At 34.2% G+C, this 63,564-nt stretch overlaps 1 protein-coding gene across 12 annotated transcripts; it reads left to right on the top strand.

Annotated features, from left to right (window-relative positions):
* The first annotated feature begins 30,716 nt into the window (after nucleotides 1–30,716).
* On the top strand, nucleotides 30,717–63,095 carry LOC123540362 (uncharacterized). Of its 12 annotated transcripts, none has more exons than XR_008367844.1 (15): nucleotides 32,387–32,455; nucleotides 33,141–33,267; nucleotides 34,491–34,546; nucleotides 36,015–36,127; nucleotides 37,548–37,693; nucleotides 39,672–39,849; nucleotides 40,261–40,389; nucleotides 41,604–41,627; nucleotides 45,482–45,541; nucleotides 49,454–49,641; nucleotides 50,735–50,846; nucleotides 52,170–52,231; nucleotides 56,446–56,501; nucleotides 62,187–62,217; nucleotides 62,938–63,095. XR_008367844.1 is itself a non-coding variant. In XM_053526878.1 (15 exons), exons 1-13 carry the CDS (start codon nucleotides 32,417–32,419, stop codon nucleotides 60,594–60,596), a joined length of 1,275 nt encoding a protein of 424 aa, XP_053382853.1. In that variant the 5' UTR covers nucleotides 32,387–32,416; the 3' UTR covers nucleotides 60,597–60,604; nucleotides 62,187–62,217; nucleotides 62,938–63,095. The 12 variants fall into 12 exon arrangements, 9 of the variants coding, with proteins under 9 accessions (XP_053382854.1, XP_053382851.1, XP_053382853.1 ...); XR_008367843.1 differs by lacking the exon at nucleotides 62,187–62,217 and adding an exon at nucleotides 60,550–60,604; XR_008367845.1 differs by lacking the exon at nucleotides 62,187–62,217 and adding an exon at nucleotides 57,776–57,841.
* The last annotated feature ends 469 nt before the right edge of the window (nucleotides 63,096–63,564 follow it).

The following is a 63,564-nucleotide window of genomic DNA, read 5'->3' as shown; positions in this document are numbered from 1 at the left end:
TAGTCCTAGTCCAGGAAGAAGAAGGGTTTACATTTAAAAGGGTACATTTAAAAGGGTTACCATCTTAGATATGCATATATGTTGCTGGTGTTTGGGTACAATAATATACTTTTTTATTCTGTTTATTTTCGTTATTTTATATTTTCTTAAGTAAGTCCTAATAATGAAGACAGACCTACATAATTATACTATCTTTAATTCATTAAAGGTGTGTGAATTTCCATGTGATGCATTTTCTTTTCTGTCTGTTTACAGAATCACTTTACAATGTGATTACTTTCCTTGCTGTCTCTTTGCATGTCAGTGCCTTTACCATAAGGGATAATGTTTTATTTATGAAAACGAATCAGGTTACTCTGACTAGGAATACTTGGAAATTAGAATTTACACTAGATCTTATTCCCTATGACTCCTTTGTTAACAGAATAACAGACGACATTTAACTCGTCGAGGTTATCACAAAACAAACACTTCAAGAGTATGACGACGCGTCCCACTCCTCTTCTAGACAGAATTTTCTCAATTTAGAAAAAGAAATCAAGCATCTGAAAGACATGCCAACAACATTAAGTTCTAAGTTCAATCGTAACAAGGTCACAAAACGTGCACTTCTTCCATTTCTTGGAAAGAAACATGCTAAGCTGTTTAACAGGAACCAGTACAGAAGATCAAGTAAATGCTGCACGAAAAAATGTTGCTCATCTAGCAAAAACACAAAAAGCCATCATGCATGTTGTTGAGGAGAGCCTTACGGTACTTAATGTTACCAAAAGTCTGTAAAAGAGGACTTGTCTTTTGCAAGGTCCTTGACGATATATCGAGGTCATTCATTCGAACCCGCTCATTTATATGAAATTTGTCTTCGTGGCCTTCAATACAAGATCATGGAATTCTTGAACGGTATTTCAATGCAAGCTTTAATTCCTCAACAAGTTACCGGCGAGAAACAGAGCAGCCATCGAACTGCGCCAACACTTTATCCAGTATAGGAACGATCAAATACTCCTCCCTAACAATTACCTTCACAGCATGAATAGAGTGTTCACGATGGACGAATATATGTCCTCTGAAAGTTTGGACTGAGCTGGCATTTTGTTTTTGTACCTAGCTAGTTACCCGCATGCATATACTTGCACTTTGTTCAATTGCTAGACTAGTACAGGAAGAAGAAGGGTTGACATTTAAAAGGGTTACCATCTTAGAAATGCATATTACATGTTGCTGGTGTTTGGGTAATATAACATACTTTCTATTCTGTTTATTTTCATTATTTTATATTTTCTTAAGTTTGTCCTAATAATGAAGACAGACCTACATAATTATACTATCTTTAATTCATTAAAGGTGTGTGAATTTCCATGTGATGCATTTTCTTTTCTGTCTTTTATAGAATCACTTTACAATATGATTACTTGCCTTGCTGTCTCTTTGCATGGTCAATGTCTTTACCATTAGGGATAATGTTTTATTTATGAAAACGAATTAGGTTACTCTGACTAGGAATACTTGGAAATTAGCATTTACACTAGATCTTACTCCCTATGACGCATTTGTTAACTAAATAACAGACGACATAAAACACGTTGAAGTTATTGCAAAACAAACACTTCAAGAGTCTCACTCCTCTTTTAGACAGGTTTTTCTCAGTTAAGAAGAGGAAATCAAGCATCTCAAAGACAAGCAAACTCCATTAAAGCATGTGAATTGCAACCGAGATACCGATATCAGGTGCGAATATTTATATCTAATAGGATTATAAGATGTTACTGGACAGCTTTCCTTAAATATTCCTTGATAGAATATCAATACTGCGTGTGGATATTTATCCCCATTATGAGATGTTACTGGATAATTTTCCTTGAATATTCCTTTTAAGAATATAAAATTACTAATTCCACTGAGTTGGCAGGAGAAATGTTCAGCAGTTAACACACCATCTTTTACTGTTTTATTTTAAAACTTTGGTCTCCTTGACAGACCGCAGAGCGCCTCAGCTTTCGGATAGAGCTGTAAGATAACGGGTGGCTCTCAGTTTATGCTTTTAAGATTCTAAATCATTATTATTATTAAATTTATTTTACTTTGAAAGACTATTTCTAAACTATGGATAAACCAATGTCAGAAAGAATTATTTATTTCAAATGTGCATCTAGAGAGTAAGATATTATGTATTAATTAATTCAGGACAATTTCGAGCTTTGGAATGAACAAATCATATTTAAAGAATTAATTTTGTACGGTAAAGTGGAATGAGAAATGGTCAGCGGTTGTCACATCATCTTTTACGGTGTTGCTATAAAACTCCGTTCTCCTTTACAGACCGCAGAACGCCTCAGCTTCCGGATAGAGCTGTAAGATAATGGGTGTCTCTCAGTTTATGCATTTAAGATTCTAAATTATTATTATCATTATTAAATTTATGTTACCTTGAAAGGCTATTTTGTATATTATGTTTTATGTACTAAATAATATCCACTACGATCAACTAATGAACTTATAAAATGGCTAATAGGAGTACATCGTTCTTCTTGGTTCTCGTTACCAGCAATTATTTGACTGCAGACTTTTATACTCTAGTTTTAGCTTTTCCAGAAACGTTTTATACAGTGCCAGGACAGATTCGTGTCGAAGGACAGTGTCATTGAAGATAGCAGAAGGATACATTAGAGAAAACTGTAAGTCCAGTTTATTTTTCAGAGACGTTACATCATGCAATAACCATGAAGGCATGGAAGTAGGTCAGATATCAGTGAAACCTGCACGTTAAAAAACTTGAAGTATCACACCCTACTGAGAAGGGTGCAGCATTAGAGTGCAATCATTGTTACATTCTATTGCTTGTCTATTACAAATGTAAAATGCTTCAAAATTGTTGTAAAAATATGTAAATTTTAATTATGTGTAATGCTTATTATGTGATTATTTTGTGTTTGTTTTTATTTTCAGCCAATTTCTAATAATTTAGGAACGATGGCTGGAAGAAAAATGTGCGTTTTGTCAGATTCTTTATGAGAATAAGAACCTTCCTTAATCTTTGAAAGAAGACTTGTCTTTTATAAGGTCCTTACAGGAAGAACTTTTATAAGGTCATATGAGACTTGTCTTCGTGCCTTTCAATACAAAGTCATAGACATTCTTGAACAGTATTTTGAAACAAGCTCTGCCAAAAGCAAGATCTATGAGTTACTGACAATTACAGGAAGAACTCTTCAAATCAGGTCACATTGAATTTGGGGATGCATTTGCCTCGCTGCAAAGCTTCTCTTGTAGCAGCATCCTTAAAATCCAGGGCCGGTAATCCCCCCTCCCCCGAGTGTCCTCCACAAGTTACAGGTTAAAACTAAAGCAGCCATCCAAATGCGCAAACGATTTATCCAGTACAGGGATGATCAAAACTTCCTGACTAACGAATACCCTGACAGCATGAATAGAGTGTTCATGCTGGGCGAATATGTGTCCTCTGAAAGTTAGGATTGAGATGATATTTTGACTTTTACTTAATTAGTTATCCACATGTATATACTTGCAATTTGTTTAGTTGCTAGACTAGTCTATGAAGAAGGATTGATATATAAAGGGTAACGATCTTAAATATGCATGTATGTGGCTGGTGTCTGAGTACATAGTTTATGGATATACTGGGTTCTTTAGTCCCAATCCCCAAGCAACTTATCATTTCTTTTGGATATTGAAACCTTAAGAATATACTTTTGTCTTCTGTTCTCTTTCTTTATTTTATATTTTCTTATGTAACTCCTAAAACTGAAGACAAACCTACATATTATACTATCTTTAATTCATTAAAGGTGTGTGAATTTGCATGTGATGCATATTCTTTTCTGTCTACTTAAAGAATCACTTAACAATGTGGTTATTTGTCTTGCTGTCTCTTTGCATGGTCAATGCCTTTACCATTATGGATAATATTTTATTAATGAAAACGAATTAGGTTACTCTGATTAGGAATACTTGGAAATCAGCATTCACACTAGATCTTACTCATCATGGCTCATTTGTGAACCGAATAACATAAAACATGTTGAGGTTATTGCAAAACAAACACTTCAAGAGTATGACGATGCGTCTCACTCCTCTTTTAGACAGGCTATTCTCTGTTCAGAGAAAGAAATCAAGCATCTCAAAGACAAGCAAACAACATTAAAGCATGAGATATTCCACCGAGATATTTATACGGGGTGCGAATATTTATCCCTAATAGGATTATAAGATGTTACTGGACAGCTTTCCTTAAATATTCCTTGATAGAATATCAATACGGCGTGTGGTTATTTATCCCCATTATAAGATGTTACTGGATAATTTTCCTTGAATATTCCTTTTAAGAATATAAAATTACTGATTCCACTAAGTTGGCAGGAGAAATGTTCAGCAGTTGACACATCATCTTTTACTGTTTTATTATAAAACTTTGGTCTCCTTGACAGACCACAGAGCGCCTCAGCTTTCGGATAGAGCTGTAAGATAACGGGTGCTCTCAGTTTATGCTTTTAAGATTCTAAATCATTATTATTATTAGATTTTATTTTACTTTGAAAGACTATTTCTAAACTATGGATAAACCAATGTCAGAAAGAATTATTATTTCAAATGTGCATCTAGAGAGTAAGATATTATGTATTAATTAATTCAGGACAATTCGAGCTTTGGAATGAACAAATCTATTTAAAGATTAATTTTGTACGGTAAGTGAATGAGAATGGTCAGCGGTTGTCACATCATCTGTTACGTGTTGCTATTTAACTCCGTCACCTTACAGACCGAAAAAGCTCGCTTCGGTAGGCTGTAAGTAATGGGTGTTCTCGTTATGCTTTAAGATTCTAAATTATTTTATCTTATTAAATTTATTTACTTGAATGGTATTTCGTATATTATGTTATGTACTAAATAATATCCACTCGTACTAATGACTTATTAAATGCTAATGGAGTAATCTTCTTGGTTCTTAGTCAGCAATTATTTGACTGCAGACTTTTATACTCTATTTTAGCTTTTCCAGAAACGTTTTATATAGTGCCAGGACAGATTCGTGTCGAAGGACAGTGTCATTGAAGATAGCAGAAGGATACATTAGAGAAAACTGTAAGTCCAGTTTATTTTTCAGAGACGTTACATCATGCAATAACCATGAGCATGTAACTAGTCAGATTCATGAAACCTGGCACGTTAAAAAATTGAATAATCACACCCTACTGAGAAGGGTGCAGCATTAGAGTGCAATCATTGTTACATTCTATTGCTTGTCTATTACAAATGTAAAATGCTTCAAAATTGTTGTAAATATGTAAATTTTAATTATGTGTAATGCTTATTATGTGATTATTTTGTGTTTGTTTTTATTTTCAGCCAATTTCTAATAATTTAGGAACGTGGCTGCAAGAAAAATGTGCGTTTTGTCGAGTCCTTATGAGGATAGAACCTTTCCTTATCTTTGAAAAAGACTTGGTCTTTTATGGTCCTTACAGGAAGAACTTTATAAGGTCATATGAGACTTGTCTTCGTGCCTTTCAATACAAAGTCATAGACATTCTTGAACAGTATTTTAAAACAAGCTCTGTCAAAAGCATGATCTATGGTTACTGACAATTACAGGAAGAACTCTTCAAATCAGGTCACATTGAATTTGGGGATGCATTTGCCTCGCTGCAAAGCTTCTTTGAGCAGCATACTAAAATCCAGGGCGGTAATCCCCCTCCCCCGAGTGTCCTCCACAAGTTACAGGTAAAATACAAGCAGCCATCAAATGCACAAACGATTTATCCAGTACAGGGATGATCAAAAACTTCCTGACTAACGAATACCCTGACAGCATGAATAGAGTGTTCATGCTGGGCGAATATGTGTCCTCTGAAAGTTAGGATTGAGATGATATTTTGACTTTTACTTAATTAGTTATCCACATGTATATACTTGCAATTTGTTCAGTTGCTAGACTAGTCTATGAAGAAGGATTGATATATAAAGGGTTTAAACGATTCTTTAATATGCATTATGGGCTGGTGTTGAGTACATAGTTTATGGATATACTGGTTCTTTAGTCCCAATCCCCAAGCCAACTTATCATTTCTTTTGATATGTAAACCTTAAGAATATACCTTTTTCTTCTGTTCTTTTCCTTATTTTATATTTTCTATGTAACTCTAAAATGAAGACAAACCTACATATTATACATATATCTTTAATTCATTAAAGGTGTATCGTGATGCTGAATATATTGCATTGTTATGCATATTTTTTCTTGTCATACTTAAAAGAAATATCACTTAACAATTTGATCGGCTTCCCCTTATATGCTCCTTGCTGTCTCTTTGCATGGTCAATGCCTTTACCATTATGGGATAATATTTTATTAATGAAAACGAATTAGGTTACTCTGATAGGAATACTTGGAATTCAGCATTCACACTAGATCTTACTTCATCATGCTCATTTGTAACGAAATAACAACATAAAACATGTTGAGGTTATTGCAAACAAACTTCAAGAGTATGACGAATGGTCTCACTCCTCTTTTAGACAGGCTATTCTCTGTTCAGAGAAAGAAATCAAGCATCCCAAAGACAATCAATCTGCATTAAAGCATGAGAAATGCAACCGAGATATCTATACGGCGTGCAAATATTTATCCCTAATAGGAATATAAGATGTTACTGGATAGCTTTCCTTAAATATTCCTTGTTGGAATATCAATACAACGTGAGGATATTTATCCCTGTTATAAGATGTTACAGGATAATTTTCCTTGAATATTCCTTGCTAGAATATAAAATATACTAATTCCACTAAGTTGGCATGAGAAATGTTCAGCAGTTGACAATCATCTTTTACGGTTTTGTTATATAACTTTGGTCTCCTTGACAGACCGCAGAGCGCCTCAGCTTTCGGATAAAGCTGTAAGATAACAGACGTCTCTCAGTTTATGCATTAAAGATTCTAAATTATTATTATTTTTGGATTTATTTTACTTTGAAAGACTATTTCTGAACTATGGATAAATCAATGTCAGAAAGAATTATTTATTTCAAATGTGCATCTAGAGAGTAAGATATTATGTATTAATTAATTCAGGACAATGTCGGGCTTTGGAATAAAAAAAAATCATATTTAAAGAATGTTGTACATTATGTTTTTATGTACTAAATAAAATCCACTATACGATCAACTAATGAACTTATAAAATGGCTAATAGGAGTACATAGTTCTTGTTCTTCCTGGTTCTCATTACCAGCAATTATTTGACTGCAGAATTTCATACTCTAGTTTTAGCTTTTCCAGAAACGTTTATACAGTGCCAGGACAGATTCGTGTCGAAGAAAAGGACAGTGTCATTGAAGATAGCAGAAGGATAAATTAGAGAAAACTGTAAGTTCTGTTTATTTTTCAGAGACGTTATACCTCTATAAAATGGCAATAAACCAGTTGAAGACATTGAGTAGATTCAGATATCAGTGAACCTGTAAGTAAATAAATTTTGAAGTATACACCGTACTGAGATAGGGTCCAGCATTCCTCGCGTACTCAGAAACATCCCAGTCTAAGAAAACTAAGTACTATTACAGTACAATAATTGTTATATTCTGTTGCTGGTCTGTTACAAAGGCTTTAAATTTGTTGTAAGTATGTAAATTTTAATTATGTGTAATGTTAATTATGTGTATAGTTTTATTACCTTTTATATCCGTTAAGTTTTAACATTTTCAGCAAAAGACCTTCCGAGTCGGGCTATAAGAGACAGAAGTGTACTTTGTAAGGTCCTTGACAATATAACTGAGTACATTCGTTCGATCCTGCTCCATATATATTGAATTGTCTTTGTGGTCTTAAAAAAATGATTAGGACATTCTTGAACGGTATTTTAATACAAGCTCTGCCAGAAGCATGATATATATCTTGTTTACTCGGCCAATTTAACAGAAAAAACCTCTTCTAATAGGTACATTGAATATAAAGTATGCATTTGTATCGTTGGAAAATGAATTTGCATGTGATACATTTTCTTCTTACCTTAATTATATACTTCTTTATTCTGTTTATTTCCTTATTTTATATTTTCTTAAGTAACTCCTAAAACTGAAGACAGACCTTACATATTATACTATCTGTTATTCATTAAAGGTGTGTGAATTTGCATGTGATTCATTTTCGTTCTGTCTATTTACAGAATCACTAAACAATGTGGTTACTTGCCTTGCTGACTCTTTGCATGGTCAATGCTTTTACCATCAGGGATAATGTTTTATTTATGAAAACGAATCAGGTTACTCTGACTAGGAATACTTGGAAATAAGCATTTACACTAGATCTTACTCCCTATGACGCATTTGTTAACCAAATAACAGACGACATTAAACTCGGTTATCGCAAAACAAACACTTCAAGAGTATGACGATGCGTCTCACTCCTCTTTTAGACAGGCTATTCTCAGTTCAGAAAAAGAAATCAAGCATCTCAAAGACAAGCAAACAACATTAAAGCATGAGAAATTCCACCGAGATATCTATACGAGGTGCGAATATTTATCCCTAATAGGATTATAAGATGTTACTGGACAGCTTTCCTTAGATATTCCTAGTTAGAATATCAATACGAAGTGTGGATATTTTTTCCTATTATAAGATGTTACTGGATAGCTATCCTTGAATATTCCTTGTTAGAATATAAAATATACTAATTCCACTAAGGTGGCATGAGACATGGTCAGCAGCTGACACATCATCTTTCACGGTTTTGCTATATAACTCTGGTCTCTTTGACAGACAGTAGAGCGCCTCAGCGTTTGGATAGAGCTGTAAGAAAATATGTGTCTCTCAGTTTTGACATTTAACCTCAACACTTAGATGATGATGACGCAAAGACGGGAAACAATTCCTCTTTAATACAAAGAGCAAAACGATTCAGTTAAAGTAAACCCTGTTTTGTACATAAGGCTGGTTCAATTTGCCATGATTTTATCGAATTAGATAGTCTAAGATTTATATTAAACCAAGTGGGTGTATTAATTCATTTTCATCCCACAAAGGCTGTTTTTTTATTTAATTCGCGATAATTTAGCTCCTGACTTCTGCTTTCACACAGACGAAATAAATTTAAATATCTGTAAAGTTCAAGTAATTGCGGGGATTTTTTGAAAAAAAAATCTTCTGTGAAATATCCTTTTTTTAAAGGTAGAGGTAAAGATGTCATCTATAGCGCAAAGATTAGTAAATTGCACTTACGGCAATATTTGTCTGAGTCGGTAACTAACCAAAGTTGTTATTGGATTGTAAAGTCAGGTAACTATAGGGTTTTTTATCTTTCACCCTGAAATTTGCAAGGCTTTGATTTGAGAAAAAAATCTATCTTAGTAAATGGATTACCGATAAATGAAAATCAGATAAAAACGAATTATGAAGCAGTTTCGGAAGTAGACATTGTTGAATCTTATCTTTTGATCTTGAAAAATAGTGGAAAATGAGTGGAAGATATTGGAAATCAGATAAAAGAATATAATGTGATGGGAGGGTTTGCGCTTTATACATTTGACGTGGAGCCGACATTTGTCAGGATACTGGTTATATGACCCAGGGAAGTGCCTACGCCTTTAATATCTTGAACAATGGTTTGGGTCCAGTCGCTAAGATGGCTATGTCTTAGACTAGCTGGCAAACGATGTAGAATGTCCTTTGTTAAAACGTAGAGCTGGTGAGACCAAATATCTCGTATATATAATTTTCCTCTGGCTACCTTGACTTAATGATTCGTGTACCAATGATTCGTAGATGATTTCTTATTATGAGCTAGACAATTTCAGGGAGCAGGCAAATCAATAAACGTTTCAAACTAACACTTTTCTATCAGCTCAAACTCCTAAAGGCTGGAGACTCTATACTTGACTGGTCTTTTTGTTGGAGTTCCCGTCAGACAATGTCTTTGAATCAACAACATAAAGAGTCCTATCGCATAGATGCTCGGCCTCTGTCTTCTCAACTCTATATGATTGCCATGACTCCTGAATGCTCAGCGCCTATATGCTATCACATGTAGCATTCAACCACCTTATAGGTATATCCCCGATGCCTTGGCTGTACTTCGCCAATAATGCTGAACCGTCTATAAGCTGGAACTCTCCTACTACCTCAGTAGATTACCAAACTCTGGGTCTCTGTCTCAGCTTCCCGATGCTCAGCCTATATATGCTATCGTATACAGCATTCAACTACCCTTAAGGTAAAACTTCTATGCGCTGGCCCTATAGCTCGAAACTTTGTTGAAATTCTGCAATCTTCTTTAGTCTACGAACTTCTAAATAAATAATTTTCTTTTTAATAATTTATCCGCCCTGACAGTGTAGTTGCAATAACTTCCTTATCAAGGTACTGGGATAAATTATTAGTTGAATCCTCGATGTGTCTTCTTCAATCGCTGGATACCGAATGAGCTCTCTGTCATCCATCTACCTATTTATACCCCAGCAGACGTGCTATTTTTAGAACTTGTTTCTGATTGGTCCAAATTTAAACATAACATCTTACAACGAGTACCTGCTCTATTAAATGTCCGGTTCCCTTTAACTATTGTATATGACTCAATGCGTGATGCTGGGATCCAGCTATCGACATGATGAACCCAGATCAGCCACAAATGACCCAAAGTCTATTATTAACAACAATTCAACAATAATTATAACAAAGATAACATGAAAAGGTAGTCGAGCACTATCTGCGCTTATGTGTTACGTTAGCAATACATCAATTATACAAATTATTCTGACAACATTCTCGAGAGAAACGTATTTAAACCTTATAAAAGGGAAATTTCTCACTTGATGTTCAATATGCGAAACCTTTACCATCTACGGTAACTTGTGTGATTCTGTTATAATATAGTTGTTATTTTTGAAATAACGTTGACAAGAGAAGTAGGTGGCTATTAGAAAAGTAACTTTCAATTTATCTATCTTTGTATTAAAACTGAAAGAATAGAAGATTAGTGTGTGCATTAGCAATGAAATTAGTACTTTATTTTGAAATACATGTAACTGACAAGAGAAGTACATGCATATAGATGGTTTATAAAATTAGAAAAAAAACTATTATTCATTTCTATCTGTTTATAAAACTGGTAGGATAGCATATTGTACGTGTTTTGATATTTTATGTTTTGAATTGTATTACTCTGTGTGTTCTCTATGAAATAAAATACAAATTAGAGAGTCTCAGTTCATATTCACAAGGAAAAAGTATGATTTTAAAGCACATTTCCACATGACTTCATCGTGCTATGATAAAGAGGATTTGATATGTGGTAATATTTCAATCATAGGTCCAACTATTCTATAGTTACACTTGGAGGTAAAGAAATAAGTTGTAATAATTTTATATTTGTTTTTCTGAATTCAAAACGTCGTACAAGTCACATTGTACATGCTGAAGGGTGTCATTGCTTGGGTCAGTTGATATCGACCAAGGTTCGTATATATAAACTTTTCTACTAAAAAGCCATTTTAGGGTTATAGGTAACAATAATATATAATAATATAGCAATACACGGGAGATCTCTCGAACATGTTCATCCTTGTACGGATATGCTGTACCTAGTACAGGACTGTCAGTGATGACCATGCATTGTCACCTTATCAATAACGGTATTACAACAATGTACCTCGAGGAGGAGGTCTCAGAAGTACCAATAAGTAGTGGTCTTACGACATTTTATTGTAAGGTATACACTTGACTCCCTTCTCACATGTTGTTGCAATGTGTTTGTAGACTTTATAATCTTAAACTTTCAGGGGTGAAATGACCACAGCCGCATTGCACACAAAATCTTTGATAAATCGTTTTAGCAAAAGTTAAAATTATTATTCAAATAAACATTGTTATAGGAGCAGCTTTGTTGTCACTTTATTACACGTGTATATATAATTTGTTCAGTTGCTACACTTCTTGTTAAGAAGAATATTGGTTAAATCGTAAAAAATACTCCAAGTTGCAGTCACTTACGCTTGCAATTATCCATGGAGCGCGTAGACAATTGTTTACTCCCGACATAATGCAGCATGCATATTTTGCACTAATTGAAAAGGAACAGAGACAATTTATTCATTACAGAGCACATTTTTCGAGGGATGTAAAATTAACAAACCCGACTAATAGTCTCAAATGAGAGAAGTTGGTTGCCTGAACGAGGAAACTGTTGATTTGGAGCTGAAAGTATATACTCATTTACAGGAAGCATACGAATGTGTCAAGTTTGAATATGTAAAACTTTGGTATTTCAGGTGACAAAGGTGATAAATCTTCTACTGAGTTATCCTGTGTCAGATTCTTTTAATGTAAGTGAAGAGAAAAGATCATACTCAGCAAACAAATCGACACAAAAGAGATATACACGTAGTCAGTATTGAATAATCTCTTCTAGAAACTTTCCGTAGATACGTAGAAATTCAAACTTTATACTCTTCTAATCGAATATAAGATTCTGGCTTCGTACGTTATAGAAAATATTTGGAGCTGACAAAGACATTTTTCTTCTTATAGATCCTTGACATTCAGGGTTAGAGTGTCCTCACAGCCTAGGTCGTGAGGCGGAAGAAAAGGAAAAACAAACTCTTGTTGGCAAGGAGCCTGTTTAAAAAACATGATCATTATACCATATAGGCAGTATGATAAACTATTCGATTTGAAATACTAACCCATTATTACTTTAATTTTATGCGTAACAATAACATATCTTGTATCTTTTCCAGCAAATTCGTAACAAACTTCAAGTAAAAAGGGGTTCAAAAATAAACAGTATGATCTATTAGTAAACTTGATTGCTAGGTTCTTTATTGGGCTGAACCGGGGGATTTCTGAATCAGCCAAAGGCGATTTCTCATTCGATACCCGTTCGTTTGCACGAAATTTGACTTTGTGGCCTTCAGTTCAAGGTCTTGGACAATAGCAATCTAATACTAGTTCAGTATTTTATTTGCGTTAGTTATTGGCAGTTGAAGGAAGAACTCATAAAATCTGGCCATACAGACATATAAAATTATGGATATGTTTGTTTCGCTAGAATGCTTTTGTTACATAATTATCTAGCTATAACGAATTTATCTAAGTATTTGTTTCGCTGGAAAACTACTAAGCAATTAAGGAATATTCTGAAAGTCCCTTATCTGTTCCCCCTAAGCAAACTTAGCAATCACCATCCATGAACAAAGCGGTCGTCAGATTTGGGCAGAATTGAAAGACTATTGGGATGAGCAGACAATTATCAGGATACATTCGGGCTCTCAAATGAATAAATTTCATCTAAAAGAACAATGATTAGGTACTTTATGCGAAAGAACATATTCTATACGACCTTCTATAATAAGAGGTATTAAACGACTGATAGGAATCAGAAATAATTGTGAGTTATGCTTAAGTTTGTAATATATATTTCATCTAATTAGTTGATATTTCCTTTTAAGTAGCAACGTGAAACGCTCTCAAGATGAGGATTTTTCACTATGAAAGAGATTTAAGAAAGACTTTGGTATATATAGATTGTGAATGATGAAAAGTAATGGATTTGTTTTTAAAATATTAATAATATCTATTAGTTATTAATAAAAAAAAACTGGTAGAATAGCATAATGTACGTTTCTTGATATTCTGTGTTGTGAATTGTATTACTGTGTGTGTTATCTATGAAATAAAATATAAATTAGAGAGTCTAAGATGTTATTCACAATGAAAAAACTTTGATTTTATGAAACATTTCCACATTAATTCTCCGTGGTATGATAAAGAGGGTTAGATAAAATTTGAAACTACCGCTAATATTTCAATCATAGGTCCAACTATTCTATAGTCGGGAGAAAAGAAAGAAGTTATTGTAATTTTATATTTGTTTTTCTGAATTGAAACGTCGTACAAGTCACATTGTAATATATGCTGAAGGGTCTTGGGTCAGTTGATATCGGCCAAGGTTCGTATACATAAACTTTTCTACTGAAAAACCACTTAATGGCTATATGTAACCATTATAAAATGATATAGCAATGGTCGGGAGATCTCTCGAGTATGTTCATCCTTGTACGGTTATGCTGTACCTAGTACAGAACTGTCAGTGATGACCATGCCTTGTCACCTTATTAAGAATGGTATTACAACAATGTACCAAGCCTCACTCGGGGCGTTGAATTCTTCATGTGAGGCTTATGGAAGGTCGGTGGTTTTACCCAGGTGCCCGCTCGTGATGACATAATGCACGGAGGGGCACCTGAGGTCTTCCTCCGACATCAAAGCTGGAAAGTCGCCATAAGACCTATAATTGTGTCGGTGCGACGTTAAACCAAACAAAATAAAATAAATAAAACAACAATGTACCTCGAGGAGGAGGTCTCTGAAGTACCAATAAGTAGTGGTCCTACGACATTTTATTGTAAGGTACAGGCCTGACTCCCTTCTCACATGTGGTTGCAATGTGCTTGTAGACTTTATAAACTTAAACTTTCAGAGGTGAAATGACCACCGCTGTCTTGCACACACAATCTTTGATAAATCGTCTGAGCAAAAGTTAAAATTATTATTCAAAAAAACTTTGTTACAGGAGCATCTTTGTTGTCACTTTACTACGCGTGTATAGATAATTTGTTCAATTGCTAGACTTCTTGTTAAGAAGAATATTGGTGAAATCGTAAAAAAAAACACTCCAAGTTGCAGTCGCATCTGCTTGCAATCATCCATGTAACGCATAGACAATTGTTTACAACTTCTCCCGACATAATGCAGCATGCATATTTTGCACTAATTGAAAAGGAACAGAGACAATTTATTCATTACGGAGCACGTTTTCCGAGGGATGTAAAATTAACAGACCCGACTAATAGTCTCAAATGGGAGAGGTGGGTTGCTTGAACGAGGAAACTGTAGATTGGGAGCTGAAAGTATATACTCATTTACAGGAATCATACGAATGTGTCAAGTTTTAACATGTAAAGTCTTTGGTATTTCTGGTGACAAAGGTGATAAATCTTTCACTGATTTCTCCTGTGTTAGATGTTTTTAATGTAAGTGAAGAGAAAAAGACCATACTCAGCAAACAAATCGACACAAAAGAGATATACATCGTAGCACGTAGTCAGTGTTGAATAATCTCTTCTAGAAACTTTCCGTAGATATGTAGAAATTCAAAATTTATACTCTTCTAATCAAATATAAGATTTTGGTTTCGTACGGTAATAGAAAATATTTGGAGCTGACAAGATTGTTTTTCTTCTTATAGATCTTTGACATTCAGGGATAGAGTGTCCTTACAGCCTGGATCATGAGGCGGAGGGAAAGGAAAAACAAACTGTTGTTGGCAAGGAACCTATTAAAAAAAACATGATCACTATACCATATAGGCAGTATGATAAACCATCCGACTTGAGATATTAACCCATTTTTCTTTTAATTTTATGCGTAACAATAACATATTTTGTATCTTTTCCAGCAAATTCATAACAAACTTCAAGTAAAAAAGGGTTCAAGAAAAATAAACAGTATGATCTATTAGTAAATTTGATAGCTAGGTTCTTAATTGGGACTGAACCGGCAGATTTCTTAATCAGCCAAAGACGAGTTGTCATTCGATACCGTTCGTTTGCACGTAATTTGACTTTGTGACCTTCAGTTCAAGGTCATGGACATTTTTAATAGCATTCTAATACTAGTTCAGTATTTTATATGCGTTATTGTGATTGGCAGTTGAAGGAAGAAATCATAAAATCTGGCCATATAGAATTATGGATACGTTTGTTTCGCTAGAAAGCTTTTGTTACAACATTATCTAGCTATAATGATTTTATCTACTGAGAAACTTTTACTTAAGCAATATTCTAAAAGTCCCTTTTCAGTTCGGCATAAACACACGTAGCAATCGCCCTCCAAGAACGAAGCGGCCGTCAGATTTGGACAGAATTCAACGACTATAGGGATGAGCAATTGTCAGGATACTTTCGGGTCTCAAATGAATAAATTTCATTCCCTTTACGACCTCCTATTATCAGAGGTAATAAACGACTGATAGGAATCAGAAGTAATTGTGAGTTATCCTTAAGTTTGTAATATATATTTCACCTAATTAGATCAAATTTCGTTTTAAGTTGCTACGCGAGATGATAAAGGATTTTTCACGATGAAAGAATTTTAAGAAAGACTTTTCTATATCAAGATTGTGAATGATGAAAAGTAATGGTTTCTTTTAAAATATTAATATTAATTATTAGTACTATCGTTCAGTTTTACCAACAGAGTATTTAGTTGCTGTTATTATTAATTATTATATTTGTAATTTAGAGTCTTAGAGGCTTTTAGGTCGGATGTCAAATGAATATTTACGATAGGTTAGAAAACATATTAGCACAATATAGTAGCAATATAGTTACAGTTGATGTCAGATATTGCACATATAAACAGGTAAGCATGACACTGCCACCAAAAACACTTACTAAGCGAGCTCTCTCGGTATTGTGTAAAAATCTGGTGTGCATATATAATTAATGGTCTATATTTGTTTAGGGACTTTTATGTCTGTAAACTTTCTATTCCAAATCAAACGTCCCAGCTGTACTAAATGTTAATTTTCAATTTATGAGATTGTAACAGATAGATATAGCGCTATAGCGGAAGTAATAATGATGACCAAATTATTAAAAGAATGGTTTCTTTCATAAGACGAAGTTGTTATAGGACATCTACTTTACCACAAGCGAAGTGCTATATTAAATATAAACTTATCCAAAGAAGTGGCCAAGCCATACGGCAATGATAAAAGTCGAAGAATCTTATATGCTATTCTCATTGTGGAAATAGTCAAACATTCTCGACAAAATTTGAATCATGTTGCAGAATGCAGCTTAAATAGAGTTTTACTACTTACAGTACTGAAGAGTTTTCCGTTTGTTTGGTATCACACTTTTCGCCACTCAGTGTATCACTATATGTATGAAAGTTTCAAGGAAGCAACAAAATTTCACAGTTACGTCATTTTATACGTCTCACAACTTCTGTTTATCTTGATGTATATGACTCACAGCTTCTGAGTATATTAACTGCATTCCTCTATTTGTGGTTTGAACTAAATTCAGAGGCGTAAATGCTGGTTTGAATTTCCTTTATATTTGTCCCTATGTTCATTCGTTTAGAAATAAATTTACCACCATTTATCGGTATTTACGGTATGCCTTATGATGATGACGATTTAACGAGGATTTATTCGTACTTGTTTTAGAAATTGTCTGGCAATAAAAACACATATCACAGGATATCATCATGATGCACTTTTACCTTCTGTGGCCTTTTTTCGCCAATTTGTAAAATCACCACTATAAAATATTTCGTGTCCAAAATACACCCTTTGTAAGCACGGGAAAGACACATTTTCCTTGCGCATCTGTCTCGAATGGCACCCAATACGTCTTTCAGGTGATACACGTGTGGAAGAACTTTGGAAAAGGCAATTCTGTTCTATTCTGTATTTTGTTATTCGTCAAATACGTTGATCATCATCTGTAAAAAATATATGATTTTATAGGTATGACAAATGTACAGTTAATTTATCTTCAAACTGTTAATCAAAGTAAGAATATAATATATTTATTACATGTTTTCAATGCATTTATAAAAATATCAGAGTGAAAATATCTCACTGGTATTTTCACACTGAAAAATGAATATCAAATAAAACTATAAAATGGGAAAATTAGATCAAAATGCCTTTCACCCATGAACACTATATAGATTTTCACTCGTGGCTATGCCTCTCTAGCGACTACATTGCATCTGGTATTCACTCGTGACAGATTTTACAGTCTTATATAGAGACAAACAAATATCCTCTCTATATCATTCCAAACATAGTGATAGAACTGCATTCACTAGATCTACGTTGTATCTAATACTTCAAAAAATACCGAGTAGATTGATTTTTCATGGAGGCTCCGAGGTAACCAATCTCGTACATGTACTTTGGAGATATTAACTCGTGGGAGCTTGATACTTAATTCCACAGGAGTTACTTAAGTCATTCCCGTGGACAAGTGATAAGAAAACACACACGTGTCACCCAGGAGCTTATATAGGTTATTCAACAGTAGATATTACAATTGCCATTTTAATCCCTCACAGTATTTTTAAGAAGCAAATTTATGACAAATTTGACTTAAACTTTAGAAGTTTTTAACTTTTAAAGAAATATGCACAAGAAAATATTAACTGCTCAGGGGTAAATAATACGAATAATCAAACGAAAATAAAATGAAGAAAAAAGATCAGAATTCAAAACGTATCACCTTTAGAAATCTTCAAAGTGGTGGTATAACATTATTACTTAAACAATAATAAAAAAAGAAATTTAATAAATTACAGATGTTATCTTTAACTAGACTATTAATGCCTATGGTCATCGTTTGTTTCCGTTTATATGACAATGATACCTGCAGTTTGTTTTTCAAATTGTTTTTACTATAGGATTAAAATAGTTAGTAAATGACAACTGATGGCTTTCGGTTTTTTTTGCTAACACTAACAAATGCATCACTGCTGAATATAACATAATTTGATGATACGATATGATTTTGGTAAATTTAGCAGATAAACGTTTATGACTTTGTTGCATAATTAGCTTACAATATTCTGAATTTTAAACAAGGACGCTTTCTTAAATGAAAAATAATATCCAACACGTTCGCGGACCTCTACATATCCGAAATTACAACATCTATATAATTTTATGGGCCAGTCGGGAGACAGGAAACAAACATTTTTCATATATATTAAACGTAGACTCAAATCATCAAACAAAGTAGAAGGTGCACTTTCGGATTGCAAATATACCTTTTTGAGTAAAGACGAAAAATGTTATGTTAATAAATGTAAATAAATGTTATTTATTCAAACCAATTTATTTAGATGTCAAGAAAGTTTTGACAACAGTTTACTGTTTATCAGAATTGTCATTAACTGTCCTTTTCAAGTTAAGAGAAGTCTAAAACTGAGGTTTAAAGCTTAGCAATGACATATATTCAGTTTCCATAATTATGCAAGGTTATACTCATCAGTTTCGCTTTTCTTAGTTGCAGAAGACATGCTGTCGGACATCCCTATGCATGCCAGATAACTTTCATGTTGTTTATGACGACTATATTGATTAAATTGATAATGACATATTATAAATAATTTGTACATGAATCGTTACTTGTCATTAACAGCAGAACAGTTCTGTTTAGTTCTGTTCATTTACAGCATGAGATGCCAATATGGGTGTCCGACACGTGTAAAATCACTGGAAACACTTTGGTGTGCCAGAACGCAAGTTCATAACGAGTTTCGTTACATTATGTGCTTTTGAACAAATGAATGGACAGAAACGAAATTTAGCATTTTAAAGCTAGTTTACAGCCTTAGTTTCCGACTTAAACACTGATGAATATGAACCATGTAGACAACTAGAAATACACAGTTTTTACCAGGAATATAGGCTCCTGCAATTTTATAATAAGTTTAAACACAGACTAAGACTTTAACAGCACGGATTGATTGCTTATATAGCAAAGATTATGTCTTCAAACATAAGGTAGCAGGGTACACTTAGATTCGAACATTCTGGGCACGGACAGAGTCAGGTGGCCATTTTATAAATTGCGTGCATGTTTTGTGCTTTTAATTAATGGCAAGATCAGGATTCTCATACAAGAATAAAGAAAGTTATCAAAACGAAAGTTTTACACCACCCATGAAAAATAGCATGTCAAAATCATCAATTCTGCACTTTTTGAACAGCCTGCAATGATCCCGCTGCAAGAACAATGCCCAATTTTATTGCATTTCTCAATTTAATAGTCCTTACTGAACTTCAGGATATAAACGGAATGGGGGCCCATCCAGCTCGTTTTTCCACAAAATAGCGAAAATGTTCCTGAGTATCAATCAACAAACACAGAACCCTTCCGTGATTTGAATTTTCCGCGAAAAGGTGCCTCGCTGATTCATACAAAGCTAACAGCAGTAACTTTTACAACTGACATCAGAATTTTACATGTGTCGGCTGTATAAATTTTCTAAAGAATTAACAATCATTATCTCTCACCTTAATTTACAGACATCCAAAATCACGAAGTTCTAATTATTACAAATATTGACGGGGGTCAAAATTCGAAGTGTACCCTGCTACCTAATCTAAACTTGTTCAGTACAATCGTATTTTGTTTTGATATTTTTAAGTTATTCCCTATACGTCTCCATACTTTTGAAAAGCAATGTTGATGTACGTGTAGGTACAGTAATTTTAACAGGGTTTACGGAATCGTGTAATAAGTGTAGGTTCCATAGATACATTTTAAAAGTGCACTTGCCTTTTGATAATAATTTTCTGTATTTGATACATCAGAAGTATATCAATATAAAGAACAGAATACTGTCAGAAGTTAATCAATACAAAGAATAGAATTATACTATCAGAAGTTAATCAATATAAAGAATACAATCCTACACCCACATGTACCCATGTTAGTATAAAATCACAACCGCTCTATTGCCAATACTTCGGCGAGGCTAGAACATTTTTATGACTCGTTCTATCGTGGAGGGAGTATATAAATTTTGGCTTACCTCTACGGTACCGTGTTATACAAGCATTTGGTGTCTTAGAATTTTTCCTTTTGTGTGATGTCATCCGTTCAAGTCACCGATTGACCAGTTATAAGTTCCAGCGATTCTCTGAAGAGGAAACACAACTTCTTTTTAACAATTTAACAAAACGCGCGTGTAATAACTATTCAATTTAACTGAAACATATACTTTGTAAATTAATTTTTAAACTACAGTAAACCTCGCTTATAAGGAACAGCTTGGGACCTCTAAAAATTGTTCCTTATAACCGAGGTTCCTTATATCCGTACAGCGAACTAATTCCTTGTAACCGAGGTTTGTATAACGAACACAATTCATATAGCGAACACTATTTGACTGACGTGTGAAAAGGGCTCCGGATCGACCATGAATCTTTATGTGAGAAAGTTGTGAGTCTAGTACCGGTCCTTTCCAAGAGAGATGGTAAGGTAAACTGACTGCGTGTATATGACTTAAATAGTGTTGAAACACGTCGTTTAAACGTAAACTAAGCCAAAATGTACGTCGGTAAGAATTACGTGATTTGTGTTTATTTTTGTCGGCTATTTCTATCTTCTGTTTTAGAGAGCACTACATTATGATTATAAGATATATTGCAGCCCTTACCTTGGTCGACATGTTATGTGAATAGGCATCAATACTAATATAAAAGAAATGTTCAAATAATTAATACAAAAATGTTAAATTAGACTACCAATTAAAATTTATAAGTAGGGTGTTTATGACATACGGTGCATTAAAACTAGACAACGGCGCCATACATACGGACTAAAGTGTAAATTATACCTATAGTTTTGCTATTGTCCATTTTAGCACCTGCTATAATTTTTACTATTGAAAATTTGGTAAGCTGGACTGTTTGTCATTGTTAATCACGCGTAATTAACACATTTATTTAGGATAGTATGACATGACCCTGTCCGCGACTGATTTTCGTTCACTATTGTTAACATGAAATACCTAATACATGTAGCTCTCAAACATTATCTCGAGTAACTATAAGTAAATGATGATATTATTTCTTTTCTTTTTATCATATCCGTGAAATAACAAATTAAAGATCATAGAAATGAAATAATGTGTTTATTCATGCGCATGAAAGTGCCGACGTTATCTGACGTCATCAGCGATTCTCCTGTTTATTTCCAGTTTTCAATAATTTTTCTTCTTTATGTCTGTTCGCTATAACCGAGGGGTTTTCCATTGAATTTCGTACTTTGGGACTAGAAAAAGTGTTCTTTATAACCGAGTGTTTCTTATAACCGAGTTCCCTATAACCGACGACTTTTACATTGAATAAAGAAGGAATTAGATCGGGGAATTGAAAACTGTTCCTTATAACCGAGTTTTCCTTATATCCGAGTTCCTTATAAGTGAGGTTTAGGCCACACCAAATTGATAAGTTGTTCATCGGATTTTTTTCTGAAAAATTTGGGACGGCGAGCGAAAAAATAATTTAAATATTTTTTTTGGTTTTTGAGAAAATCAGGAGCGAGCGAAGAGCGAAGAAATATATTTGTCTTCATTTGGCTCTTGACTGACTAATAAAAACCTTAAAATAGATTGTATAGCCCTTTTAAATTAAAAAGAAGTCCCCAGGGATTGAGAAAATCTAACCCGCAGATGCACAACAAAGCGAACTCCTGAAAAAAGGTAATAACATTGTCATACAGTACAAGTTGTAATCAAATATCGAATCAAATATTTACTGCTATGAAAATGTAGCATTCTTAGCTGACTTTACAAAGTTTTTGATACATCAAATATCTATGTGAGTGTTGCTAGATCTATTAAAGCTTCTGATTTGAAACTTAGAACAGTTATTTACTGTCAAAGTCTACACCAGGAGAAACAATACTCTTAAGTCTGAATCTAGACAGAGTTATGCCCCTTTTTAACATAGAATATTTTTAATTACGGTAAGTTTTATACTTTAATAGCTTCTGACTATTATGCCCCTTTACTGGCAAAGCTCTGATTTAGAAAAGTCGAGCATGATGTCTTATGTACAGCTCTTTTTTCTAACTTTAAACTTTCATAACATATTAAATTTGTTGAAACAAAGTCTGAAATGGAGATTAACGTGCATTAACATTAGTCTACTAAATGACTGGAAAATTTGAAAATCAAAACTGTCCTGAAAACAACTCGTAATGTAAATTCCTTACCCCACCAACTTTCGTATACAAATGCTGATCATTTGGACAGGAAAAAACAGAAAACAGATAAGTGACATGCATCAATAAGTATTTATCCTTACCAAAATAATGTAGATTGATGTTATCAAACAAATTAGTATGTTTTTCTTCATCCAGTTTTCAATGAAATAAATCGATTTTTGTAGTATGATTTGAAGAAAATGGCGTAACTGCATAAAGGGGAAATAACTTTAATGCAACTAAATATAAGTATTATGATTTATTATAGACGATGTGTGCGTAGTATGTATTTATTTTGATTAAAATCCATTTGAGAACAATCTGGGACTAGAAGTATAAGCATTTATACACTTTTACGTCCGTAAAAAGTAGCGCACCAAAAAATTTTGGATTGATTTTTTTCAATGGGGCGAGCGCAAGCCAAAAACAAAACAAAAATATTTTTTTTTGTGTTTCTGAAAATATACGAGCGGCAAATCCGATGAACAACTTTTTAATTTGGTGAGGCCTTACTGTATTTTAACTGCATATATCGGAAGTCGTGTAAAATTATGAAAATTTGTGTAAAAAAATAGAACACAAGTATGTTCGTACTTTTTGGTTTAAGTAATACCAGATAAAGACCTCATGTATCCCACCAGTCGAGAACCCTGGTAGAACAGCCGGCCCTTCGAAGGGACGGTTGTTGAATTCTAAGACTCATTGCATAGTTTCGAACCAACGACGGTGAGAGACAAGTGAATCGAAGTCCATGAAGACAAAAAGAAAGAATAACATACATATGCCTTAATTAAAAACGATTTTTGACCGTAATTGTACCATATTATCAGATTGCAGAGAAAGTAGAGAAACCACCGCTTGGTTATTCGATAAGCCTTTCTTATTGTCGTGAGCATACTATATAAGGGTTGAATACTACATATGAGCCACGCCATGAGAAACCAACCAGCATGGATTCAGACGAGCCTGTGCATCCGCGCAGTCTGATCAGGATCCGTGCATGTTCGCTTTCAAAGCCTATTGCAATTAGAGAAACCGTTAGCGAACAGCATGGAACCTGACCAGACTGCGCGGATGCGCAGGCTGATCTGGATCCATACCGGTCTCAAAGCCACTATGTTGGTTTTCCCATGGCGCGGCTCATATATGATGATAATAATATCATATAATATGTTTATTTCTCCCAGGATTATATAGCAAAATAAAGTTCACAAAACACGTTTTCTTAACATGTATCTCAGACTATTGTCATGTATGTTTCTCAAAATATATAAATGTATATATGCATCTTTGAAACATAAAGACAGAAAATGTTACAAAAACGCAAACATAAGAATAATACGTATTTGCGTTAAAATTATTTGAAGTTAAAAATATATCCCTAAATTTTGTCTGCTTACTTTTCTATTTCTGTTAACCTTAACTAAAATTGTCTTTTAACTGCGTTTTAATACAAGAATACAATGTAGTTTAAGACATAAGAAGTCAAAACAATAAAAGAAAATTGAAATAAAACTAAATGTTCTTACCCACGACTCCGAAGTCAATATCACCCTTAGTGGTTGTCCAGTTCTGTGTGAGAATTGAGCGTATGGTGATTTATAAGCAAGTGAATTTTATCACATGATATGGTTATAGCTATCGAGATAAGATTACTTTATTTTATTGACGGACATCATTTAAAGCGGCCAAAAGTTTATCATTTAATCATTTTATTCACTGATAAAGGGTTTATACATGGTAACAATACATAACAGACTGTTGATAAGTCACACCTCATTGGAATATGGTGGCTGAAAACTGCCATTTCATTCTGGCGTAATGACGCCAGCAAGCCAGCGATACACTCATGCACCGATACGACAAATATGGTATATGTCATATAGGCCCGATAGACTCATTTTTGCGTTAGGGCGTCTTGGCGCTCTTCATATTGTATATCGAATGGCAGAAATCAGCCACGATATATTGACTGTAAACACAAGTACAAGTTCTTTGACAGCTGACAATATCCCCGATAATTAATTAAAGCACGTCTCAGATCGTAGCAAAACTCAGATGGCATGTAAAATATGAAAAAAGCAAAACTCAGATGGCATGTTTTATGAAAAAAAAAAAAAAAAAAAAAATACAACACATAAGGACACAACAACTAAACTTCATAACTATAGTTGATAATGAGTTGTAAAATTACCAAATTAAATTATATTCTTATTATAAATATGCCTCATTTTCAAGAACTCCGGCCTTTTTAAATTTTAAAATATCTTAATTTTGTAATCATATATTATTTTAGATATAAAGGTGTTTTTCATTGTGAATTTCAGTCATTTTCGACATGAAATAATTTTCAGTTGATTTATAGATATGAACGCCTCTGAATTAGAAGGGCGTAAGTGGAAAATCATAGTTTTCGGCAAAACGAAAAAAAAAAAAACTGCCTACGACAGATACGCCCTACTAATTCAATAGAAATAACAGAAGGGCGTAAGTAGACCCTCCTGGTACAACATTTAAGTTCAGATACGTGATTCTGAAAAACATTTTACTTACGCCCTTTTATTATTGGTGAATTTGGTTAACACAGCAGAAAAAAGAAGAAGATATTTAGGATTATCACGGTATATATCTTAAAAATAAATGTATAAAAAACTTTCGCCCTTCTTATTCTGGGGCGCCGATATAGACTGTTCAAAAAACTTTTATTATTATTATTATTATTATTATTATACCAGGTTTATATGTACTTTTCAATGATTTTAATTGAAGCTATATCTTACTTTAGAAGTGATATGTTGACTTATACTCCTGTTATCAAAGCTAATCCTCAGATTTGGTTAGGGCAGTGGACCTATAATAACCCTCGACAATTTCCGTATGCTTACGTATCCTCCATATGCCATTCGGTATTCTTCGGACGTTTAGTTAGTTAAACACGCTCATGAATTTCCGTAAAAACCAAAGAACGCCGATATTCATATGGAGAACACGTAATTAGGAGATTATAATAACGTGCCCACCACCTTAAAAAGTTGTGTTCTCAAATGAGCTGCCTCATGAGAAAACCAACATAGTGGCTTGGCGACCAGTATGGATCCAGACCAGGCTGCGCATCCGCGCAGTCTGGTCAGGATCCATCCTGTTCGCTTACGGTTTCTGTAATTGCAATAAGCCGAGTTTGAAAGCGAACAGTATGGATCCTGACCAGACTGCGCGGATGCGCAGGCTGGTCTGGAGCCATGCTGTCCGCAAAGCCACTATGTTGGTTTTCTCATGGTGCGGCTCAAATATGTCCCTTGACAAATGAATTATTCATTCAGCATGTTTTGTAAAGTATAAATTTCAATGAACAAAGCGTAATTATGAAACGAGTTTGAAATGATATCAGAATCCTCATTCTACTAAGGGTTTTGAGGAAATTGATTTTAGATTTTGGCTAAAAATTATCTTTCTTTAGAATTGAAGTTTATATATATAATGAATATCTGAAAGAAGAGTTTTGGCTTAAACAATATTAATTAATATCCTTTCATTTACAGTATGTAAATAATATTATATTAAAAAGGCATCAGTACAGGATTGAATTGGAAGCACTCTCTCCTTGAAAGAGTTTTGTTTCTAAACTATCTAAAAATGCTAAATCAAGATACAACAGCTCTGAGTTAGAATTGCAATAAAGTTGTTAATTCCTACTATCTTGATCAATACACACCGAAGGAACCGTTCATGAGGAATAATTGACCTCCAGTATTATATCAAGCAGTTAATCTTTGGTACGTCACGACAAACGGTTTTCAATTTCGAATTGAAAATATAGTAAAAGAAGATAATTCTCAAAGCCTTCTTTTCCCGATACCTTTAAAGTTTCGTTTTTTCCTTGTTGTCGATCGATCTGCAGGCCAGTTCTTTCAATGTCAAAAAGTGATGATTTTGCACAAAGTACATGAACGAGTAGCTTTAGCAGTGATAAGTGCTTACAAATCTTATCTTTCAGTTGTTTGGTTGTAATTCTAATAATTACGAAATATTGTCGCATATATATCGTAACACGGCTAACGGCATGTTTCCAATTACACGATATTACTGACTGAAGTCACTTTTGTTGCACATTGCAATAATGCTAGTAACCATAAACCGCAAAGAAAAAAGCTGTTCTAGAGTGGGAAAAAGTACCCTGATCTCGAAATAATCTTGAAACCAGTAGATATGACCGTGCACTATTTTTGTTAAGTCTCCTAGCAACAAAAGATGTTACTGTTACAGTCTTTTCAAAATACTCTCATGCGTTTTCATGAGCTTTTTTTTTTGTATCAGAACGTTTGTGTTCGTCCACCGTGTGAATACTCTCCTGTACTGTCAACCCATCCAATCATTCGGACTCACGGCAGTCACGGTTTGTTTGCTTAGCTGGATTTTAAGCCACACCAACGCAATTTTAGGTCATAAGGATACTTTTCAGCTTTTGGTGGTAGAGAAAGGTCTCTCGAGGGGGGGGTGGGGGGGGGGGGGGCATCTTTTTAGATATGATTGGATACCACTTTTGTGAAAACTCATTCAAATCCTACCAATAATACGAACATAATAAACGAATTTGTTCATTGCATGCACGGCTAACACACGGAAGTTAAAGCATATTATGTATGTGGACTTCACAAGAGACGACTTTTTTCATATCTGTTCAGCTGTATAGCAATTATAGCTATTCATTCAAATACATCTACGGAAGTAATATATATGTATATAGAAAAATAAAATGCAATCTTCAACTCGACGACGATGTCACAATATTCTCAGTACAATGTCCATTCTTTAATTAATAACAGGTCAAACAGCGTAATGAACATATTTTGTAAAGAAAAAAAGTACAATATCTGTTACGGAACGTTATTCATGAATCACCGTCGTGCATGATGGAAATATGAGTGTAATATATCGGTCTTATATTCTCCAATAGTGGTTCATAGATTCGGAGCTTTATTAATTTTCCAAACGATTTCTTTACAATTTGCCATATTAAGTAAATTTCACCCATTTTGAGCACATGTTTTTTTTAAATTGTAAATATGACATCAATTGTCTCTGAATTCAGTTGTAAAATTTGCAAAATATTTCAAGTATCATAAAAATTAAACAGACGGTACAGTTAACCGAATTTCCTATGAAAAGCATTTCCCCCATTAAAGTTAAATGATAAAATATGAGCCACGTCATGAGAAAACCAATTTAATGACTTTGCGACCAGCATGGATCCAGAACAGCATGCGCATCTGCGCAGTCTGGTCAGATCCATGCTGTTCGCTTTCAAAGCCTATTGCAATTAGAGAAACCGTTAGCGAAGAGCATGGATCCTGACCGGACTGTGCGGATGTGCATGCTGGACAGGATTCATGCTGGTCGCAAAGCCACTATATTGGTTTTCCCATGGCGCGGCTCATACGCCTTTTTCAGCCGGAAACTCCGTTGCGTTTTATTGGATTTAATGTCGCACAGACACAATTGGACATATGCTGACTTTCCAGCTTTGAAGATGGAGGGAGACCGTGCATCATTTCATCACGAGCGTGCACCTGGATAAGAACCACCGACCTTCCGTAAGCCAGCTGGATGGCTGCCTAACACGAAGATTTCAACGCTTTGAGTGAGACTCGAACTCACATCGGTGAGGGTAAGTGATTATAAGTCAGCGACCTTAACCACTCGGCCACTTAGGCCCTTTTGGAATACTCCAATCTAAGGAGATCGTAAGAATGATATAGGGCTAATATCTAGTTTTTGTAAAATATATATGCCCCAGGAGGTGGGCATATTAAAATCGCACTGTCCGTCCGTGCATCCGTGTAAATTCTTGTCCGAGCTGTAATTCTGCCATCCATAAAGGGATTTTGAAATAACTTGGCATAAATGTTGACCATAATAAGACGATGTGTCATGTGCAAGATCCAGACCACGGTAGTTCCGAGGTCAAGGCCAAACTTAGAGGTCAAAGGTTAACAGGGTCTGTTCCGTGTCCGGTCCATAACTCTGTCATCCATGAAGGGATTTTGAAATAATTTGGCATAAATGTTTACCATAATGAGACGAGACACAGACCTCTGGCTCAAAAGTCAATGTCACACTTAAATGTCAAAGGTTAACAGAGTCTCTTTCGTATCAGGTTCATAACTCTGCCATTCATCAAGGATTTTGAAATTAATTGGTATAAATGTTCCCCATAATGAGACGATGTGTCATGCGCAACATCCAGACCTCTAGCTCTAAGGTCAAGGTCACATTTAGAGGTTAAATGTTGACATTGTCTGTTTCTTATCCGGTCAATAACTTTAATTGCCATTCATAAAGGGATTTGAAAATTACTTGGCAGAAATGTCCCCTATAATGGGATGACATGTCATGCGCGATATCCAGACCCCTTGCTCCAAGGTCAATGTCACACTTAGAAGTCAAATGTTAACATGGACTGTTTCTTGTCGGGTTCATAACACTGTCATTTATTAAGGGATTAGAAAATATCTTGACACAAATGTTAATCATATTGAGAAGGTGTGCCGTGCTTATGACCCGGATCTCTCAGGTCAAGATCAAGGTAACAAAATGATTCATACCTTAACTATTCTGGCAGACATCTGTAGCATTCATGGGCACTCTTCGGGGGCTTTTGTCACTAATAGTGACAGCGCTTGTTTAAAATATACAAAATGTATACATGTACCTTAAATACTTGTCATGGGTATAAAGCTTAATCAAACAATAGCGGTTACCTTGCGTACCATGTGTACATAGTTATCTCAGTGCGACTATTTCTGTATACAAAAATGGACCCAGCACTTCATTTGAAGAATGAAGAGTAACTGAAAACCTGTGTTTCTGTTTACCTTCATTTAAAAAAAAAGCCCTACCCTTAAGAGCATGTGCATATTTAACAATGAAAACATAAAAAATGTCAACCTGCAACCTCATTGCGTCAAATAATTACTAACGGCCGGACTATAGAGAAACAAATGTTGGCACATAAAAATAAAATTATATAAGATGTATGAAATAAAAAAAAAGATAATACATGGAAGCTTTAATAGCCAGAGGGAAGATGTTACAATTAAACGGGGTTCCTCAACGCAGCGTCTTGGATCTTCTGCTAGCTGTTCCTATTGTATATCAATAATCTGCCTAAAATGAATAATTGTACTGTCAACTTATTTGCAGATGATACAGTTGTTACTGTTACTATAATGAATTCTACAAAGGTGAGGAACACGACGACCCGTTACAATGTGGTCATTTAATCGAATCAATAAATGACGGGCCAAAAAAGAGAAAGACACCGAAAGCTAGGCCTACCGAAAGACGTACACCAAAAACTACTATAAAACATATGAAAATAAGTAAAAAAAAAAGATGGTTTAGACATATATTATGATGAAATATATTAAATGAAATACATTTGATCATTAATTAGATTGTGCAAATAATGGGGCCCATATTGTAATTTTGCACAGATATAGCCCACATGGATCCCATATATAGGCTTGCGTGCTGGGAAGATTTTAATAATGATAAAAGTGTCTTTCGGTAATGCGCAATGTAGCATGATACCGATATATATATATACACCGATAAATGACAGCTAAAATTCAATGCACAGAAATGCAAACACTTAGTTACTTAAATATATTTATAGCTCTTTGCCTGAATGGATTACAGACAGACTAGAACTTAGATCTATATGAACTTTCTACATGGACAGGTAGATAAGTATGAATAAGAAAATGGGAAATATTTCTATATGTGTATAGGTTGGCGTGGCACTTCTCCCTTTTTCTTTTTTTTTTATAGCTTATTTTATTACGTTCTCGCATTCCAGAGGGCTACCACGGTTTCCTATTTCGTAAATGATTTAGTGTCCTTTTCCCCTTCTGACGGAAAGTGGCGGATTTAGCCGGAGTGTAAGACGACACCACGTGACCGACTACGAATAATAGCAACGAAGTTGTTTACATTTGTTACAGGTATTTCAGCATATTTTCAATTGAATTCAGTGCTTTTTGTGTAAATTATGTAACATAAGTATTTATTTTTTTACTTTGTACTTTTCTGGATCTCAATATTGTTCTCTAATAGGTTTTAAAACTCTTTATAAATGATTAAATGGAAACTATTTGTAGTACTTTCGGATGTATCCGCATTCGGATAAAATTGTACATTAGAAACTGTAGTCATTTGATATCTCAACTTCTTCCGAATATTGCATCCACAACAACACAGTTTATTGTTCTGTGCTGTATCATTGTCATCTCTGGTTACTGTTGCACTTATATGTGTTTTCCTCTGTTGCTATATTCAAAAATATTTTGAAGGCACAGTGATTTGCAGGTCCGACTGCAAGGCCAGCAGTCTGGGTTTGATTCCAGGTCAAAGGCTTTAAGGCTGATATTCCTACAAGTGTTCAGTGCTGTGTGATTTACTTAAATTTGTACTGTGTCCAGCAGTATCGGCCTTAGTCGAACTAATCCGACGTATACAGTTTGTTTTATATTGTGACGGTCAAACTGTAACGTCGCGGTGGCTGCAAAAGTCAGAAATTAAAAAGCAGCCACTCAGCGACAGTAAGCTTGTCTATATCGGCCTAGACTGGATGCTGGGGAGATAGATATGATGCCTGCTGTGGGTTTGGCTGGAAATAAGTTGTTCCATCCATTCCGGGTGAGGACTTTGAGTTTCGTGGCCTAACCACATTAAACAAGAAACTTTACCTTTTGTTTAATTATCAAAAGTTTTGACAAGTTCTTCTCTCATCACATCCATTGTTTGATCAATTTCTCCAACCAATGTAGCCAGAGAAGTTGTTCTGCATTCTGTCTGATGTCTCATGCTGTTGACTGTACTTTGGGCAAGTGAAGATGAAGTGATTAACAGTCTCTGGCACAGGGCAACTACCACAATTTATGAGGAGTTCTTATCAATTTTTTCTCAGTGGTTATTAATTTAAGTTTTCTGTGGCCATTTATAAGCTGGTTCAAAGTTGAGTAAGTTCTTTTGTTATTTTCGCCTATACAGTTCCTTTTCCCTACTGTAGTTTAGATGTCCTGGAGAATGTCTGTCTTTTCTGACAATAAACCTTGTTGTTCGATTCATTGATGTCCTTTTCTTACTGAGTGGCGAGGGGTTATAGAAATGTTCAAATGGTCTACTTCCGTCCTTCCCTCTGTCCCTAACATTTTGTGTCCGCTCTGTATCTCCTAAACCCCTCGAAGGATTTTCATGAAACTTGCGTCAAATGATCATCTCGTCAAGACAATATGCAGAACTCATGAGTCATGCAAGTTGTCTCAAGTTCAAGGTCACAACTCAAGGTTAAAGCTTTCAGTCTTCCATTTTGTGTCTGCTCTGTATCTCCTAAACCCCTCAAAGGATTTTCATGAAACTTGCGTCAAATGATCATCTCGTCAAGACAATGTGCAGAACTCATGAGTCAGCCAAGTTGTCTCAAGTTCAAGGTCACAACTTGAGTTTTCCATTTTGTGTCCGCTCTGTATCTCCTAAACCCCTTGAAGGATTTTCTTGAAATTTCAGTCAAATGATCACCTCATCAACAGGATTTGCAGAACTCATGAGTTAGCCATGTCGGCTCAAGGTCAAAGTCACAACTCGAGATCAAAGGTTTGAGTCTTCCTTTTTTTTGTCTGCTCTGTGTCTCCTTAAATCCCTTGAAGGATTTTTATGATACTTGGGTCAACTGATCATCTCATCAAGACGATGTGCAGCATACATGATTCAGCCAGGTCTGCTCATGGTCAAGGTCACAACTTAAGGTCAAAGGTTCAGCCATCTATTTTGTGTTCGCTCTGTATCTCCTAAACCCCTTAAAGGATTTTTATGATATTTGGGTCAAATGCTCACCTCATCAAGGTGATGTGCAGAACTTATGAGTCATCCATGTCAGCTCAAAGTCAAGGTCACAATTCAGGGTAAAAGGTTCGACCTTTGTATTTCCTAAACCCCTTGAAGGATTTTCATGATACTTAGAACAAATAATCACTTAATCAAGACAGTTTGCAGAACTCATGAGTCAGCTATGTTGGCTCAAGGTCAAGGTCACTACTCGAGGTCAAAGGTTGGGGCTTCCATTTTGTGTCTGCTTTGTATCTCCGAAACCTCAAGATAAGTTTGCAGACTGGCAGTCAGTATAGAAATGGACCATTCCCTCTGTTTTTTATCATACTGGCTTCATATGTAATATGCCAGCAGTCATTACAAGTTTTATATTATTTCAGATATTTACATCCATTAAGGTCAAACTCAACCTTGATTTATATATAACTTATAATCTCTTGCATGTTTTCAGGTGTTCATGGTCACATCCAGTCCAATAGAGATGGAAAAGTTACTCCTACTTCTCCTCCTTGCTGTTAGTCACATCAGCCTAGTATCCTGTGCCTGTGATGCAGTTACTGATGCAGCAACCTACACAAGTAAGGTTCATTGTTTAACACAGTTTTTTTATCAATATTTTAGTTATACAGTAATGCCGCTCTTAGACATTTTGTCTTAAACATGGTTAATCAGATTTTGGTCAACTAATCAATTTGTTCGAAACTTAACCAACTAATCATTTTAAACACATTGATTTGACCAATATGAATATAAGCACTGTTGTAATAAAGCTGTCAAAGATTTTCATTGACAAGTATATATTTTGCAAAAAAAAAAAAGTTTATAAAATTATCAATACCTCCCTTTGTCTATCTTGGCTGCACAGTCAAGATAGACTGAAAATAAATTAATTTCAAAGCATCACATTGTTTTCAAACTTGCCTTTTGTTTCAGGTAAAAACATTCCAATATTTGAATTTTATCAAACGCAAATGTAAAACTAGAACTTATATCAGAATCAAAAGAATTAATCCACCTTTTTTGTATTAAAGGGAGATAATTGCAAAAATTCATGAAAATACAATAAATTATACATTTCTAATAAGAATCTAACTCTATTTATGGTTCTCTTTGTTCCTTAAATAAATCTCTAAACGGAATATATGAAAACTGAAAAATAACAGAAAATGTTGCTCAGATGATCGTTAACATTTATGGATAATATTCCTGGTTCTTAATTGAACAACAATTCAGATAGTCAAACATGTGCTGTCTTATGGACAGCTCTTGTTTTTAGAATTTGTTATCCGTCTTCATACTGTTATAACAATGCAGATACATGACATCATAAATGCTGACACAGTCAGAAAACGGAGAAGTATCGTAACAGGATGCTGAAATTACCCAACTGTACAGTGTCTAGCTGCTTTATAGAGATGTACCAACAATTTGTAGTTTTTTTTATCATTCTCCTGAAACTTATTCATTACTTAAAATAAATTTCCCAAAATGTATTTAGCATTTTACCTCGAAATTTAACCAATCACATGCAAGACACTTTCAAATTTTCCTTCAATTCTTTTACAGGAAGAGTATACATTTTGCACAGTATTCTGTGAACAGTGTTACTGACAAGATGATCTATTTATAGCTGCATGTAAAAAGTGGTAAAAAAAGTGAGTTGGATAGAGAATACGAGCAATGAAGTGAAGAAACCATTGATTTCTTCACTTCAAAGCCTCTACCCAATCATAGATTTTTTAGCCATGTGCTTTTAAGTGTCTAAAACTGTATAATTGATGTTATATTTCTTACATTGTAGGTGAAAGAGCAGCAAATGCTGTAGAGATGAAGTTTTACAGAGCCCAAACAACAGAGGTGAGCTATAGACTGTTAAAAAGTTTTGTTTTATAACATTCTCATTTTGAAATCCCACTTAAGTTACAAGTGTACAACATAACCATATAAATGTCAGTATTTTTCCCTTACTACCATTGGAGTGATTTCAAAGTTGGGGATGGGTGCAGGAAGGGGAGGTGAGTGGAGTTGAGTGAGGTTGTGGAGTTGGGTTCAAGAAGGATGGGGAAAGGGACCTGCCAAAGTTTCCCAGAAAAAATTCGGACAACAAGAAAGGCTTTTCGATTGCAAGTGGACACCCTATAATATTCCTAACAGTGCATCTGATTGCTCTCCCATAAAGGCTTCTTTTCATACATACTATTTTTTTTCTGTGAAAAATCATGCATTGAATATCTAGGTACAGTATAAAAAGAGAAACAAGTCTTGTTGTGTACTAGAAAATTCCCGCATGAAAACAATTTAGAAGTAGATTTAAATTTGCATTTTTTCAATTTTACAGTTCAGCATAATCTTTCCCATGCATTATGAATCTGTGGGGTCTGATTGGCAGTAGAATACACTGTTTGCTATATTTTTCTATTAACGCCCCATGTGGGACGATCTATGTATGAAAAGAATTGGAACCACTGCCTTACTCTTGCATGATCATAAGAGGGGACTAACAGGGTCTTAACACCTGGTTTTGCTGTAACTCTGTGATTCCAGCCGGTATGCAAATTTTTATTCCATACCTGTGTTTTTATTTCAATGTAAATGAGATGTGAAACCAAAATTTGTAGTCCTGTTTGGTGCCATATAACCTATACTGTGTTGGTGCGCCGTAAAACCCAAATATATAAATAAATATTTTCTAACACACTGCTATTATGTGAGTTTAAGTTGACATTGATTGAGTTTCAGAAATTATTAATTGTAATTTTGTTGAAGTGCTTGACTCTCAGTCTAGTCTATGTTACATCAATCGTTATCTTGATAATTGTTAAGGTCAAAACACAGAAATATTTGATACAGATGTACAACATATTCCCTGACCAAGTGCTGTCTGCTATGGTGAATATTTAAAATATTCTAAAAAAGTTGTCCCCACTTAAAATCAAATGCAATTTCTAAAGAAATAAGAAAGAACAATGATCAAAAACTAAGTGTCCACCTAGATATGTGAAATTTCAGCACTTGGACATTATTGCAAATGCATCAAAATAAAGATGTGTAACAATCCTTTGATAATGTGTAAATGGTAATTTTTAAAGGTATTGAATCATCCGAAAGTGTGGCTCATTTATGCAATTCAATTCAATTCAACATATATATCATAAACTGACATTTGTTTTGTAGAGTTATATATTATGTTTTTTTGCATTTCAATTTTCGTATGAAACAATCCTTATTCTTTCTATCATTTGAAGTGTTTGTAATCATTTCATTTTCTCTCAAAATGTTAAAGGCTTAAAGCAATATCATATGTTTTTATCTATATTTTGAACAGTGGATTAGTGACAGTGTTACAAACAAGGTGGCAGCACAAGTCATCAGTAAAGCTAACTCTTACTGTGCAAGCAACACGGGCACTTGTGGACTACAGTCCTGCTGTACTTCTGCGTAAGCTTGATTTAGTATTTTTTCTATTTCGTTGTTGTATACACTTCAGGGTAGTAATTCAGTAATACACTAATAAGTATTGATATATGAAGATCATTTAATTTTGTAGGCAAGAAATTTTGAGGTTTTGATCAAAACAGCTATTTCATTGGGTTATGAATTTTTATACGCCCAAAGGGACGTGTTATGTTATGATGCTGGTGTCCGTCCGTTCTTCCGTCCGGATGTCCGTTAGCAATTTCATGTCCACTCTGTAACTCTAACACCTTGAAAGATTTCAAGGAAACTTGACACAAATGCTGTATTTTATAAGCACACCGAAACAACATGCAGAGCGCATGTTTTAGATGTCTCACTTCAAGGTCGAGGTCACACTTAAGAGTCAAAGGTCATATTAGTTTGTTTCAAGTCCGCTCTGTAACTCTTGAACTGCTCGAAGGATTTCAAAGAAAATTGACACAAATGTTCACCACACTAAGAACGCATGTTCCAGATGACTTGCTTCAAGGTCAAGGTCACACGTAGGGGTCAAATGTCATATATAACTTTGCTTTGTTTTTATTGCTCTGCATTGCAGTGCTCTTGTTTTTATTTGACAGATCCCTCTTTTGTTCACATACAATAATTTTTTTTAATTACTTCCGTTTTACGTTACTATAAATAGCTTATTTTGAAACTTTTTTATTATTGGCCGTACAGAAAAAATGGGACCACTTTTCTGTGGTACAACATGGATGTTACATCCAATTTTTAGGTGTATTTTGACATACCTTTACCTTGTAAGGATTTTTTTTTTTTGTGGATATAGAATTTTTTTAAAAATTTCTTCCCTTTGTTGTCCCTGGCTTTTGGGCTTCACATTTAAAGGCCTTTAAATTTTGCTCCCATCTTCTGATGTAACCCTTCGGGCGTATATTGCCCCGCTGAGCAGAGCTCTTGTTTTATTTTTACTTTTAAGGATAAATTGAATGGAAATTTTTATATGTTCATTGTGATTTAACTCTGTGCAACCACAAAATCCTTGAAAATCTTGTACATATATGAGCCACACCATGAGAAAACCAACAAAATGCATTTGTGACCAGCATGGATCCGGACCAGCATGCACATCTGCGCAATCTGGTCAAAATCCATGCTGTTTGCTTTCAAAGCCTATTGTAATTAGAGATACTGTTAGCAAACAGCATGGATCATGACCATTCTGCACGGATGCGCAGGCTGGTCTGGATTCAAGCTGGTCGCAAACGCACTATGTTGGTTTTCTCATGGCGAGGCTCATTTATGATTTTGCTGTAGTTACTATATAAATTTTTTCAGGCTGAATTTTTGACTGGTAGGATGAAATTTTTTGTCCTGCTAATACCGGTAGTTAAGTATTGTTGATTTTCTTTCGGCTAATATTGCCTTTGTATATTTTTAGGTTTAAGGAGACTATGGTTGTGGTTTCTAGTGGCTATCCACAAGATGACCTGAAAGATTTGCTTCTGAAAATTTCCCTGGATTTTCCCTCAGATCTGAACTCAACTGGAACCCCTCAGTGTGTGATGGGAAAGTCCGCATTACAAAGTAAGTTCCAAAAAAAGAAAGGGTAGATTTCCAGCAAACACAGAGTACCACAAACCCACAAACACAGCCGTAGAGTCTGGTGCCTCTCAGAGACGGCCTGCAACAAAAAGAAACTGTAACAGAAAAATATAACATATGGGTTACTTCATAAATTCAACAACAAGTACATTTTAATCATATGCAAAATACAAAAAGGGTTGGGCATAGTTAAATGGGTAGAGTAGTTGAGAAAAGTGGAAAAAAGCAAGAATCTATATTCAACAGGGAAATCCACACTCCAAATAACACACTTGCATACACACAGACACATGCACGAACACTGCAATTAAACAAGTGGGAAAAAACAAAAAACATAATAAAAGCAGTACAAGTGTATCTGATGTTCACAAACAGGGCTTTATTTGAGCCGTGCCATGAGAAAACCAACAGCGCAGTCTGGTCAGGATTCATGCTGTTCGCTAACGGTTTTTCTAATAACAAAAGGCCTTGAAAGCGAACAGCCTGGATCTTGACCAGACTGCGCAGATGCGCAGGCTGGTCTGGATCCATGCTGGTTGCAAAGCCACTGCACAGATGCGCAGGCTGGTCTGGGTCCATGCTGGTCGCAAAGCCACTATGTTGGTTTTCTCATGGCGCGGCTCATTTGTTTGTTTGTGTTTATATTGTGATGTATCGACCAAATCACCTGTTTATAACTACATTACAAGCACAAGTTGCTATTTAGTTAGTTGCAATTTCAAACTTCCATGCATATGCATACTTGTGGGATTTCATTCTTTATCATACCCCCTTTCAAGAAGTGGGGTTTATATTCTTTTACAGTAAGATTTTGGATAATGATATTAAAGAGAAAGCTTATGGCTTAAGTCAGTTGCAGTCGGATACCATGATCAGCATGATTGCCTGTGATCATGATGATGAATGTATGAAACCAATTGTTTATGGAGCTAATGTTTCAGAGGTAAAACTTGCAAGATGCTTTTAAGAATTATCCCACTTTTTATTTAGATTTTTAGGATAATGTTGATGCCTTTTCACAGTCTACCTGTCATTGAGAAGGGACTTCATTCAAACTTAAAATGGTTATTCCACATCATCACCCATCTCATGTGATGCAAGAGACATAACTCTTGCATGGATATTTTATGAATTGTCTGCTATTTTTACTTAAAATTTCAGGATGAGGTTTTGTTGCGTTTTCATGCTATTTCTGTTTTTACTGAATTGATTTGATTTGCACTTACTATATTTGTTCTACATCTTCATCCGTATGATATGACACAAGGGCTTTAGCATACACAATAATTATTTATGGGAATCTTGCCCCCTTTTTCGTTAAATTTTCTGGTTAATTTGGATGCACTTTCTCTACATCTTCGTTATTACTTATTTGATTTGATTCAAACAGACTTTTCACATCATCATATGACACTAAGTTAATAAATCTTACACTAATATTTTATGAATTATGCCCCCCTAAACAATTTTGGTCAATCTACTTCAGACCCTGTTATTCACTTCGGCAAGATTGTGCTTTCACTTCCAACACTAAGGTGGCATCCAATGATGATTTCTAGGGAAAGTTTTCAAATCCATCAGTGTATATACAATGGAAGTATACTAGTGTTGCCACAAAGCTTGCTTCCAGAGCTGGCTGTCAAATATAGTCCATTGTGCAATAAACCGCAGAAAAACATGAAACAAAACCTTGTTCAATCTTCATTACTTGTACTCTGCTTGCTCACAGCAAATCAAATTTCCATATCTTCAGATATTTTAATTGCTTGAATTTTTTTTAATTGAGAATTTAATTCTTTGTTTAATTGCAATTATTTGATGTAAGATTAAGTCGATATATACTCGTATATCAAAGTATTACCTGTAGTGATATTTGTCAACTGACACATCAATCAAGCTTATTTTAGTCATTGACAGCATTAGTTATCAGTCTTTCCCCAAACATTTTCATCATTTTCAGCAATTATCCGTGAAGCAAGGGAGGCAATTCATGATGATACTGGATTTTGGATCACTTATATTGATGATGAATTCACTAGTCTTCCCCCACCTACAGAGTTGAACAAGATCATTATCCCGATAGCCTGTGCTGTGATTCTCGGACTGGCAATCCTTACAATCATTTTGAATGTTTGGAAGTAAGGTCTTTTGTTAGTTTACGCAGATTTATCAGGATATTTTAATGAAAATTCCATTGTTTTTGTTTTAAAATTTTTCAACTTCTGGTTTAAGATGTTTGTTACAATATTGTTTAGCGTAATTGTCTATTAGTAGGACTAATATAAATGATTAAATGAGAGAAAAAACTTTGAATAAATATAACATATTTTGTTAAGATTAATGATTGATTCATGTCTTGTTGTTTACGGACCATGTTATTCAGTTTGTGTTCATGAGATACATTGTAATGGCAGACAGTGATGCACTGTTTGACAGAATATTACAGTTGTTGGGCATTTGACATACCTGGTAACTGTTTCACAATGCAAATGTTAAAAGGTTCAATTATAAACACTTGTTGTTTTGAAAACATGAAATATGTATTTTAGCAAAAAGAAAGAAGAGTCACTGAGACGTAAAAAGATCATTGAGCAGAGAAAGAAGTCTAAGAAGGACCCGCCCATGTACAATGTTGACACCCGGGATCCTAAAGCTCCCAGCGGCCTCACCGGAAAAATGTAAGAATTCAAAGCTTTGATTAGGCTAGGAAAATCATTGTATCTACCAAGGTTTGCGAATTATCTCTTAAACAGCTTTTAATATTTAGAGGGGAAGGAGCGTGCATTTTTATAAATTAGACATTAGAATTAAGTAAAACATTGACACTGGTGACAGCATACGATATACGAAAATCAGATTTTGAACAAAAAAGCTACAATCCAAAAATCCACTTTAAAAATGCTTATCCCTTACCTTGACAGCTTGTAGATACAATGACTTTCTACCTATATATTTCTCATCCTGACCATTTTTCCAAACACCCAGCCTTTTTGTTTCTGACACTTTTACTGAGCATTTGTTTGATGTGCTTGTTATTGTTTAACTTTATATACTCCTAGTTTTATGACACTGTTTGATATTCCTGCAAAACAATATGTCACCACATTAACAAGCAATTTACTAATTAAGAATTTTAGGATTGGAATTTCAACTCGGATTTAGAGTATACAACAATTTTTGTTCAGTCGTTAGCTGAAGATTTTTTGTACAGGGTGTATAGTAAGTTTGCTCCAGTCAGGCAAACTGCGTAATTTATTTCACTGAGATGTAAAATGCATTTAGGAAGACCCTTTATAAGGACTACCTATGGTTTTGATGTTCTGGACTTCATTGTTGCAAAAGTTCGGATGAATGTATGACATATTGTTAGTTAATGTTTGTCATCTTTCATTTAGTATTGTAGAAGTTGACAGTTTTCTCTAAATTTCTTGTTGGTGGGCCCTAAATTGTAAACTAAACAACACAAACATGTTTCAGTATATTTATAAGATTTTTTTTTGTTTTAGATTATTATTATAGTTGAATTTATATAACACATACATTTGTTAAGGATCTGACGTAAGTGTTATGATCAGAGGATGGAGTAATGCTTGCCTTTTTCTTAAAGTTGTCTGAATTGTTCCATTATACTCTGTCAAAAGAATTTATATTTTCTTCATAAAGAAAATCTGAAATCAACCAAACTTTTTATCAGCACATTGTCAACATTTCAGTACAATGTATTGTATATGTCTGTAAATCTGTAAAACACTGCTAGTCTTACTTTCAATGTTGTTTGCTATATCTATTTACTTTTTCAGCAGGAGCAAACTTCCTTTATACCCTGTATATAGTTTTAACACTGCCTTGCTTTATCTAAATGCTTGTCATTTATCATGGTGTTATTTTGCAGCGATAAGAAACAGAAACCAAAAAGGTATGTACAGGTTATTTTTCTACTTCTCGTTTCCCTTTATTCCCAGGATGTGAAAAATATGACTGAAAATTTTCCTATCTGCCTTCCATATTTCTAAAGCATTATCAATGTGAAAGCATAACATTAAGCAACAAAAAGGTTGTATTCGCAAAGAAACATTTTTAGCTTTTCTGATTTTTGAAAAAAATCTGTGAGGTATTGTCTTCACATGATCGTTGGCATTGGTTAAATTTTTTGTTTAGATCAACCTTTTCTCAAAAACTGTTAGAGCTAGAGTTTTGAAACTTATTTATAATCATTAGATGGCTGTGTAAACCAAGACCCATAACTCTGATATGCATTTTTTCAAAATTGTGGCCCCTCTGAGTTTCTTGGTTAAAATTTTGTTAACGTCCACCATTTCTCACAAACTATAAGAGATACATTTTTTAAACATTTCACACTTGTTTATCATTATTAGGTGACTGTATAGGCAAAGAACCATAACTCTTATAGGGATTTATTTAGAATTGTGGCTCTTTTTTGTACTTAGAAAATTGAGTTTCTTGGTTAAAATTTTTGTTCAACATTTCTCACAAACTATAAGAACTACGGCTTTGAAACTTTGCACACTTGTTTATCATCATAAGGTAATTATGTAGGCCAAGAACCATAACTCTTGATTTGCATTTTATCAGAATTATGGCCCTTTTTGTACTTAAAAATTCTGAACTGTAACTCTTTTCTTACATACTGTCCAGCACTTGCAGACAAGTGAGGCAACCGTAGGCGGTGCCCTTGTTTTAATTTACTCTTTGTTCCCATATGCAGAGGAATCCTTTTTTGACCCAGTGCTTATAAAAGATCAGCATCCAAGAAATAAAAGGTGCTATGTGAAAAACAGTACATTGGAGAAAAATGAATTAATTTTGTTTCATAGATTTCTTACCAAAACTGTTCATATGAGTATTGTAACTCATAACAAAAACTTATAAATTTTGAAAGAACTGAATGTCATATACTTGTCAAGCTGATGATATTTGATTTTTTTAAAGACTTTTCACAGTCGTCAATAATAAAGGTTGCATTTGCTAATTGTAACCTATCTTCTACATAATTGTATCAAAAATCAAATCAAATGTAATCTTGAAATGTAAGTGGCAGGTATTGCCTTTTTCTCCAGTAGATATTTCTAAAACTTACCAAAAAGTGGGTCATAAGTAACAGATCTGTATATGATTTTTTTTAGTAACAAAATGTTATTTTTGGCTCAATAAATAGAGTCAGACAATTATGATTTTATGTTTAAATTACGGATTTGGAAAATGTATAGGTCACAGTAAGTAACAGTTACGACCTTATGTTTCTGTGACATCAATATGAAGAGCTGGGGTTTTTTTTACATATAAAGGATACACAGAATGTATACTATTAGACCAGGTTTATTTTCAAAATTCATGTCGGTTCTAAAAAAATGTTATGGTGATTAAAAAGGCTCTTTATGGAGAATAGAAAAGATTTTTATGGTGATAAAATTAATAGCTCTTTGTGCTACTAGTTTACTGCTGATCAATTTGACTAGAGCATAAATTGAGCCACGCCATGAGAAAACCAACATATTGGCTTTGCGACCAGCATGGATCCAGACCAGCCTGCGCATCCGCACAGTCTAGTCAGGAACCATGCTGTGCGCTTTCAAAGCCTATTGTTATTAGAGAAACCATTAGCGAACAGCATGGATCCTGACCAGACTGCACGGATGCGCAGGCTGGTCTGGATCCATGCTGGTCGCAAAGCCACTATGTTGGTTTTCTCATGGTGCGGCTCAATCACAGTTATGTCATTTCAAGAGAATTATGTCTGTATATCCTTTGAAGCCAAACACAAAAGCCTGGAAAGTTGACAAGTTTTCACACTTTTCTTTGTTGCCTTTAGTCGTAGTTGCATTTTGGAAATTAATGGGACACTTTATGACTGCCAGATTTATGACTGGTTTTTCAACATTTTGGAAGCAAGTTTTTTTTTAATTTTTGATAGAAATTAATACCAAGTAATTCCAAAACCCCTAGAAATTATTATACATTGCAGACTGAGGTAACAACTTTATTTCCATTCAGTAAACTTAGAATACACATTTCTCATGGTCAGTGCATGACCCCCTATTGATTTTAGTCCAGTGGGTCAAAGGTAAAGGTCACAAAGACGGAGTAGAAAAACAATGTGTGCTTGGTATCTTAAGAATGCTTTAACCTGTGATATGCAAACCTGATATTTTGCATTGGCCCTGAGCTATGCACAACCAAGATTGCCTTTTAGGTCATTGGGTCACATTGACTATTAATACAAAAACTTTTTTCCATTCAGTATCTTGAAAATAACCTGACCAGCAATCCTCAAACTTGAAAGCCACCTTTGTCATGGGAAATGGACGACCTCTAATGATTTTAAGGTTGTTTGGTCTCAGTGACTGTTATTACACAAACCTTTTCTGCTTGATATCTTAGTCAAAGTTCATAGTCACTGTCATATGACAAATCATTGAAGCAAGAATCAGACAAAGATGAATATCACTAAGTATAGAGGTGGTGCATAACATTTTATGAAAAAAATTCACTCATTTAACCTTGAGCCTGCTGGCGACAAATGGTTTTGCCTTTGCGACAAGTGCAGACCAAGATCAAACTGCACGTCTGTGCAGGCTGATCATGCTCTGCACTGTTTGCTATTCAGTCAGTAAATTTTCAGTGAACACCCCTTCAAATAATAAATGGTATTGCTCAAATTGAATGATGGACAAGTCCATTTTAGAAATTTAGCAGGCTAAAGGTTAAAGTAATCCTAACTTGGCATACCTAGGTCATGTAAGAAAATTTTATGCAAGTTGCATACCCTTATCCTCAAAATCAGAAACATATTATATTCTTTTAACTGTCAAAGAAAATGGGAGAATATCATTTCTACAGTATAGTTTAAAGGAATTTTACTTTTTGTCACCTTACTTTTAAAGCATTTTTATTTTGGAACCATGTCCCGTTAATCCAATTTTATTAACTTGCTTTCATTTATAGATAGCAAGAGTGCTTAGAAACTTCATTTAAATGCACTAGTATTGGCCTTGTATTCGCTACATAATATTATATTACTCACTTATATACAGTCTTAAAAGCATAAAATGACAGTTTATAAGATAGCTTAACTGTTCAAATAAGAATAAGACAGTTTCAGCCGTTGGGGGTTGAGGGGGGCATGCTTGTTTGGCCTGCTAGACATACATCTTCTAGGTTTTCATTAACCAGGTTTAAAACCTGAGTTATTAGATTGGGGTATGTCGTTGGTCGGGCGGGCGGGCGGGCGGCGGCGTCAAACTGGTGTTTCCGGTCAATAACTTTTGTTTCGGTAAAGATATTTGAATAAAACTTGGTATGTATGTAGCTTATATCAAGACAAAGGCTGGGATTGATTTTGAGGTTTCTGGGGTCAAGGTCAAGGTCACTGTTACTTAAAATAGAAAAAGGGTTTCCGGTCAATAACTTAACTTAGGAATGAGCTATCATGATGAAACTTGGTGTATAGAAAACTTATATAAAGTTGTAGCTTGGGATTGATTTTGGGGTTTCTGGGATCAAGGTCAAGGTCATTGTTACTAAAGTTAGGGTTAGGGTTAGGGTTAAGAGTTAGGGTTTAGGGTTAGGGTTAGGGTTGTGCTTTAAAGTGGTGCACTGTGATTCAGTATACTTTTTTATTCTTATGAAAAGTGCATGTTGAAAACCTGGTTTCGTGGCATTGCCGCGTTTCTTGTTTCAGATTTTTCCATTTTCTAACAAAATGAGTTATAAAGAATATTTTGTTGTTATTTTCTACAAATTGTTAAACAGTTTGATGATGAGTTATAATAATGTAAGTGACAGTGAACGAGAGACCTCTGCAGCTAGCCGGTAAGATTTTCATGTGCAGACTGGATTGTGAAGGTGTGTTGGGAGCACATGAAGTTTTATGAAGAATTATCTGTAAGGTGTGGTCATAGGTGAAGGCAAAGTGGACATTTAAAATTGTCAGGAAAGAAACTGGCTAAGTTTATCATGATTAGGTTTTACCTTCTGATCCTGAAAGTTATGGGTTTGATTCCATGCATGGTCCTAGTCTTTCATCACTGACACAAGTACTTGTAATGTATTTTCTCAGGCAGACTAGTGAAGGTACTTCATTATTTGTTCTAGCATATAACTCATGTTCTTGTCATTTTTTGGTGGTGTTTTAATAGGAAACAAAAGGTGTGTTTACAGAGAGAGCCTTAATAATGAGCTCACATGTTGTAAAAACACCTTTTCATATATGGGTGTTTCGGCCATGGCAAAGTGTAAACTCATTAGGACCCAAAAAAGCAGATAATTCAAAAGGAAATAATGTCAGTGTGATAAAACAAAATAGAGATATTCCCTCACATGGAGATTTAATGATGTTATGGCTAATGGATTTTTTTTAGAGTTTTTATGAGTTTTATGTTAAAAGCAGCATTTAGTGCATCTTCATTTGGTGATATTTCTTCAGAATCCTTCCGAGCGTGGACACCAACCAATCCCTTGGGGTTCTGTAGATGTTAGAACACGAAAAAACACGACTATGTTATCCCTACATTACTGTGTTAAAATAGCAAACAAATGTACATGTAAATGTTTTTGTTGTTTTAAACACTTCTTTGGTTGCACTAATCTAAGATACAGTGCACTCTCTCTAGAATGAACACCAGTGGGAAGTGTGAAGTGTTTTTTATGTACATGTTATGTTTGACATGGAAAGGTTAATTCACTGTAAATGATGTTCAGTGGGAAGGAAAATGTCTGATTTTTTAGGGCGGTATCATTCCTATGAGGTTGTCCCATAATAATATTATGTAAATTAAATTTTGATGTGACGATATGCACTTGTTGTTTGATGGTTTTACAGTGTTCGGCACCATTGCACTATCAGGTTATGACTTTAGCTGCTTGGCATAGCTCATATTGATGTAACAGGTTTTCCACTGCAGTTATTGTGTATGTTGTTGTCATGGTTCAGTTGGAGTGATTGGGTACTGACTTTTGAAAATTGCAGCCACTTCTTAAGAACTTATAAAAGGTCTGCCAAAAATGCAGTATGAAGGTGGCGTGAACATGTATGGAAGTGGTGGTATATGAGCATGTGGTTGTCATGTTTTGATACAACAAGTTGTGTTACATGTGCTATGCACTATTTCACAAAGTTCCACTGCAGCCATCAGTACCAACTTTAAAACTGCATGATAGACTAAACATGAAATTAAATAGTTATTGTTAATTGCAGTGAAGATACTAAGGAAAAGTTACAACGTCGGTAAGATGTAGTTGTGTATGTGTTTATAACATGTCATTTGTGCAGCACTGACAACTAAGCCCTATTGATGACATTTTTTGACAGCTTTTGAGTAAATGACCAATTTTGAACATTTCTTGGCCTCTTTGAAATCAGCTTCAAAATCCGCAGGAAAAATGTTTTCTTAATCATTCTGTTAAAACAAGTTCTAATGACTGTTATGATATTATGATATCATTCCTCAGCCATGCCCATATGAATCTTGCCTTTCTGAAATTAACTTTTATCTTTTAGACATGGTTTATTTACACCTGGCTAATGACTGTCTCTGTAAAAAATATTTTCCCCTTTTGAAGTTGTGTTCAGCTCCTTAAACTGAACATGATCCCAGAGAGAATAATCTTATGTAATGGCATTGGCAGATCCTCCTAAAAAGACATGCACACCTATAAATTGACATTGATTCTTGCCTAAATGATTTCTTAATCCCCGAAATGATCGAGCTAACTGTAGAAAATCTAGCTTAGGCACCTGACCTATTTCATTATTTATTAAATGCATGTTTCACATGCATTTTTGAACAATATTTTGACCTCTTTGCACTGACTCATTTCTATATGATCAGAATATTGCCTCAGAGATTGTTTTGATTAAAGATGAATGTACTCTGTATGTACAAGTATATGATATAGTTTTATCAAAATATCCACCAGATTAGCTCGGTAGGTAGAGCATAAAGTTATGAATCACAAAGTCAAGGTCACTAAGTAGACAGATAGCTGCGCCATGTGAAAACCAACATAGTGGCTTTGCGACCAGCATGTATTCAGACCAGCCTGCGCATCTGTGCAGTCTGGTCAGGATCCATGCTGTTCGCTTTCAAAGCCTATTGCAATTAGAGGAACTGTTAGAGAACAGCATGGATCCTGACCAGACTGCGCAGATGCACAGGCTGGTCTGGATACGTGCTGGTCGCAAAGCCACTATGTTGGTTTTTCTCATGGCGTGGCTCAAATGTTCTTCTGTCCTGCTTTTACAGTATATCTAATCTTGTTCATACTCCACATTGGATGCATGTGGGGGAAGCTATTATTTACTTGTGGAGAACAAGTCAAGGTTATATTAGTGCTTAAGAACATAATTGAAATGGTTTAAATAAATTGTGGGGGGGATGGTTTACAAAATATCAGATAAAAAGAAGAAAAACACAAAAAACCAGTTTCAAAAGTGTTCTGTTTTGTGGATGTATAACAAAATTTTCTTAAGTTTTTGTGTAAATTTTAAGGCTTTTGTATCTAACTTTTAACAGTTTTGTTGTTTTTAGATATTTCATTACTGTAGCTGTCATTGTAAACTATTTTGATAAAAAATTAGCAGACATAAAATCTGCCAGGAACCACTTGTGAAATTTGTACATCTGGAATTCTTGAGTGAAATGATTACAGAGTTAAAAAGTTGTAAAGGAAAGTAGTAAAATTTATGAAATTAACAAAATTCTTGTACATTGCAACAAGATGAAATATGATTAAAGATTATGCTGTGGTTGGAAATCATGCACAATCAAGGTTATATATATTGAAGTGTTAGTTTTGGTCATTGACAGAAAGCCAGTTGTTGATGACTCTTTAAGCGATAAAGTCGCAAAATACAGATATATGTTGAAAACTTTAAAATAAATGCATATAAACATACTTATTTTTTTCGACATTTCAAATACATATACATTTAATATAATATAATAACAAAATTTGATTTGTTTGTCAATTTAGTAAAACAAAAAATATTTGGTGATAGTCTACAAGTTAAGGCATGGACCAATGAGAGAACACATAAATTACATTCAGTTTTTGACACATGATGTTCAGTTGTTTACTACATGGATAAATATGATTTAGCATAATTTGATCATATACAGGATATTTGTTTGTTTCAGTGAAATATCAATTTTATTTCTCAAGTGAGCATAAAAAACTGAAATTTTCACGAGTGGTGCTCACGAGTGAAATAAAATTGATATTTCACTGACACAAACAAATTTTCTTTTTATTTCATGTTCGTTGCGTAATTAATAAAATGTCAAAAATCACGGGAAAGGTCAGCAGAAAGCATAACATAAAGAAAATGACATGATCGTCATTATGGTCCCCAGTATTCATAGCGCACGATATTCAATTTGACCTTAGTTGTGACAGAGGACCAGAACTACATGTAGTTCGGCAAAAACAGTGAAAAATAAAAATGATAATCTACTGTTCCAAAACTGTGGATTATCACTTTTATTTCACTGAGAAAACTCTATAATTCACTGGAAAACATAAAATAAAGTATTTATATTTGCATATCAAAGGCTATTGTTGTTTGTTTTTTTTTGTTGGAATGGTATAATACAGTTCAGCATAGTAAACTCCTGCACATAATTACACCATGCCATGTTATATCAGACAATAAAACACAGAAATGCTTTGACCGCTCAATAAATAGAATCTCTTGATAATATAAAGGTTTATATTCTTTCTCAGGAAGGACCAGTTGTACAGAGATAATCTCAAAAAGAGTACGAAGTCAGCTAAGAAGACAGCCAGCATTGCCAGTGAGGACTCGGCGATCAAAGTTGACACGACAGATTCTCGTCAACGACAGGCTTTCTCCTACGAGAAGGAGTTGGATGGTGCTAGTGGTTATGATCGAAATGACAGGAAAGGTTATGGTAAGTTGTAGAAGTGTACACAAATTAAAGAAGTGTTGCCAACATTCATGCTTGAGAATAATACGCCTTTATACATTGTGTAAAATAATCACAAAGATCCAGTAGGTAAAGTCAAAGTCCAAAAATACTGCCGCCTCAAAGCAGATCCCTTTAACAGTGTATGATTAGATGTATGCTTAACAGATATACACACAAAGCTTAACATGTAGACACAGTAGATGTTGACATACAAACAAATAAAGAAAAACAAATGGGCACTGCCCTTGAAACAGTCAGTGGTAAAAACCCAACTCACAAGTTTTTGGTAGTACTAGACCATGCTTCAGTAAAATGTATGTATTTTAACATGCATGGCAAATCAAGAATTGTGATCTATGAAATATTCTGCCTTTTGTCATTTAACTCATATGCTATGACAAAATTGTTGTATATAGTTTCAGGCATTAGACTCCTGGGAGGCAGGTTGATGTAGTCATTTTGGTTTACTGGGCTCTGTTAAAATTGTTTACAAATACAACTAAATGTAAAAAAAGAAACATATGATTAAAGGCATGATATTTACAGTTAAACCCGAATTTAGCAGCCATGTGCCTTAAGGATCCATTCAGCTGAACTTCCGAAATTGACATTATCTTCTAATTTCAGCTTGTTGTAAGCAGCCACATGCCTGTTTGTGCAGCTACTTTGGCTGGCTGTTTAATAAAAGGTTTAACTGTAATCATGACTGGTTAGATTATTATCTTAAATATTCCAGCATCTGTCATAATATTATGTTTACCAACTTTCAGGTGGATTTTAACATCTGTCATCAGTTTTATATACCAGTTTTCAGGTGGATTTTAACATCTGTCATCAGTTTTATATACCAGTTTTCAGGCGGATTTTAACATCTGTCATCAGTTTTATATACCAGTTTTCAAGTGGGTTTTAACATACATCATCTTTTTTTATGTACCAACTCTCAGGTGAATTTTTAACTTCTTTCATCTGTTTTGTGTATTTTAGGTGGATTTTCATATAAGCTCTCAATTTTGTTTACTAATTGTTTGGTGGACTTTGAAATCTTTCATCTATTTTATGTACAAATTTTCAGGTGGATTTTCAGAGCCAGAAGCTCCACCTTCTAGTCACCTAAAGCCGATTGACTCTGGGGCAGATGATGAGTCAAGGTCACCTGAAAAGAAGAAAAAGAAGAAGAAGAAGAGGTAAAATACTTAGTTCCTACAGCTCAATTGCTGCATATGTTCATATAGTCTTTAGGCGACCTGACTAAAGATTTAGCTTTGTCTAGTTTGAGCAACTCTGACTAAAGTTTAAGCTGTGTGACAAAGGTGTTTGATAACTTGACCAAAATTTAAATTGTAACTTAAGGTTAATGTTTAAGGCAATTGATACGGTCAAAGTTTTAGGGGATTTATCTGTCAGAAGTATAAGCTCATCCAGGGATTTTATCTATTGTTAGGTAGATAGAAGTATTTTCATTTAAGCAGGTTCTGTGAGGTACTCAGTTGATTTATTCATAACTTGCATAACATTTTTGCATTGGTTCATTTTTGCTCAGTTTTTGTCACTTGACAGCATTTTGAGACTGCAAGAGCTAAAAACAGAGTCCTTTATTCAATTTCTTTACATGAAATCCTAAATGGATGTTCACCAAACTTGATTATAACAGAAGCACTTATTGAGGGTCTTTTCTCAAACTTTTTAATAATCATTCTGCTTGACTGTAGGGGCTGCCATAATTATCCTCTCAGCAATCACTTGGTAGATTTTCACCTGACTGTAGCATCCAGGGATAGTCCTTTCTCTAGTTTGTTAAAATATTTTGCTTGACTGCACTTAGTGACCATCCTAACATCCTAGAGTTTATACTAATATTTTTAGCTTGATTGTGATTAAAGCTGCAAGCTTATTTGAACTGCACTTGAGTTCCTTTCCTGAAACAAGCAGTACTGATGTCATATGAGAAAGTGTGGTCATGACCCCAGTAGGTCTCAAACCCAGAATCCCCAGTTTAGTGGCGTATATGTTAACCACTGGACCACAGCCCCCCTTAAGAAACCTTCAGACAGCTACCTTTTATAAACTGCTTAATGAATACTCACCAAACTTGGTCAGACAAATCCTTATATTGATATTTTTCAAATTGAATTAAATGGTTCCACTTGACTGCAGAGCTAAAATTAGATTTTTTTTCACAATTCTTCCTGTGAAATGCTTTATTGGTGCTCACAAAACTTGGTCAGAAGCAGAAGGTCATGGTCAGGCCATTGACTTAGAATCTTCATGGCCGCCTGCTTTTACTTGTAAGGTTGTTGAATAGTTTGAAATATGAAAAAGAAGTATCTATAAAAACAACATATGTGTTAGATATGTTTTTGATAAAGAAATTATATCTGTATTTTGTAATGATCATGTGTTTAACATAACCAAAGTTTTTGAAGAAATGGGAGGGCTATCAAACAAATTCATTTCACTAGGTACAAATGTAAAATAAAAAAAAGTTACTGTCTGTCAATAAACTATAGATTAAGTGCTGAGCAAAAAGAAAAACTGAAAGAGAAAATGAAGATAGCCGCATGGTTGAAGAGTAAGTAATGTCTTTGTGGGGATTTTCTACTGCTTTAAAGGTGTTTCTGTTCTTTGGGTTTGATTTAAAGCCATCCAATGTGTCTTCTGCTTGTTCAAACTTCATTTTTATTTGCTATATATATCATTCATTTAAGAAAGTAAGAGTAAAAATTGTATTCATAATCTGATCTGAAAAAATATAAATTTCACTGCATGAAGACAAGCTGGATTTAAATTATGAAATTTTATCAGTAAGAATTATCTGTGCAGGTACAGTATTAGTTTTGTATAAAATGTATATACTATATATAAATATTTATATATTTGAGTGATGACAGTGACTGCAGCTTATCTCTTTTTTTCTCTGTTCTGGATTTCTGTTGCAGTGATGCACATTGTTATGTAAAACCTAGGGATTTCACAGTCCATAATTCTTGTAACTATTTACTGTTACCCAAATAAATGCATGCAGCCTCTACATGGAAAAACTCAAATTCTGAGGTTCAGCTCTGGAGATACCTGAAGAATTATATGTTTTATTAAATGTAATTAAAATCAGCAATAATTCTTTGTAAACATTTATTCAAGTAATTACAAGAAATCTGTAATAATGGAAAATCTGATAAGCTTGGTTTTTCTAGATAAAATCGTTTGACTTAAGATTTAACAGATTATTTATTTAAATAAAAAAGATTAATTCAAATAGTGGATTATGTAGAAACTTTTACCCTCATATTGTATTTACCATGAAAGCAGTTAAAATGTTAAAGAGACATCACTGAACTATAGAGGCATATTTATTTTATCATATCTTCTACAAAGAGTTCATACAGAACAGTATGTAAATATCACACATTTAATTTCTCCTTAAAGAAATTGCTAGTTCATAGTTTGGGAATATTATATGACTCTGTATATAAACCATCAGTATTTGCTTTTGCTGTTGTTAAGTCTATAGTTCAAAACTAAATTTTTCTGTTTTAAAGTCAGATTTGAAAAAAAAAAAGATTTCTGATGTCATTTTACAATACACTGAATGCCTTGCCATTCAAATGGCAAATCTACTGGAGCTTGATCTTTGGACCACAGGCAATAGTTTGGCGATTGACTGGCAAGCCATTCAATAAATATACTTATTACATACACGTTTCTATTCCCCGTTAAGTTACACTGGTACCGGAAACGTCAATATTTTTCCATACACTGACGCCTGAATTTCATATCGGGTGCGTGACGTAATTTAGTGTTTGTTCTTGCACTATTTTTTTCTATTTAGTCCAGTATTGTCAATGCTATTCAGGCTATTGAACAAATTTATAATATTTACGTTATATTTATACGTGTAGATGTGTATGTAATAAAAAGGTTATTATCTTTGCATCGGGAAATATGCACTCGTTTTTCAGCGGAAGAATATTGCGCTCCTAAAGTCGCGCAATATTTCCGCTGAAAACTCGTGCATATTTCCCGATACAAAGCTAATAACCTATAAATGTTTATTTTTTGCTAACCAATGAAATACTGTATTCTATCAGTGAAATATTTTTATATCTCATCATTCACACTGTGAAAATATGAAATCTATATTTTCACACAGTGAGAGATATAGCTCCGCCCCCTCATACAATGTGTATGAATTTCAAATTATTTGCTTAAAACAGGATGAAAATTGTAGTTGCACTTTGTTCTTTATGATATATTTCTCGATTCAAATTATTTTACTTAATAAGAATTTCATAACGTTATGCAGCAAAAAATAAAATAAAATGGAACTTTATGTTGTGTGCATCTTTCTAACATCACAACACGTCTGACGTCATGTCTGTTTACGCGTGTCTGTTTCCCGCGCTGAGATTAGAATTGTTGCAAAGTGCACATCTCAATGTAATTGAGCATAAAATAAAAAGAAAATTTGTTTGTTTTTCGTGAATATGGAATATATCTCACCTCGAAGTGAGAAAATGTTCACATTTTCACTCGCGCTATGTGCTCGTGAAAATATTTGTAATTTTCTCACTTCTCAGTGAGATATATTCCATATTCACTCAAAACAAACAAATACCCTCTATATAGTACTGACTAATATATAGCTCAACACTAAATGTTGCTGTATTTAAGTCAAAATTTAATAAATTTAAATATGATTTTTTTCTTATGTCCAGTAATAACACCCTTAATTGAGTCATAGTTTTGAATATTGATGGGCAAGTCATTTAGTAAGGGTTTACTGTTTGAAATTTTCTTTTACCTGAAGTCGCACTTGTGTGTTTGTTTGTTGTATATTGTCTGTGATTATATTTCCACTCTATTTAATGTCTTGCGATTTTACTTTTTAAGCAGTAAACAGTGTACTTTAATGGTAATAGATTCAAGAAATTTAACTTGCCATTCAAACAATGAATCAATTTCAGCAGGAAGGTCTAATACGGGGAGTAGAAACTCCGTATAAATCAATACATTTATCTGTATTATGCTGTCGTCCATACCTGTAAATATTGACCAGCGATCGATATTTTGTTTTAGCCACTATCGATTAGCGTGTAATTAGCATATTACCTCATGTTAATCATGGAGCTATAGCACTTATTGTTCAAAGGGTTTACCAGTCACATGTTAAGTGGCGATAATTAGATGATCAGAGATTGATCTAAAGGGATTCAGAAGCAAAAACAGCATGCGACTGCATGTGGTGATATGCTTAATTATTATGAATTAACTCGAGCTCACTTCCCTGAAGAAATATTTTACCACGTAACTTCAAACCTTTATCAAAGGGCCGATTTTTGTTGGATTTGAATAAAAAAAAATGGAAAATAACAGAAAACTGACACTTTTCTTAATCTAGTAGAGCCATAATTATAATTATTGTTTATAATGTCAGATTTCTACATACAGAAACAAACATTCTTCTTGAACGTAGGGAATGTTTCAAACGAAATTGTTGTTTAAACTCCAAAAATTAGTTTAATAAATTTAATCTTAAAACTGATGTGTGAAAAATACAATGTATTTAAATTAAAATAACAATATTTTTTTTTTTTTTAAAAAGGCCGACAACGAAGTTACATTTAGTATTCCGAACTTTTAGATAAAACTGCAGAAAATCATCTAGATTTAACACACATTTAAATGGTGAAGAACAGAGCAATATCATAAACAAATATTTTCAGGCAACAGTTTACAGATTTGACTTGCTATTTTCATTAAAATATGTCCTAATTTTTTTGTTCTAAATATTCTGAATCAACAAGGCAAATATCATGTAAAAAACGACATCTTTCTCTCTGGGTAAGACAAGTCTAGATTTAGCCATTTTCACAGGGCGAAAAGTAACATTAATGTAGATATTTTCCATTTAAAAACAGATGCAGGCAATAATTTCATGGCAGAACTTTTGTTTTCAACGAAAAATTCAACAAAGGCTTTCCGAGATTTTCACTGAAAGGACGAGTTAAACTGTAAGGCGTAAGTGTTTGAGCAATAGCAGAATAACCTACGGCATACGCTTCGATTGGATGACAGCATAAGATAAGATAAATGCCGGTTTCCAGTCCCAGTATCAGTTGTTCCAGATTTCATTTGGCTATGAAACATGACTATGAAATATATGCATTTCCAAAAGCACAGTCAGTTAACATATTACTTAAACTGAATGAAAGTATTTGATATTCGAATGCAAGTTTCTCAAAATTAGATGAATATAATATTACGTGCCTAACAGTAGGGCGTGGCAACCAGTATGGATCAGGATCAGCATGTTCAGCTGTGCAGTCTGATCTGGATCCATACTTTTTGAATATGAGCTGAATACAAGTGCAAAAATTGACTTATGAGTATCAGTAGTATGTATGTTGGGATAAACAAAAAGCTAGTTCTGCACAGTGGTGCTAATATTCTTTTACTTACAATTTTGTTGTCTCAAACATTGTAACCATGGTAACTCTCTGTTGTTGAAATCTTGATAGTTCATAAGAATTGAAAATACAATCACTGTACTATTGACTGGGAAATATTCACGACAGACATTTGTGTACTGAGCCAGACACTAAATCAAAACACTCAGGAATATTCAAGTCAGTTTAAACTCTAAACATTTATAACAGTTTTCTGATTAGCCTTTGTAATTGCTATGGAAGAGTTTTCTCAGCCATAATTTAAGAGGTAAGTTTGCATATTTTATGTGTTTCTAACACATTTGTGTAATATAATTCACAATTTTATTTTCAATTTCAGATCTAAATCAAAAGAAGTAATGGATGGCATACCAAATGATGGATATACAAACACAGGTGTGTTATTCTCTTATTTTAGTATTCCCATTGAACTACTTTCTTTGCAGTGGAAAACTTTTACTTTACTTGAGATATGCCCTTGGATCTAATTATACTTTGTTTAGGTTGTCATACCTGTTTCTATGACAACCTGTTGCTATTTGCAAATTAATCACAGATGTTGAAGAAGACTGAAAAACTGTTTAATGGTGCAACCACTTGAGAGCAAACACTGCTATGAAGTCTGAAGTGTGATTAATTTTGTTGTACAGGGGTCATTGGTGCTGAGATATTAATTAACTAAGAAAATAAACTACAGGTCATTTCACATATACATAAAAATAAAGCCGCTTCTGAACAAATGCTTTTTTAGCTCGACTATTCGAAGAATAAGTAGAGCTATCCGACAGCTCTTGTTTACTTATGGAATCATCTAGGCTTTCACATGAATGCCGAATATGTGAAAGCCGAATCGTGATCCGAATCTCTGGGTGAAAATTTATTGACTAGTTATCCTTTTCTGATCAACTAGGATTTCAGTTAGTGCATGTCTTTTTACTTTTTTATAACTCTGCCATCCATGAAAGGATTTTGAAATAACTTGGCATAAATGTTTACCATAATGAGACGATGTGTCATGCGCAAGACCCAGACCCCTAGCTCCAAGGTCAAGGCCAGACTTAGAAGTCAAAGGTCAACATGGTCTGTTTTTTGTCCGGTTCATAACTCTGCCATTCATCAAGGGATTTTAAAATTACTTTGCTTATATGTTCCCTATAATGAGATGACGTGTCATGAGTAAGATCCAGACCCCTAGCTCTAAGGTCAAGGTCACACTTAGAGGTTAAAGGTTAACATGGTCTTTTCCTTGTCTGGACAATAACTCTGCTGTCAATGAAGGAGTTTTAAAATTACTTGGCATAAATGCTCAGGGGCATTTGTCACTAATAGTGACAGCTCTTGTTTGTATATGTGAAATGATTCTTAACTTGAAAGAAAATATCTGCCCAATAAGAGAGATGTCACTCATCAGAGGTGTTGTTGACAGAGGTTGTACTTTATTTTTAGGATATAAATTAAATTTATTGTATTTGATTTTTAAATTTTACAATTTGAAAGTTGAGGAACAAATTTGTTTATTAAACCTATAGTGGTTTGATTAATTTCAGGTAACTTTTACTGTATTTGTGTTGTTCACATGGACATAACACTCGAATTCGAAAGTCGAAATGAGTGAAAAAAAAAACAACAACAAAAAATACAACTTTTTAACTGTACAAATTTGCTGTTAGATTTGTTAGCACAATACAAAACAGGAACTGGGCTAAACAATCATCATTATATGGACAACAAAACTTGTAAGAAAGTGTTGTCTTGTACCCACAATCCTTGCTACATGTTCATATCAGTATTCAGGTTATATCTACTGAACAATTAGCTCACAAAGCATACACTTTTTCCATTGACTATATATAAGTCATATGGAACCAATCTATTGTCAGAACTGTATCATAGCCATTTTGTACAAAATTTATTGCCTTTGCTATTTGTTAGTAAAACTGATCATAACTATATTTGTTTGAACTATCTGCCTACTATTGATCAAAGCTGTTATTTAAACAATTTGCTTATTATATACCAACAATAAGGTTTTGTCATGATGGTTTGTCACTCGTACTGACGATTTACTTGAATGTAATACTGACCAAGATTTTTTTTATTGGGAAACTGTTCTTTGCAAATAGTGAAAATACAAAATTTGTATTGTATGACTGACAAATGCCTTTTTGTACTGGCAGAATTTTTTTTTTCTTTGGTCAGAATATAATTGAAACATTAAATTGACAGAACTGATTATGATATGGACATGTGCAAAGAATGGGTTACATTTTAAATATTCAGTTTGTTTTTGTGGAACTTGAGTAAAGTACAATTACGTTGTAAGCATTTTGTCTGTTGCATGTTTTATCAGTATATCATCTTGTATTGTCTGTTCGCCCATTTCAAAGACCAGAAAGGGGAAGTTGCTTATGCCAAGCTAGTTCATTAATTTTCAGGAGCCTCCTTGGCTGAGTGGTTAAAGTGGCACACATTGAATCACTTGCCTCTTACCAATGTGGGTATGAAACCTCGCTTGGTGTGTAGACTTCTTTATGTCAGAAAGCCATTCAACTGACTTACTGAAGGTCGGTGGTTCTGCCTAGGTGCCCACCGGCGATGACATAATGCCTGGAGGGGCATCTTGGGTCTGCCTCTACGGTTAAAAGCAGGAAAAGTTGCTATATTACCTTAATTGTGTCAGTATGAGGAATTTTGGTTATTTTTAGGCTGAGACTGCCAGATATGATTGAATGTGGAATTTTGGTTATTTTTTAGGCTGATTTCCTGCCTGATGTGATTGTATGAGGAATCCGGTTAATTTTTAAGCTGAGTCTGCCAGATACAATTGCATAAGCAGTTTGAGTTATTTTAAGCTGAGTCTACAAGATACGATTGTGTGAGAAGTATGGGTTATTTTTAGGCTGAGCCTGCCAGAAGTGATGATTTAAGGAATTTGGGTTATTTTTGTGTTGAATCTGCCAGTAAAACAGTATGGGGAATATGGACTATTTTTAGGTTGAGTCTGCTAGGTAGGATTTTTGTTGAACCCGCTTGCAGATGCAAAAGCATAGTTGTCCAAATGGCTGTTCGGTGTATGTGCGTGCTTCATTGCGAGCCTCCGTGCGTCCATCCGGATTTGTTTGTCTGGGTCATAACTTTGACATGCATGGAGCAATCCTGTTTATATTTGGCATGAATGTTAACTTCAGTGAGACGGAGTGTCATGTGCAAACCCAAAGTTCCTATCTCAAAGGTCAAGGTCACAGTTGGAGGTCAAAGCTCATGTCAGATCTTATCCGGCCCATAACTTTGACATGCATTGAGGAGTCTTGTTTATATTATGCAGATCTTATCCGGCCCATAACTTTGACATGCATTGAGGAGTCTGGTTTATATTATGCATAAGCCCGCCCGCTTAGCTCAGTAGGTAAGAGCGTTGGTCTACGGATCGCGGGGTCGCGAGTTCGATCCTCGGGTGGGGCATATGCTCTCCCTGACTATTTGATAAACGACATTGTGTCTGAAATCATTAGTCCTCCACCTCTGATTCACGTGGGGAAGTTGGCAGTTACTTGCGGATAACAGGTTTGTACTGGTACAGAATCCAGAAACACCGGTTAGATTAACTGCCCGCCGTTACATAACTGAAATACTGTTGAAAAACGGCGTTAAACCCAAAACAAACAAACAAATTATATTATGCATGAATGTTTATCTCAGTGAGACTGACTATATCTCAAAGGTCAAGTCACAGTTATGGGTCAAAGGTTGGGCTCGACATGTTGCCCATGGGCATCTGGTATGAGGAGAATAGGTTAGTTTGAGGTTCGGAAAAGAACAAGCCTAGAGTGAGAGGTTGCACGTTTGAATCCTAGATGAGACAGAAGATATTATTGGAAAGTTCAGTTACTTGTGAATATCAAGTCGGTGCTAGCGCAGAATACATAAACTCTGGTTAAGTTAGATAAACGCTGTAACATAACTGAAATACTGTTGCAAGCAGCATTTAATAAAATGCAATCAAGCAAAATAATAGCAGTCTTGGTTTGTTTGAGTCTGTGTATGAGAGGGAATGAAATGTGCAACACCTCTCATTCTATTAGGACAACCTAATCAGACAATAATTTATTAAGGCTGCGGGAAAATTGTTAACTGACCTTGGTCATACACCTAGAAAACTAGAAGCAAAGGAATTAACTCAACATTTATTTTGCATGGTTAACATAGGATATATTTAGAAAAGAGGATTTTTTTCACTTTGGGTCTTGCTCTGCCATCAAAAGCTGAAATAATGTCAGTGTGACTTTAATCAAGAATGATTATTTACTTTTACTGTTTACTTAATTTATGCTTTTTTTATCTTTGTTACATTTGATTGATATGAAAAAGGTATGATCAGATCTAAGTAAAAAGTTCACTGCTAATTTTCTTGGCATTATAATTGACAATTAACTGATATCTCCAGATTATCCAACAAGAGGGACTAATGTGTGGAGCTACACCTTGAATTAAAGAGAAAAGTATTTATTTCGTCATAAAACTATCATAGTAATGTTTTATTTCTAGCTCTTTTATAAATACCTGCTGTAGAGGGACTTGATACCCTATGGAACAACTTCAGCTCTTCTTAGAAATTCAGCATGTCCTTTTCCAAGTGTCCTGACTTGTTTCGTATAATTATAAGCTCTTAAAATTTGCTTCCACTTCTATATATTTAGATATAAATATCTTTCTTTTTTGTTTTGCTAGATACAGTGTAGATAGAACTTCTTTTACACAGGTTGAATAACATTTTAACCAGAAAATGGACACAGTACGTCAAGAGGATCTGATTTTAGTCCATTTGTTAAGTTAACAAATAAAATAAAATACATTATAAGCAATTTTTCATCATACTCCTGTGTATGTTAAGAAGTTGTCAAGTAAGTTTGTACTAATATACTGAACAAACTGATTACTGGGAAACTCTGAAAGGTTACATGTACCACATATTCTACTTATAAGACAGATCACATATAAGACGGGACCCCAAGCTTCACTAAAATAAACAGTATTTTGATAATGCTGAATGAGTGAGTTGGGTTTTACGGCGGATCGATTCAAAATGGTCATATATCGCCGATCGATAATGCTGAAGCTCTTGTATTTTTATAACAAAGATTGAAACCAGCTTCTGCATCTGTTGCTTATAACATTGAAGAAATTGAATTATTTTCTAATGTTAGATTCAGTTTTAATGAAAATTAATTTGACGAGAATAATAAGAGAACATAATCTTAGGACAATAAATAGATAAAGTTCAACTCAAAACTGGAAAGAGGTAGAAAGGTTAATAAGAAATAATATGTACATGAAGGACCATACCAGAGTGAAATATTCAAATAGAAAGTTGTAAATTACGAAGTTTCTAGAGAAAATATTTAATATTAAATTAGCTTTGCTTTCCTCTGTCTTCCATTTATTGCCCTTCATTGTTCATGTTTTAGTTCCTTACTGTCTTTGCTAACCTGAATGGCAGGTTCAGCGCTAACAGTTAGTTTAGTAGATGGTCCAGCATCCCTTGTATACTGTCACTATTTCAACTTAAGCATCTCCAGAAAAATGTTAAATGACTTTTCCCATGAATTACTAGTCATGGTCTGGAGAGCCGCTCAGACTTTGGGGGTAATTATTGTTGTCTTATTTTGTATACCTTTACACTTTAGGTAGTAGACCTTTCATGTCAATCAGCAATTTTCTAGTGATTACGTACTCTTGTATGCTATTTTGACATCTTTTGGTTGTGTAACTGAAAATTGCTTTTTCATAGCAAGCAGACAATGCCGAAATCACATATGGGGATTATAAAGTAGAATGCTACGATCCATCAATATGTACATACTAAAATAATTTTGGAACATTTTAGTTTTCAGTCCATTCAACTTATATTAGATCTGGACTTTTAATATTTAGATATTTACAATGTGATATTTCTCTGTTATGAAAATCACACTGGTATGTAATAATGATATGCATAATAGTTGAAACATTATCTTGCAGCTTATAAATCTGAGACAGTATATTTTCAACAATAATAATATAATATCTTTTTCATCCTTGCAGGTTCTGACAGACAGTGACAAGATATAAATAGGTTAAACACGTTTCCCTCACTCAGTAAAATTTTCACAAACTAATATTTTGATTTTGTGAAATACATACTAATTTACCTTAATGTTCTTGATATAGTAATCATTGCTGAAATGAATTAGTGCCTCCTGAAAGTCGTGACTAAATGACTAAGACTGTGTTGAGTCAAAACCATTCAAATTTCAGAACCTAATTCATCCGGATTAATTTGAAATAGGAGGCTATTGCTATTGTTTTTATTTTGGGGTAACTGTTTTTTATTTATTAGCATTGGATTGATTTCAGCATGTTTTATCTTTTTATATGTGCATTGTTTTTGCAGTAAACTGTTTAATACTAAGTAATTACAAATATTACGAAATTGATGTCATTTTGCATAAGATATTAATTACTCCTTCAGCTATTACAAGTTTTCATTATGTAATTATCTTAATATATAATGATATGAATACTATAAAATATTAAAGAGACATGGACACCTTTAGATGGACAATAAAATGTCAAGATCATTAAAGCAGATAAAAGCCTATACATTGATATATGAATTATATTGAAGTCACTGATTGTTTTTATTTTACTTTTTTTGCAGTTACTAAGAAATGAAAAGTACTTCTTACTTTTTGGAATATTTGTTTTAAATCTAGAGAATTGTCCTATACAATATGAGTACATGGTACTCTGTATAATATACATGTACATCTTTAGTTTATTTCTATCTTTTCAGATGATAACAATGCTTATGAGTGATGAAAGAGCAGTGTGGATATGACAGTATTTCATGGTTACATTCCAAAGACAACAGATCTCCTAATATATGCTACGATATTGAATGAAAATTTAATGATCAAATATAAGTTGATAATACTCTTGGTAAAAATCGGGTTGAAATCAAAACTTATTAGAAAATAAATCTTTCAGATGCTTGCCCCAATTTTTATAAAAGCAACTTTGTTGAGATTTTGTTCAACTTATATTGTTTTGAATATTTCAAGAACTGTAAGCTTGTCAAATTAAGTTTTTTTGTTGTTGCTTTTTGTTTTCGAAAAAAAAATGTATAGATCATAATTATGTTTTGTTTAGTTGTTTAAAATATATGAAGAAAAATTATCAGTGTGTCAAATGCATTAATTTAAAAGTAAATTTAGCCAAGCAATATCGTTCTTATATTTTCTTTTTTTTGTGTAGAAAATACAAGACACCAGACTTGTGCTTTTTTAGGAAATAAAAGTTTCAAGCTTGATTAGCTTGATGCAAATTAATTATTTATCTCTAAGCCTAGACCAGACATTTTTCGTTTTGTTATGTTAGTGAGTGATGCTGTCTCAAATCCACATATCTAGCAATACTTTTT

The sequence above is a fragment of the Mercenaria mercenaria genome, chromosome 16 (assembly GCF_021730395.1).
Source record: "Mercenaria mercenaria strain notata chromosome 16, MADL_Memer_1, whole genome shotgun sequence".
Lineage (NCBI taxonomy): Eukaryota > Metazoa > Mollusca > Bivalvia > Venerida > Veneridae > Mercenaria > Mercenaria mercenaria.
The sequence above is the reverse complement of the archived record's forward strand: the minus strand, read 5'-3'. Positions and strand labels throughout refer to the sequence as shown.

Coding starts and splice junctions, on each gene's coding strand:
- LOC123540362 (XM_053526876.1), top strand. CDS start 32,417: ATGTCGGCTCAAGGTCAAAGTCACAACTCGAGATCAAAG. Junction 36,128..37,547: donor CAGTCCTGCTGTACTTCTGC/GTAAGCTTGATT, acceptor GTATATTTTTAG/GTTTAAGGAGACTATGGTTG. Junction 50,847..56,445: donor AAAAAGAAGAAGAAGAAGAG/GTAAAATACTTA, acceptor TTTCAATTTCAG/ATCTAAATCAAAAGAAGTAA.